The 69,151-nt window shown below is 39.7% G+C and overlaps 2 protein-coding genes and 1 long non-coding RNA gene across 12 annotated transcripts; 1 reads left to right on the forward strand and 2 right to left on the reverse strand.

Moving 5' to 3' along the window:
• Nucleotides 1-16,826: 16,826 nt before the first annotated feature.
• LOC122063151 lies at nt 16,827-17,788 on the reverse strand. Its single transcript, XR_006135212.1, has 3 exons — nt 17,650-17,788; nt 17,401-17,580; nt 16,827-16,863 (listed from the first exon to the last, which is right to left on the reverse strand). It is a non-coding gene; the product is annotated as an uncharacterized LOC122063151 (long non-coding RNA).
• A 3,877-nt stretch (nt 17,789-21,665) lies between these two features.
• LOC122063149 (flavonol 3-O-glucosyltransferase UGT89B1-like) lies at nt 21,666-23,560 on the forward strand. Its single transcript, XM_042626843.1, has one exon. It carries the CDS (start codon nt 21,908-21,910, stop codon nt 23,390-23,392), a length of 1,485 nt encoding a protein of 494 aa, XP_042482777.1. The 5' UTR covers nt 21,666-21,907; the 3' UTR covers nt 23,393-23,560.
• A 1,241-nt stretch (nt 23,561-24,801) lies between these two features.
• On the reverse strand, nt 24,802-46,336 carry LOC122063147 (putative pentatricopeptide repeat-containing protein At1g13630). Of its 10 annotated transcripts, none has more exons than XM_042626840.1 (9): nt 45,534-46,336; nt 43,174-45,338; nt 34,612-34,826; nt 33,503-33,680; nt 33,298-33,361; nt 32,904-33,200; nt 31,372-31,482; nt 27,948-28,010; nt 24,802-25,093 (listed from the first exon to the last, which is right to left on the reverse strand). In XM_042626840.1, the coding sequence occupies exons 1-2, from the start codon at nt 45,979-45,981 to the stop codon at nt 43,264-43,266; spliced, it is 2,523 nt and encodes an 840-aa protein (XP_042482774.1). In that variant the 5' UTR covers nt 45,982-46,336; the 3' UTR covers nt 24,802-25,093; nt 27,948-28,010; nt 31,372-31,482; nt 32,904-33,200; nt 33,298-33,361; nt 33,503-33,680; nt 34,612-34,826; nt 43,174-43,263. The 10 variants fall into 10 exon arrangements, with proteins under 10 accessions (XP_042482774.1, XP_042482772.1, XP_042482771.1 ...); XM_042626838.1 differs by having other exon boundaries at nt 24,802-26,703; XM_042626835.1 differs by lacking the exons at nt 24,802-25,093; nt 27,948-28,010 and adding exons at nt 30,094-30,828; nt 31,720-31,982.
• Nucleotides 46,337-69,151: the final 22,815 nt, after the last annotated feature.

A 69,151-nucleotide genomic window follows, 5' to 3' on the forward strand; every position in this document is an offset into this window, starting at 1 on the left:
CCCACCTGAGAGCCAAAACTTGGGATTTTGACCGAGTTCGGGCCTCGGCACGAACCCCACCCCTGGCATACGATGTAGCATACGTATATACCTTAAAATACGGATATAATACCTGCTTTATCCGTACATGGCCTTATGGTAGGTGCATGTACATGGCTTGGGCACTCCCGTCTCTTCTGGCACTGGCTCGGACTTGTCGGGCCAACCGGTGTTTAAGGTCACCTGTGCCATCATAGCCCATAAGGAACCCGCTCTAATTTCCTCCGGCTCGGTTCCCGCATGGTTAACCCAGTTCATCTGCGAAATCAGACCGGGTTTAAGAAGCGGGGTATTACACTTCAAGCTATGGTACTTGGGAAATTAAAGTGGGAGAGGAGGAGTGGGCATATTAGTTGACAAAGATATTAAAAATGACGTTGTGGAGGTTAAGAGATTTGGTGATAGGATTCTCACCATTAAACTGGTGCTTTGTGATGAGATTGTTAATATAGTTTGCGCTTACGCGCCCCAAGAAGGATTTGATGACAGGATCAAGGTACAATTTTTGGAGCATATGGATGAATTGATGCAGGGTCTCGGTCAGGGGAGAAAATTATTATTGGTGGGGACCTTAATGGCCATGTGGGCAAGGATCATAGAGGCTACAAAGAGGTGCATAGAGGATATGGAGTTGGGGATAGGAATGCAGATGGCATCTCAGTGTTGGACTTTGTGATAGCATATGACCTCTGCACTACAAATACCTTTTTTGAGAAAAGAGAAGCGCTTTTAGTTACTTGTAAGAGTGGATTACATGCAAGCCAAGTTGATTTCTTTATGACTAGAGGATTCGACATACTGCTTTGTAAAGATTGTAAGGTTATACTGGGAGAGAGTTTAGCGACACAACATCGACTGGTGGTCCTGGATATGTACCTTGGTATGAAGCTACACAAGAAGATGATACACTTATGGCCTAAGATAAATTGGAGACGACTACACAGAGTGCCCCTAAAATCCTTTACTGATAAAGAGCTCAAACAAGGCTTGTGGGACTATGTGGAGAATACTAACAAGATGTGGACTGCAATGACGACTAGCATTAAGGATGTGGCTAAAGAGGTCCTAGGGTTAACTAAGGTTGGGTGGTTATTCACAAAAAAAAAAGGTGGCTAGCATACCCTTAGAGAGACCTGGTGGTGGAACAACGCGGTCCAGGCCTCCATTAAGACTAAGAAGGATTGTTTTAAAACTTGGCAGATGACTAATGAGACTAAGATAGAGCAAGATATCAAACGGCCAGGAAGGAGGCTAGGATGATTGTGGGGAAAGCTAGGGTAAATAAATATGATGATTTGTATTTTTTTTTTTTTGGGTAAGAATATGATGATCTGTATGAAAACCTTAACACAAGGGAGGGAGAAAAAGATATTTATAGGATAGCTAAAATAGGATAAAGGATAAGCAGGGATTTGGACCATGTCAGATGCATCAAAAGTGAGGATGGTAGAGTGCTGCTATGGAATGAGGACATTATGAGGAGATGGGGCGATTATATTTGTAACCTACTAAATGGAGATAATGTGATTGATAGGGTGAACCGAGATGTGGAGAGGGGTAGACATGAAGCCAATACATCTGATGGACATTCACTGCAAGTTAGCGAAATCGAGGTTAAGGAGGCCACGTGAAGGATGAATATAGGTAGAACTACAGGACCAGATGAGATCCTAATCGAAGCATAGAAGAACTTGGGAGGAAAAGGGGTGACTTGGTTGACTAACCTGTTTAACAAAATTTTGAGTACAAAATCTATGCTGGATGAGTGGAGGAGAAGCATTGTGGTTCCGATTTATAAGAATAAAGGGGATGTCCAGAACTGTAATAACTATAGAGGCATAAAACTTATGAGCCACACTATAAAATTGTGGGAAAGTGTTATTGAAGCCCACCTAGTAGAGGAAACCAAGGTATCAGAGAACCAATTTAGTTTTATGCCAGGGAGATCCACAACAGAAGCTATTTACCTCCTAAGGAGGCTTATGGAAATATTTAGAGCCCACAAAAAGGACCTCTATATGGTCTTTATTGACCTAGAGAAAGCATATGATAGAGTTCCAAGAGACCTAATTTGGTATGTCCTAGAGAATAGAAAGGGTATGATTAACTATGTAGATATAATTAAGGACATGTATGAGGGAGTGGCGACGAATGTCAAAATGATAGAGGGGCATTGTAACGAATTCCCAATCATAATTGGGTTACACCAAATATTTGCTCTAAGTCCTTATTGTTTGTACCCATTATGAATGATCTAATCGGGCACATCTAAGACCCGATTCCGTGGTGTATGCTATTTGCTGATGATATGTGTTGATATATGAAATTGTGGAGGGGATTAATACTAAACTAGAGCTATGGAGATCAAGCTTGGAATCAAGAGGTTTTAGGATAAGTAGAACGAAGACAGAATATATGATGTGCTCCTTCAGTCAATCTAGAAGAGGGGAGGGAGTGATAAAACTTGGGGAGCAGGAACTACCCTAGAGGCACTATTTTAAATACCTGAGATCTATCATTGACTAAGAGGGGGAGATAGAGGATGATGTTGCCCACAGAATTAAAGTTGGGGTGGATGAAATGGCAAGGTGCATCGGGAGTGTTAAATGATAAAAGAATGCCTATTGAACTTAAGGAAAAATTTCACAGGATAATTATACATATAGCTATGACATATGGAGCAGAATGTTGGGTAGTCAAGAAGAGTACTTTGAATAAACTGAGTGTAACGGATATGAGAATGTTGAGAGGTTTGTGCGGTAAGACCAGGAGAGATAAGGTAAGGAATGATCGTATTAGAAATAATTTGAGATTTGCAGCAATCCAAGACAAACTTCGTGAAAGCTGGTTGAGGTGGTATGACTATGTCTAACGAAGACCTATGGAGGTCCTAGTAAGGAAAAATGACCAAATTCAGTTGGAGGGAGCTAGAAAAAGTAGGGACAGGCCAAAGATGACTATTAACGAAGTGGTCCGAAAAGATATGCAAAGAGAAGGGCTTAACCCCTGTATGATTTCGGATAGAGTTTCATGTAGGACGAGGACTCGTGTTGCCGACCCCCTATAGGGGGTGTTTCCATGATGTGTCTTTCTATACTGTTTTACCTTCTTGTCTTATCCCTAAGTTTCTTCTTTTTAGCCTCTCTTTTATGCTTCTTTTCTTTCTAATTTCCATATCAGATCTATGTAGCTGACCCTATTTAGTTGGGATAAGGTTATGGTTGTTGTTGTTGATTAAATCAGGGTCAGGTTGGGCTAGGTGCCACACCCCGCTCGCACAAAGTAGAGCCGATGATCGAGTTAACACCGATTAAATCTCAAACCTGCCAGGATCAATAATGCAGTAACTACAATACATCATACATCTACTAAACTAAGATAAGACCTGTATTTTCAGCGGAAGACCTATTTATAGTAATACTTGTAATTGTTTCCCAAATACTTGATACCCAAATTGAATTATAAAAGTTACATACATTTGGGCTTCAATGCATGATATATATACAAAAATATAACAATTTGAGCATCAACTAACAAAGGGGAGTAAACTATGCTCGAACTCGTTAGGGACCCACCAACCCTTAGATGGAAACTCCACAGTGGGGCCAGACTTTTGATCACCAGGTGGGTAACCTTCAAAATCACCTAAAAAGAGTTATGCATGTGAGATGAGCTCACTAGCCTAGTAAGTGGAAAGGAAGACCACACAAAGAAAACCACACAAACAGTCACAACATAAATGTGCCTATATGCAATTCACTTTAATCCTATTAGCCTAACAACATTACTAGGTCATAGGTTATATGCTACTCACAACCATAGTACTCGTATGCCTCGGGTATGAGAGCGAACCCCATCCCGCGATATGCCGATAGGGTTGTCAGAGTTGGCCCACTGTTGGCACCGAAATTTAAAATGTAAGCTGACTCCCGAAAAATTTAAATGATAGAAAATAAATGGGTGACTTCACCCGAAATAAAAGCAATACGATCGGCCCTTTGAATATACCACTGGGGTTACCAACTGTCCTAGAGATCAGTCATGCGTACTTCAAATCGTTGCAAGAGTTCAACAACCGCAACCCAATGCTTCCCCCCAATGATCCCTCAACACGTAAACCCTTATTGGGAAGGGTCGTAGCATAAGGGTAAATCACATCCTAGCCACATGCCTCTACATGAGCATAGTACAATTACATAATGGTGCCACGTCCCATACCACGAGCCACCATGCACTCGTTTCCAAACCGACTACGGTGTCTAAAATCTAGCATGCATATCATGTTCAAATGAAATTCCTCCATCACATACATAAAGACATAATGAATATTCCCTCATAATACAAAGCATAACATATTATGTAAATGCACATTCATATGCGTGATATGGCATATGTGATGTCTAGTCTACACACAAGTGACATGATGACATGGCTAGACTAACATATGTTAAATGATACATAACATTTTGAAATTAAATCAGAGTCCACTCCCCACTTACTTGTATGTATACACGGTGCTTGTACCCGGTATGAAAAAGATCCGATGTGTAGATACGTGTGTATTGTGTATAACCTATCATAAACATAATGGTTTATCATTTCACTATTTTGGGGTAAAAATCATCATGCTTGAGCACTAAAATCGGGTTTAGAATCATAAATGGGGGTTACTCATCAAATTTGGACTAATTCTGGGAATTTTAGAAAGACAAGTGGGCTAGAGCCAAAGATCGATGGGCTATGTAGCCCGTCGGTTTCAGCCCATCGGTTACTCCAGAGCCTAGAAATTGAGTTTTGGGAACTCAGGAGGGCTAAAACCAAAAGACCGGTGGGCTATATAGCCTGTCGATAACACCAGAGTCCAAAAATTGAGTTCTGGAAAATCAGGTGGGCTAAACCAGAAGACCAGTGGGCTAAAAATACCCCCAGTCTTTAAATGAAAAATTTTCCAACCTCATTCCCGACTTTTCTCCAGCTTAAGGAACTTGTTTGGGGACGATCCGATGACTCAAATCACTTATCTAAGGTCCAATCATATACCCTCAACCTAGATCCAAGATCAAATCAAAAGAAAAAAGGAAGATTCTTACCTCTTTCTCAAGAACACTAATGAAACCTCAAATTTCACTTCTTTTGCTCAAGAACCTCCAAATACTCTAGATCTTCACCAACACTCATTCCAAATATTTCAAAATCATTATGCACACCTCCCATTAGACCTTAGATTTGATTATCCAAGTAGGATTAGCAAGATTTAAGTGGGTTCTTTCCCAAAAATTAAAAAGAGGGTTTAAGAAAGGGGTTTTCCCAAGAATCTTTAGAATGTGTACAATATCTACCTCAATTTGAAGACCTCGGTGAGCTGATCATTAATCGGAACTCAAAATACCAAGACCCAGCTCCAGTAAAGCTCTACGGTCGACTTTCCCTCTTCTTCTTCCTCCTTTCCTTTCTCCTTCTTTCTCTCTCTTCTTTACTCTCTCACTGACCAACTAACATTTATGAGGGAAAAAACAATTAATGTCTCCCCCTTTTATACCTGAGCCCCTAAAATATCTTCTAAATCTCAGGTGGGCTAAAACTCAGGTGGGCTAAATCTCAGGTGGGTATATCTCAGGTGGGTACATCTCAGATGGGTACTCAGGTGGGTACATCTCAAGTGGGTATATCTCAGGTGAGTTAAATCTTAGGTGGGCTTCAATGGGAATAAACTCCCAGATAATATTAGATCATGTTGGCACCCACAAATACTAGTATGTACCTTTACTTTTTGTACATGGCCTCATAGTACGTGCAAGTGCAAGGCTTGGGTGCACTTATTACACTTGATATCCGCTTGGTCATGTCAGGCCAACCCGAGTTCAAGGTCACCCTTGCTACCATATTCCATATGGTGCCTATGTCGGTTCTTTGCAGTTTAGCCCCTATATGATCAAACCAAGTTAATACGGGTAATTAGACTGGGTTTAGAAAGTAGGGTATCACATAACCCCCCTTATTTTTGAAAATCTCATCCCCAAAATTATAGTACCTGATTGTCTAAAAAGATGAGGATATAATATTTAAATATCACCCTCTTTCTCTCAAGATGCCTCTTTGATCGGGTGGTTGGCCACCGAATCTTTACAAAAGCGATAGAGCGGTTACGTAGAGTTTTCACCTTCAGATCTAAGATCTCAGCCGGATGTTCTTCATATGTCATATCAGCTTCTAAGTATTCTGATTCCACAGGTAGTACGTGGGATGGATCATGAACGTACTGCTTCATCATGGATACATGGAAGACATTGTGAACACTACTGAAGGAAGGTGGTAACGGCAACATGTATGCTTCTGCTCCAACTCGCTTCAAAATCTCAAATGGCTCAATATATCTCGGATTTAACTTGCTTTTCTTGTGAAATTTACGTAGGCCTTTGGTAGGAGATATTTTGAAGAACACTTTCTCTACCTCTTGGAATTCCATTTTCGTCCTACGACTATCTACATAGCTCTTTTGGCATGATTGGGCTGCTTTAATTTTTTCTTTGATGACATCGATTTTGTCACATGTCATCTGAATCATTTCTAGTCCAAGCATTCGACGTTCACCTACTTCATCCTAGTATAGAGGATTTTGCACTTATACAATGCTTCATATGGAGCCATCCCAATTGTAGTTTGGTAGTTTTTGTTGTAAGCAAACTCCATAAGAGATATATATTCCTCCCGACTTCCACACATTTCCATGGCACAGGCTCGGAGCATGTCTTCTAATATCTGTATTGTCCGCTCGGTCTGTCTATCTGTCTGTGGATGGAAGGCTGTACTCAGATTCATTTGTAATCCCAAGGCTTGCTGGAAGATTTTCCAAAATTTAGAGGTAAACCTCGGGTCTCTATCTGATACAATGCTCACTGGTAGACTATGTAAGCGTACAACATTATCCATGTAAAGTTGTGCCAGCTTATCCATGGTGTAAGTGGTCCTGATCGGAATAAAGTGAGCTCTCTTAGTAAGCCTGTCAACCACTACCCAAATTGCATCAATTCCCTTAGGTGTACGTGATAGTCTGGTGACGAAGTCCATTATAATGTTATCCCATTTCTATTCAAGTATTGGGAGTGGTTGAAGAGTGCCAAAAGGTCGGTGCCGTTCAGCTTTGACTTTCTGACATGCAAGACAAGTTGACACATACAAAGCTATCGTGTATTTTATTGCTAGCCACCAGTAGTGTTGCTTTAGGTCTTTGTACATCTTGGTACTTCTAGGGTGAAGAGAGTACTCAAAACTGTGTGCTTTCTTTACTATTTTATCTTGTATTACTTCGTCGCAGGGTACACACAATCTACCCCGAAACAACAGTGCCCCATCACTGGCTAATGTAAATCTAGGGTCATTCATTGTTTGCTCTTGAATCTTCTCTCTAATCCACTGCAACTTAGGATCTAAAGGCTGTTTCATTATGATTTCTTCCCTCATGGAAGAGTGTACCTGTAGAGCTGCCAAGGACATAGTCAAATGTTGAACATCATCTGCCTAGTGCTCTAGTTCCAAGGTCGCTCCCTCATACAAAAGGATTTCATCCATTAACATCGCCTCCTGTACGAGCTCTAGACTGACAACTAGATAGGAAAGTGACACAGTTTGAGCTTTCTAGCTTAACGCATCTACCACTACGTTGGCCTTCCCTGGGTGATACTGAATATCACAATCATATTCTTTCATAAGCTCAAGCCATCTCCTTTGTCTCATATTCAAGTCTTTTTGGGTGAAAAAGTACTTAAGACTTTTGTGGTCACTGTATATTTTGTACTTTTCACCATACAAGTAGTGATGCCAGATCTTTAAGGAAAAAATGACCGCTGCTAGCTCCAAGTCATGGGTAGGGTAGTTCTTTTCATAGTCCTTCAATTATTTTAGGATGCATATGCCACGACCTTGCCGTGTTGCATAAGTACACAACCCAATTCGACTTTGGAAGCATCGATAGACACTGTCATTCCACCTATGCCTTTTGGAATAGTCAATATTGGCGCTGACACTAGTCGTTTCTTCAGCTCTTGAAAACTTTCTTCACACTTCTTTGACCAATCAAACTTTATACCCTTCCTAGTCAGCTTGGTTATTGGTGCTGAAATCCAAGAAAAGTTCTCGATGAAGCATCTATAGTAACCTGCCAAACTCAAGAAACTTTTAATTTATGTTACACTCTTGGGTACCTCCCAGTCTACTACGGCTTTCACCTTATCTGGATCCACTTCGATTTCGTTTGCAGACACAACGTGTCTTAGGAATCCAACCTGCTTGAGCCAAAATTCACACTTGCTGAATTTTACATACAACTGTTGCTCTCTCAGTCTCTGTAGTACCATCCTCAAGTGTTTTAGATGGTCTTCTTCTAAATTCGAGTAGATCAAGATATCATCAATGAAAACAATGACCCACTTGTCAAAAACATCATGAAACACTCGGTTCATCAAATCCATGAAAGCTACTGGTGCATTGGTCAATCCGAAAGACAACACCAAGAACTCATAATGACCTTATCGAGTTCTAAAGGCTGTCTTTGGTATATCACTATTCTTTATCTTGAGTTGATAATACCTGGATCTGAGGTCAATATTTGAAAATACCTTAGCACTTTATAGTTTACCAAACAGATCATCAATGCGTGGCAATGGATATCAGTTCTTGATAGTTAACTTGTTCAACTCCCGGTAATCAATGCACATACGCAAGCTTCCATCCTTCTTCTTAACAAACAACACAGGAGCACCCCAAGGTGATACACTTGGGTGTATAAATCCCTTCTTCAGTAGATCTTGCAACTGTACTTGCAATTCTTTCAATTCTGCTGGTGCCATTCTGTTTAGAGCCTTTGACATTAGGGCAGCTCCAGGAATCAAATGTATAGCAAATTCCAACTCCTGTCAGGTGATAGTTGAGTCAGATCATCTGGAAAGACGTCTAGAAACTCTTTAACTACCTCTACTTCCTTTAGAGGTGTGACCTTTGCATCTAAATCAATCACCGATGCTAAGTACCCCTGACACCCATTTTCCAACAACTTTACCGCTTGCAGAGTAGAGATGAGGAACTTCTTAGTCGCTTTATCATATCTGCTTGGTATATCAGTTCTTTCCCTTCATTATCAATCACCTTGATCTGTTTTTCAGCACACATCACGCTTACTCGATGTGCTGATAACTAATCCATGCCTAGTATAACATCAAAGTTTTGTATGTTGAACTTGATGAGCTGAGCACCTAATTGCTTTCCACTGATCTTAACGGTGCATGGCCCATATACTTCCTTTAGCTATGAAATTTTGCCTATAGGTGTACTAACTATCATCTTATACTCTAATATCTTGGGTGTCATGTCAAGTTTCTCAGCAAATCTCTTTGATGCAAATGAATGTGAAGCCCCTGAATCAAATGAGACATATGCCGATATACTTGATACAGGTAGGACACCTAATATAATAATACACATAAGTATAACATGTCATCTATATTTACCAAAAGGCAATTCTCAATTTAAATCATACCTGCTACCACTTCTGTGCTAGCTTAAGCTTCCTCAGCTGATAAAGCATACATCCTTCCTTGTGTTTGACTCCCTTGAGTCAAAGTAGGTCTGTACCTAGAAGGCTAATTGGCTGGTAAGGCTTGTCGGGCTCAGTAATCTTTAGCAAAATGCCCATATGAATGGCAATTAAAACAACGGTTCTGCAAAGCTTGAACCGGAGCAGAAACTCTTTGAGCTTGACTTGTAGCAAGTGAAAGGCGAGGAGGCCTAGTAGCTATGGGCACCATACTGGTATTCAGGCAGAAAGATGTAGTACCCAGCCCACTAGTGGGTCGAGGAGGATAACCCGATGGCCTGTAGGGCTGCCTGTATGAAGGATCAAATCCGTATGATCCATGAAAATTCTTACTCGACCCACCCGAATCTGTATAAGGGCTCGCTCTCTTCCATACTCTAAGTGTAAGGGATGATTCACCTTTCATCTTATCTTCCATGGTTTTGGCCTTCTGTACAATCAAGGCACAGTCGGTGAGATCTAATACCTCAAGTATCTTGCCAATGGATACTTTCAATCCTTTCAGAAATTTCTTACCCTTTTCTTCAGTTGATTTCATGTGAGGGGGTGCAAAGTAGAATAGGGCCTCAAATTGCTGTTGATACTCGAGGACAAACTTGCTTCTTGGAGTCAAGGGTGGGAACTCCTCTTCCTTGCAGTCTCTAAAACTTTCTTAGCTCCTTGAATTGTTTCCACGTGGGTTCCGGGTGTGTAGCAAACAATATGACTTTTGAGGCTTGCCACCAGGAGTTGGCCTCATTCTTAAACTGTGGCCCCGCACAAATAATCTTTTGAGCATCGGTGCACTCAATCACTTCGAATATTTTCTCAATCTCTTAGATCCATCGATCTGGTTCCAAAAGGTCATTGCCCACCTTAGTGAATGTAGGTGGTAGGTTCCTTTTGAATGACTCCACCACTCGTGTGGTATGGCCCACCGACTGAAAATATGGTGTATATACCGGATGGTACAGTAAGGAGGTGGTATCATATATGGAGGTGTACCTTGAGGTAGTATAGGTGGTGTACCTCCAACTTGGTTATGAGGGGTGATGCCTGGTGGTGTACCTCCAACCTGTGCTCCAACACCAGGTCCTCCAGTTGGACCTTGTGGAATATCTACCCGAGGAGGATGACCTGGTAGCGCAGCATACCACAGCTGCTGCATGGCAGTCATAAATGCCTACTGTTGTTGGAGAATCTACTGATGGAGATTCTGATTCGATTGTTGAATCAAACTCTCAACATCCCCAGGGGTAAATATTGGTGGAGGATCAAGAAGTGTAGCCATGGGCGGATCCTCATGAGCCACATTCTAATCAATTGTCTCTTGAGGTTGTGGGTTAGATGCTTGCCCCGTAGGTTGAGGCCTCCTATTGATTGGTGGCCTACCAACGGGACGAGTACCTCGAGGTGCACCCCGAGCGACACCTTTGGATCTAGTGCGTACCATCGCTAGTGTACCTGATTTGCATAAAATTTCGTATATGTTAGTATTACAACTCATTACAACATTTTTCAAAGCTTAGCTTTTAATTTTTTGCACTTCCGTCCTAAAAGAATCGAAGAAACATGCACATAATAATTTAAACTTCAAATTTATATTTTATTATACGTGTCGGCCCAAATCTCCCATATAAACCCATAGTTTTTCAAAAATGACCTTTAAACCCACCAATGCAGGCCATGTAGGACCCATCGTTGGAATCGGGCCCTTTCTACCAAAACTGATGGGCTAAAGACCAATGGGCTTAGGTGGCTGAACCCCGTCAGTTTCAACCCACTGGAGTTACCCAAGGCTGTGATTAAAGGGGTTTTAAACCCTATTTTTCCACCCATTTTCTCTCCCTTCCCGCTCATTCGAACTCAAGTGATTTGAGCGATCCTTGGCCGATTCCTTACAACTAGACTCATCGAATCGACGCAACGATCCACTAGAGTTTGCCTTCGCTATCACTTTATCTTCAAGGTAAGATCATAACCCTTTATTTCTCAAAATTTTTGGGTTTTCTCTCTTTTGAATGGAAAAATTGCCACTATGGTTGGGGCTTTGTTTCTTCCTTTTATTTTCTCCATGAAAAACGATTCATACGCTAATGTAAAGCTTAGATTTAGGTTTCCAAGAAGTTTGATCCTTGAAATGGGACATTGGAGAGATTTTCGAGAGATTGTCTCCCCTTTTATGCCCTAGACAGCGATTTTGGGGATCTTATTGTGCCTTTCTCTTATCTATGTCAATTTAGCATCCACATTATGAGTTTTCCTTGTTTTCATTGCAATATTAGGCTTCTCTTGTGTTCAATAACCGTTCCTTTGCAATTTGCCCCAAATTTGGATGGTATGATAGCCCTAAAATCCTTATATAATTTGCCTAAACAGAGAGGGCAACAACATTAGGAAAATTTATACCCAGCCATATCTTGAATTCTTTGTTTACATTTGAATCATAAATCTTCAAGCATATTAGAATCATCATTAGTTGTTTCCTTTGAGATGTAAACCTTCCATTTGGCTAGATTCCCAAATTTGGATGTCTCTACTTAATTGGTATACTTATTTGGAATCCTTCAGTTTCTTATTCTAAACCCAAATAGGGATATACTATCTCTTGTTTAATCTAGTACAGTATCTCGTGTTCTCTTGAAAGGATCTATTCATTGTATACATTCTTGGACTGTTCACACATTAAGACCACATCTCATTTGGGTCACTGTATACCTCAATGAACACATGCATTATCTCATTCATCACTTTGCATCTCCTATGTTTACTTAGTGATTTTCATCACCTTAATCCTTCTTATCCATGTATTGTCACTTAGCCAGCTTAGGTACCCGGGTTGATGATTTGTAAATTACCAGCTTAGATCACATTTCCTAAAAATTTTCTGCCATATGCTGTTATAGCTCATTCTATTCATCTCTTTGATTCCATTTCTACTATCCGTCTGGCTTGGTACTCCTTATACTAGGGGTGTCAACCGGTCGGGCCGGTCCGACTTTGGTCGGGCTTAATCGGGCTTGAAGACTTTCAAAGGCTACACCGTGTCCTCCCATTTAACTAATCGGGCTTAGTTATTGAGGGCATGGTACACTTTATATTCGGTCGGTCGGCCTCGGGCTATAATCGGGCTACCTTAATCGGGCTTTAGTTGGGCCTTAACCGGGCTACGGACATGTTTAATGTTAAATGGGCTTTAACCGATTTTTAAACGGGCCCTCTTTAAAATGTGCTCTTATATTCCGGCCCACTCATGCAAGCCCAAAAGAATGACGATAAATCAATAAATGATACCAAATATAACCATTATTTAAAATGTGAACATGTCTTTACTTTTTAGTTTTTATTCTTTAATTTGGGGGGTAAAATAGGTATTCTACAATCATTAAAGGGTCGGGCCAAGTCGGTGCACAATAGGCCGGTCTCGGTCAGGTGTTATTCGATCGATCTTGGTCGGGCGCCCGATAGTCCAAGTAGCAAAACTGAGACCGACCATTTATAAACAGGCCGGGCTCAAGCTCGACACGTTTAATAAACGGTCCGGGCTGGGCCGGTCTATAAACGATCGGTTTAGTCGGGTCGGGCCACGAATTGACAGCCCTACCTTATACTATAACTTCTTATTTTACTTCATGTGCTTATCTCTTTTCTTTGTAAATTTCAAGATGCCACCAAGAAGAAGCAAGGAATCCGTAGAGCCATCAAGGAAGAGAAAAACTTCCAAGGCTAGGAAGAGAGAGGTGGGGTCTAGTTCTTCGGCCCCATCACCATCTAGGGAATGGGAGGACTCGTTCGACTATGATGAGATGATCTTCCACAGTGCGAGAGCTGCATCATTGTGGAGCACTTTCCATTCACTACCGGTGATATTGGAAAAGTAGGTGATTGGGGAGCACTTCTCTCACATTCACCTCTTGGAGAGGTTTTCTGCCCTTGGTTGGGAGTCCATCCTCAACATGGACTGACCATGCTATAAGGGTTTGGTGAGGAGGTTCTACTACAACTTGGAGGCCACAGAGGAGGAGGGGGAGTTCGCCATAATTAGTATGGTGAAGGGTGTAGAGATCATCCTTACTGCAGACCGGTTGACTGAGATTTTAGGGATCTCTTTAGAGGGTATTCACTACTACAGTCCTCCCAAGACCAGAGGCATAGGCCCATTGATGAGCTGGGACATGCAGGAGCACATCTATGAGGTGATCAATGGCTCAGTTGCAAGGCTTGCATCCGAGTTGGACTTTTCTCCTGAGGGTAGGGTATTTGCTAGGTTGGTGTAGTTCAACCTAGCTCCTAGGAGTGGTCACCGGAATCAGGTAGGTTTCATGCTCACCTACCTAGATGCTTGCCTGCTATCTGCCCTTGAGGGCAATGTACCTAGACTATGCCTCCCCAACTTTATGCTGGGGTCTATGCATCACCATGCCTTGCATCCCGAGGATGCTAGCCTACCCTATGGTAGAGCTCTTACTCGAGTTTTCAAGCATTTCATAGTTGACCTATCTGAGGAGGAGGGATCGGTCCCAAGGGACAAGTTCTATGCAAGAAATTTGAGGCAGATGAACCTGCGTGCCTTGATGGTAGAGCCTCAGGCAGTTGAGGAGGAGGAGGAGGAGGAGGAGGAGGAGGAGGGTGTGCCCATGGATGAGGATGAGCATACCCGAGATGACGGAAGTCGTTTCCTGTACTAGGAGGAGCGTTTTCAGGGGGTACCTGATCGTGAGGAGATCAGAGAGGAGGAGGTTTTGGAGGAGGTGCTATTGGATACTAGGGTAGAATATCCCACTTTTCGTGGAGCTGGCGGTTCTAGATCAGCCAGAGCTAGTGGCCCAGACATCCCTAATACTTCTGGCACACAAACTTCAGCTCTGCCACCTACTGGAGAGGCACCCATCTTGCAAGATATCCTATTAGAGCTGAGGTCCTTGAGAGAGGGTCAGGCTGAGCTTAGAGTTCAGCTTGGAGAGAGTACGACCCTAGAGCAGGAGCTTCTCAGGAGAGTGGAGGAGAACACCAGGAGAGAGCTCTAGATGTGGAGGCAGTTTGGAGAGATGGAGTCCAGGTTTCAGCGACTCACCTGGGATATGTACCACTCTTCTAGAGTGATCTCTGTGGATTTCTGACGTGTACAGAGTAGAGTAGTGCGCCTCCATATCGATTCACTCTTTGAGACACACGACTCGGCATCGACTCTCAGGTTCACTTAGGAGAGCCTTTCGATGTCTCTAGCGATGACTCTGACTAGCGCTCTAGACTGATGGTCTATTATCCTCTTTTGACCTTTTACTTGTCATTTCTACTTGACTTTTTAGCTTTATTTGACAGTCTTACCTATTGTGGATTTTATAGTTGACTTTCTTGCTTTACTTACGTGATTGAACTAGTATAGCTTTAAGAAATGATAGCAGTTGTCATTCATTTTGTAATTTATTTCATTTATGTACTTAAAGTTCGTATTGTGATCTTGATAGAAATTTTAAATTTCTGAATGGTTTGCTTATATTAAACTGCATGGTTTGATAGTCGCCGATACAACACCCATATGTTATTATCTTGTTATTCTTGTTGTCTATCAGGTTTTATGTTTGAAATTTTTTGTTTTTCTCATTTTACGCAGTTATGCTGCCGAAATTTTGTTAAAATTTCTGCTAACAAGTACATTTAATAATGATAATTTCGCTTTTAGTTAACAAGAATTTATACTATCAATGCATGAATGTATGAATGCAAGGGTTACAAATTCTTACATTTAATTTAAGGTTTTTTTTAACTTTTTATAAGGTTTTTATCTTCACCCACCCCAGATCTATTATAGTTTCTATAGGGTCTAAACAGTATGCTGTAGGAAGGCAGAGCATTTCGCTCTGATACCACCCCTGTCACACCTCGCTCGCACAAAGCCGAGCAGGTGACTTAGTTAACACCGGTTAACTCACATACCTACCAGGATCAACAATGCAGTAACTGCAACACAGCATACATCTACTAAACTAAGATAAGACCTATATTTTCAGTGGAAGCCCTGTTCATAGTAATACCTGTAATTGTTTCCCAAATACTTGATACCCAAATTGAGTTATAAAAGTTACATACATTTGGGCTCGAAGGCATGATATATATACAAAAATATAACAATTTAAGCATCAAGTAACAAAGGGAGTACACCAAAAAGAATAAAAAAGAATCACTCAGGAGTCACAACTGCCATGCAGCACAATCCTTGCATGTGCAATCGGTACCATGCTCGAACTCGTTAGGGACCCACCAATCCTTAGATGAAAACTCCACAGTGGGGCCCGGCTCCTGATCACCAGGCAGGTAACTTGCAAAATCACCTAAAAAGAGTTGTGCACGTGGGATGAACTCACTAGCCCAGTAAGTGGAAAGGAAGACCATATAAAGAAAGCCACACAAATAGTCACAACACAAATGCATCTATATGCAATTCATTTTAACCCTATTAGCCTAACAATATTACTAGGTCATAGGTTATGTGCTACTCACAACCACAGTGTGCTTATGCCCCGGGTACGAGCTGCGAACCCCATCCCATGATACGTCCATAGGGTTGTCGGAGAAGGCCCATCGTTGTTATAGGAATTTAAAATGCAAGCCGATTCCCGATAAATTTAAATGACAAAGTAAATGGGTGACTCCACCAGAAACAAAAACAGTACGATCGGCCCTCTGAATATATCACTGGGGTTACCGACTGTCCTAGCAATCAGCCGTGAGTTCTTCTAACCGCTGCAGGAGTTCGACAACCGTAACCAGATGCTTCTCCCTAATGATCCCCTAACACGTAAAACCCTGTTGGGAAGGGTCATAGCGCAAGGATAAATCACATCCTAGCAACATGCCTCTACATGAGCATAGTACGATTACATAATGGCGCCGCATCCTATACCACGGGCCACCATGCATTCGTTTCCATGCCGACTACGATAACTAAAATCTAGCGTGCATATCATGTTCAAATGAAATTCCTCCATCACATACATCAAGACATAATGAATATTCTATTATAACACAAAGTATAGCATATTATGTAAATGCACATTCAAATGCGTGATATGACATGTGATGTCTAATCTACACACAAGTGACATGATTACATGGCTAGACTAACATATGCTAAATGATGTATAACATTCTAAAATTAAATCAGAGTTCACTCCCCACTTACTTGTATGTGTACACGGTGCTTGTACCCGGTACGAAAAGATCCGATGTGTAAATACGTGTATAATGTGTGTAACCTATCATAAACATAATGGTTTATCACTTCACTATATTAGGGTCAAAATTTTCATGTTTGAACACTAAAATCGGATTTAGAATCATAAATGGGGGTTACCTATCAAATTTGGACTAATTCTGGAAATTTTGAAAAGACAGGTGGGCTAGAGCCAAAGATCGGTGGGCTATGTAGCCCGTCAGTTTAAGTCAGTCGGTTACTCCAGAGCCTAGAAACTGAGTTTTGGGAACTTAGGTGGGCTAAAACTAGAAGACTGGTGGGCTATGTAGCTCGTCAGTTTCAGCCCGCTGGTTACACCAGAGCCCAAAAATTGAGTTCTGGGAACTCAGGTGGGCTAAACCAGAAGACTAGTGGGGTAAAAATACCCCTCCAATCTTTAAATGAAAATTTTCCTAACCTCATTCCCGACTTTCCTTTGGCTTAGGGAACTTGTTTAGGGACAATTCGACAACTCAAATCACTTATCTAAGGTCCAATCATGTATCCTCAACCTAAATCCAAGATCAAATCAAAAGAAAAAAGAGAGGAAGATTCTTACCTCTTTCTCAATAACACTAATGAAACCCCAAATTTCACTTCTTTTGCTCAAGAACCTCCAAATACTCTAGATCTTCACCAACACTCCTTCCAAATATTTCAAAATCATTATGCACACCTCCCATTAGACTTTAGATTTGATTATCCAAGTAGGATTAGCAAGATCTAAGTGGTTTCTTTCCTAAAAATCAAAAAGAGGGTTTAAGAAAGGGGTTTTCCTAAGAATCTTTAGAATGTGTACAATACCTACCTCAATTCGAAGACCTCGGCGAACTGATCATTAAACCGGGCTCAAAATACCAAGACACAGTTTCGATGAAGCTCTATGGTCGATTTTCCCTTCTTCTTTCTTCTTCTTCCTCTTTTCCTTTCTCCTTCTTTCTCTTTTCTTTACTCTCCCACCGACCAACTAACATTTATAAGGGAAAAGACAATTAATGTCTCCCCCTTTTATACCTGGGCCCCCAAAATATCTTCTAAATCTCAGGTGGGCTAAAACTCAGGTGGGCTAGATCTCAGGTGGGTATATCTCAGGTGGGTACATCTAAATCTCAGGTGGACTATCTCAGATGGGCTTCAATGAGAACAAACTCCCACATAATATTAGATCACGTTGACACCCACAAATACTAGTACGTACCTTTACTTTTTGTATATGGCCTCGTGGTGCGTGCAAGTGCAAGGCTTGGGTGCATGTATTACACTTGGTACCAGCTCGGTCATGTCAGGCCAACCCGAATTCAAGGTCACCCTTGCTACCATATTCCATATGGTGCCTGTGTCGGTTCTCTCCGGTTCAGCCCCTATATGATCAAACCAAGTTAATACGAGTAATTAGACTGGGTTTAGAAAGTAGGGTATCACACAGGCCTTGGCCACAACTCAACCCCAACCAACCCTAACCCATGGTCAGTGTTTTTAAACCCTAATCCACCCTCAGGGTTAGAAATTTTAACCCAAACCATGTTTGGGCCTTCAGGGCCAAACTTACACCCCTGTGACTTGTATTCTACCTAAAAAAAACTATAGAATTATAATGTATCGTGATTTTAAGTCATATTTTAATAGATCCGACTCCTCTCCATAGAACCCAAGGACCAGAGAGTGATCCCACTGCTAGGAAGACCCGGGCATGCTTCCCAAGGTCATACTAGCTGTGAGATCACTCTCTAATCCCTGGCTCTATGGAGATAAATCTTATCTTACTTCAATTCATATTTGATCATGTCCACACTCCTTAAGTCCTAACAACCGTTCGGGAAAAGAAAAGAAAAAAGGGAAAATTATAGGATGACACAAAATCAGGTTTACTCTTACAAAACTACCCACACATTGTTTTAGGTAACAAAAATACATAGTTTTGGGTTTATGTTTACAAAACTACCCAAAACAATGTTCCTACCTAGGGGTGTCAAAACCTAGCCCAACCGATAAAATCGACCAAAACAGACTGATAAAACCTGGACCGAACCAAACTGATCCTTATTGAAATGATTTTGGACTGAGGTATGTTGGGACTAACTGAAAATCGGTCCAAATCAAACCGACCAATAACCAAACTGAATGAAACCAATAAAAAAATAAATGATTATGAGATTATAAATTGATGAATTAACTAGGGGTGTCAACCGGTCGGGCCGGTTCGGTTTCGATCGGGCTTAATCGGGCTTGAAGACTTTCAAAGGCTACACCGTGTCAGCCCATTTAACTAATCGGGCTTAGTTATTGAGGGCATGGTACGCTTTATATTTAGTCGGTCGGCCTCGGGCTATAATCGGGCCACCTTAATCGGGCTTTAGTCGGGCTACGAACATGTTTAATGTTAAACGGGCTTTAACCGATTTTTAAACGGGCCCTCTTTAAAATGTGCTCTTATATTCCGGCCCACTCATGAAGCCCAAAAAAATGACAATTAATCAATAAATGATACCAAATATAACCATTATTTAAAATGTGAACATATTTTTATTTTTTAATTTGCGGGGTAAAATAGGTATTCTACAATCATTAAAGAGTCGGGCTAGGCCGGTGCACAATAGGCCGATCTCGATCGGGTGTTAAACGTTTGGTCTCAGTCGGGCGCCCGACGGTCCAAGTAGCAAAACCAAGACAGACCGTTTATAAACGGGCCGGGCTCAAGCCCGACACGTTTAATAAATGGTCCGGGCCGGGCCGGTCTATAAACGGTCGGTCCCGATCGATTTAGTCGGTTCGGGCCACGAATTGACACCCCTAGAATTAACTATCCATTTTTTACAATATTAGTGAGAATATTGTTTATTGTAAGGGGAATTATTACAAATCATTGAATATTATGTTATGAATAGAGAAATTGATTAGTAAATTGTGATAATGCTTTCATTAATTTTCTTGTTTCCTATACAAAACTAGTTGAATAGTTAAATGAATGATTGGCTAATAGGGTTTAGTTTGTGGTTTCAACATTAGTTATCTTCTTAGTAATTTGTTATCCATTGGTTTGAATATTAATTATCTTTCCCTTACAAATAATAAACCATGATTTAATCATAAATTTAAAGTGTTTTTTTTTTGTCAAATCTTGTCATCATAAGTAATGAATATAAGATTTCATTATGGTTCAAGCCCTATAGTAAACCGATTTAAACCGATAGTAATCTGATATTGAAAAACCGAAATAAACCGAACCCAAATTGGACCGAAATCGAAACTGACCGAAAATCAAAGTTCCTTAATGAATTGGTTTTGGTCTCCCTCATTCCTAGACCGAAGCCGATTCAATCCGATCAAAACCGAACCAAACTGAACCGACTGATTGGCACCCCTATTCCTACCTCAAATGAAGACTTTTTTTTGACAGTTTTACCCCCACCTCTTCTTCTCCAATGACAGTCCGCTTGCTTCTTCTTCTTCTTCTTCTTCTTCTTCTTCTTCTTCAGCTTCTTCATCTTCTTCCTGCAATCTCACCCGCCCAAAGGTTCTGTGCAAGCCCGCCCTGCAGCTCCTGCAACTCAACCGTCCGACATTTTCCGTTGCCTGCCCCCATCTTCCCATAAGAAAACTAGCGCCAAAGCCACCGACCCAGAGGAGGATGACCTGTATCTCGAGCCCTTGTGGCCTCACTTGCAGTTTGTGAATGAGCCTATGTGACCAGTGCTGTTAAATTTCATGCTCAGTTGGGAACATGTGAGAGTTCAAACGGTAGTAGGTAGCTAAGTGTAGATTAGAACAAGAGAAGTTGAGGATTGTTGAGGGAAAAAAAAAGAGTTACCCTTGCGAAATAGTCGACAATTCCCGTCATAGAATTCTGAAATTCTTCCAAAAGTAGCAAGTCCAGGTTCATTCCCAAATCATCCTCAGTGGCCTCACCCACCACCCCTTGGCAGAATCGTCTCCTCCTTCCCCTGTTTCTATTTTTAATTTTGATTTCTTGTTGCAAATCCAGAAAAATTAGGATGAGAGGAAAGCTGATTTCCACCAATTCTAGATCCAATCGGTATTCCTTTTTTTTAAACCTTGGTATGAGTTGCTCATGCGGTACGTTGTATCATCTGATACTGACACTAATATCGCTAAACGTCAAGTTGCAACGGATGCTGGTTGTCGCAGGGGGCGCGGTTGATCCCTCATCGACTGAATCCTACTCCCAACTGGAAAAAATCCATTTTCGATTTCCGCTCTTTTGAACGGTGTGTTCCCATCGTGAAAATTGCAAGGACAGTGAACAAAATGTCTTTCTTGTGAGGTCAGAAAGTGTGATGCAAGTTGAATGCTGGAATTAAACTCTCCTTGTGGATTCAGTTGATGTTTAAGGTTTGTCATTTGCAACGAAGGTAGGAGGGGCAAGGGAGGGAAGGAGGGTTGCAGGAGGGTTGGGACTTGGGCGTGGTGGTTGCAGAGGAGTGATCGGAGAAGGGAGGGGTGGAGACAATTGGGGTAAAAATGGCAAAATAATCTGTTGGTTGAGTGAAGTTACTATTCTGGGTAAATTTGTAAAGTTAAACAGTAATTGGGCAATATGGTAATGAGAAACCTATATGTGGCTAATCTGGTAGTTTTGCCAAGAAAAAAAACACACTCCCACCAACCAATCGTACAATTATCTAGAAGAGTTCTTCTGCACCTGCGTTGTGTCGGCACCTAACATGTACATACAGGTAAACGTACGTGAAGTGGATCTTTTATCCCCGGCGACTCCACTCCAGTCAACTCTTTCGTCGCGATTCCATTTTTCAGTATCAACACCGTTGTCACCAATTTACCAAAAAAAAAAAAAAAAAAACAATCCGACGTGGAAGAAAAAGAATAGATTTCTGTCTGAACGTGAGATACAATGGCTCAGATCTACGGATCTTTCGAGCTTCTCGTCTCCGAAGTCACCGCTGACGTTTCCTCCTCAAGAAAGGTCTTTCGAGCTTCTCGACTCCAAAGTCTTTCACGGTCCCTCTTTTCAGACTAAATATCAAACGCATCAGTTTTCTAATCAGATCAGACCCCTCTCTCTCTCTCTCTCTCTCTCTCTCTCTCTCATGGGTGCTGAAGGAGAGGAAGCGATGTCGAATTCCTTCGGCCGCAGCGGCAGCGCACACATTCTGGTGTTCCCGTACCCTGCGCAGGGGCACATGCTACCCCTCCTCGATCTCACCCACCAGCTTCTCATCCGGGGACTAACCATCACCATACTGGTGACCCCCAAAAACCTCCCTTTCCTAAACCCACTCCTCTCGCAACATCCACCCTCTTCCATCCAAACACTCGTCTTCCCCTTCCCTTCCCACCCTTCTCTCCCACCTGGCGTTGAGAACGTCAAGGACATCGGCAACCATGGCAACCCCATCATCATCTCTGCCCTCTCCTCCCTTACTGAACCCATCACCAACTGGTTCCAATCCCACCCTTCCCCACCCATCGCCATCATCTCCGATTTTTTCCTGGGCTGGACTCACCACCTCGCTTCCCAACTCGGCATCCCCCGTGTCTCCTTCTACTCCTCCGGCGCTTTCGTTTCCTCCGTCTTAATCACTCTATCCCACAAGATGGGTTCTCTGAAGCAACCCTTTCTCTCCTTACCTAATCTCCCAAATTCTCCTTCCTTTGCGCTCGATCACCTCCCATCCATGCTTCGCCTATTCAAGGAATCCGATCCCGATTGGGCCTGCGTTAAAGATGGCTTCATCGCTAACTCCTTTAGTTGGGGATCCGTTTTCAACACTTTTGATGCTCTGGAACAGATCTATCTCCGTCACTGGCAGCGGGAGATGGGCCATCCACGTGTTTGGGCCGTCGGCCCTCTGATGAATCTGGACTCTGCTGGTCCAAGCCCGACTGACCGTGGTGGGCCCAGTTCGGTGCCTTCTGACGCTGTGCTGACGTGGCTCGGTGGTTGCCCCGATGGTTCTGTGCTTTTCGTGTGCTTCGGCAGCCAGTTTTCTCCGGGGAAGCCACAGGTGGAAGCGATCGCCGCCGGGCTGGAGGGGAGTGGGGTCCGCTTCATCTGGTCCGTCAAGTTGAGCGATTCAGGACCTTTGGCAGATGAGTGTGGCGAGATCCTAACTGGTTTGGAAGATCGAGTGGCTGGGAGGGGACTGATCATTAGGGGATGGGCTCCACAGGTGCCCATACTGAACCACCGAGCCGTGGGCGGGTTCTTGACTCACTGTGGGTGGAACTCAGTGGTGGAAGGGATCACGGCGGGTGTGTTGTTGCTGGCATGGCCGTTGCAGGCCGACCAATTTGTGAATGCGAGGTTGTTGGTGGAGGACTTGAACGCTGCCATTAGGGTGGCAGAGGGCATCAATGCCGTGCCTGACTCGGTGGAGTTTGCTAGGACCATATCTGAATCGTTGAGCGTGACTCGCCCTGAGAGGGTCCGAGCCATGGAGCTGCGCTCAGGGGCCTTAGCCGCAGTGGAACAAGGTGGAAGCTCTTTCAGGGATTTGGATAGGCTTGTGAAGGATTTGTATCCACTTGGGAGAAATTCGGGTGAGCTGAGAGATGATGAAAAGAAAGAATGAATTAGATTTCAATACATTTATGATCTTTTTCGAGATGGAAAATAAAGAATATGGGATCAATCGAAATCTAATTTTCTTGAATTTCTTGGTGAGGTAGGTTAGGAATATTACAATCGAACATCTTATTGTATTCATGGTTGGCGAAGAAAAAGTTGAAATTGTGGATCATATTGAACTGCTCAGACTTTTAATTTTTTTAGAAAAAAAAAAACATAATATATTAACTTGCAAAAAGGAAGTTTAACATGTAAATAGGGTCCATAATCACAGTTTTCCTTTGATAGCCTCAAAGGCTATATGTTTCAGTAGAAGTGACTTCATTGCTAGCTTCTATGCAAAAAGTTGGTTTAGACAAAAAAATTAGCAGTCTCCAAAACAAGGGAATCGTTGTCCAAGGCCAGACACTGGTATTGTCAGTAGTCATGAGGTTTTTCAGCTCCCGTGCATCGCTCTAGATTTCATCCACCTCCCATACTTTTTCTTTGGCCTTTTTCATCCCGTAAAGTAGGTTTCTCACTGTTTCTTCCGTACCATTTCCTGTCAACATGTAGTTTTAGCATGGAATAAGAAAAAGTTTCCTTTCCTTATAAGAACTGTTGCTCAGGCAGAAATATTTTTTGTGTAGTTGGTTTACCCCCATACAGATTAGCACTATTTTAGGGAAAACAGGTTGTAGTGTTGGTGTCAGGGTAGGTCTGAGGTTGAGGGAGTTCACCTGTTGCTCATCAAGAAAAGTAAGGGTGCCATTAGAGACCCAAGACTTCTACCTATTCTAGAATATTGGGGTTGGACTTTTAAGACCCATAAATGACTTGATTCCTATGTTTCCAACTGTAATAGCACATAATAATGAACATAATAATGAACACACTGAAAAAGTTATCCAACTTATTTTTTGGTATGATTTTTTATTTTTAATTTTTCCCCCTCTTCTGGTTTTTGCGTTCCATGTTAATTTTGTATAGTCTATGATTGATTTTTTTTTTTTTTTTTTGGTCTTTTCTAAATATATTAGACAATTATAAACTTAATTAGACGTCGATCGGCTAACCACTAAGCACCCAACATCATCAAGGGCTGAAAAATAACGAATAATTAAGAACGGGATGGGATGTTTATGCGGGAAGATGAGTGGGTGGGGTATTTATTTATTTATTTTGTTCAAGAAGTGGGTGGGCGTGGGCGTGGGCGGGGGCGGTATTGGGATGGGGCTACAAGTGGACCACACAAGTTTTGCCAAGAAGAAGCTAAGGCAATGGATTTTGATGATTGTGATATTATGGATAACTAATGGCAAAATATGCCCACCTTTTTGTGGGTTGCATCTAATGGGATCTCCTTCTAGGTTTCTTGCTCTATGGAAGATGAGCAAATGTTTGGAAAGCCCGAGGGGCTTTCATCATAAAAAATGACATAAAAGCAATGTTACTACAATGAAGAAAACGATTTCAACTTGTTAGTTCACCATTTTGGTTACAACAAGATGCACCCATTACAGATACCTTGCTATTATTGTGGATGGTGGACTTTGCTATTATTGTATGTATTAGGTTTGACATAGCTGAACATGTAGTCATGATTTCACAATTACGATCCCAAAATTCACTTAGACAAATAGTCTAGTGTTTTGGCAATTCCATTCTTCTTCATGAGTCCATTGGGAAATTGATTTGTTAAGCCGATGCATTCCCCTCCACATACCTATGAAAAAAATGAGGGAGGAAAGATTAAGAAGAGAGAGAAATTAAGCTGAGCATTTTTCCAGGTTAACAGAGATTTCCTGAACCTGTACCATGTAGAAAGTTAAGAACATTTCCTAAAATTTGAATAAGAAATCCTTAAAAAAATAGTTTCCCATTTTCAAGGAGACTGATGCAACACTTTATTTAGAGATAAGCCATGACTAATCTGCTGGGGTTGAGGTTCTGGTTATAAGTTTCTCCACTGTATACGATTTCCTCTTAGTCTTCATCAAATTGAGGTTTGCGAACATGTGCTTCTTAGGCCAAGAGCACTATCTTGTCAACAATTTCCATGGCATGAATCAGATGAAACTAAGATGGAGTTCTGAAAGCAGTCTACACAATGGTGTGAAAGCATAGTATATTCTGCAGTTCAATGAGGCTTAGAGCTATAGGTTCAAATATCATCCTTTGGTCTATTCTCAACTTGTTTCTATGGTCAGTTATTTATTTATTTTTTTATTGAGAATTTTTAAATGGTCCTGTAGTTTTGCATGGCTCCTTGCAGAGAACCACGGAAGCGAGGAGCAATGAAACATTATTATGGCCTGCTAAAACTGTACACTGATAAGGAAATGTGAATACGATCCTTTTCCTTTTCCCTCTTGCTTATATATATATATATATATATATATATAATAATGAACACTATACATGTTTCACCTTTTAGAGTGGGAACAAAAATATGCACAACTTCAGCAACTAAGATCTCTACTCCCAAGCAATGGTGCTTGACAAACATTGACTGTCCTTACTGGACCACAGAAAGAGCCTTCACAACTCACACCTTGATGTAATATGACTTTATTCATTTATTTGTTTCTCCATGAACCAAACAAATTTACAATGATAATGACTTTAGCTTAGGCCTTGATAGATGCTGAAGTTAAATTTAGTTTTGCAATTTTGTAACTGGTTTCTATATTCTACTACTTATGGCATTACATAGCAACTGCCTCGTGAATTTCTGTTGTTTCCAGCTCTCCATTTGGTGTGCCAAAAGCCCAACTGAGTGTTCACAAACTCTGTAAGAGAATGTAATTTGCAAAATCCTGAAGGGTAAGCAAGTGAACCTAGAAAACACATCACAATGAACAAGAGAATGCATGGGAATCACACTCCTCTTCTTGCATGTGACAAACTGCTTCTTGCTTGAAGAAGGTTACAAGAGAAGCATACTATCCTGTAGTAACAATCATCATCCTCTATTGTAATGCTTTCACCATATATTCTACAATGTCATAGCTATATTGTTAAAATTTATCCTTCTGCAATCATAAATAGAGGGAAGAGTTCCAGAGAAGTCTACTAATCTAAAATTTGGAAAAGCAAAACTTATTTCCAGGAATTCAATTCAACGAAGGCCATCGAATCCAGTTACAGGACTTTCCTAGGAAGAATTTTCGAGTGCATGACTTCTAGGTCAGATCCTGGATTGCTGCAGATTTTGAGGGTTTGTTAAGGATCTTAGGAGGATCACTTGACCCAAATTGAGGATCATCCAACGCTTCCAACTCAAGTTCTTGAAGAATCACCAAAAAGTTCCTTTTTCTTGCAACCAGCATAAGTCTGTATCCAGCCAGCAGAATTTGTTAGACTTTGATGTTTTGTTCCCTCATATAGGTTCTCCATTCCATCTAAATTGTAGCCCCAACAGAGCCATATTTGGTGAGATAAAATTTATGCAAGTTTCAACCTAAATCTGAGTCTATTTCAGATCTGTTCCTGCCGTCAAATCTGATCTACTCCGAGTTCTTTTTGAAGTTGTAATGGATCCTACTGTGACTGATTCCCCCTTGGTAATTTAATCTGACTACTAAGCAACAGGTCTAAACAACAAAATGTACCACCAAAAAAGAGCAATACAGAAAATGCTGCAAATTTATTAGTAATATTGTTATTGGATTGTCCTGTTCCTCCTGAATCAGAATCACCAGAAAATGGACACATTGTATTCCATTTTGAATATTAATCATGTCAAAGTAGGAATCTAAAAGGAAGAAAAAATCATCCCAAAATTTGAGGAGGAGAAAATCAAATATTCTTAAAATATAATACACTGGATTACCCTTGTATACAAGAAAAATATGAGTTCCAAGCAACATCTTGCTTGGAACCAAGAGAATCAAAAAGATAAATACTAAAACTCAAAGCCTGCAACTCATTAATTTTAGGAAAAAAATAAAATTTTAGGGAACAATAACCTGTAATGGAACTCTTCACCCAATCTACAGGACTTATGACCCAGACGTATGTGGCAGATTTTTCCTTTTGCAATGCAATTGGAAAAGGCAGTAGTGAGTCATAAAAAACTTTTCAAGTCCCATGACCTGCCCTCCAGAAAATAAAAATCCATCTTTTCAAATGAAAGTTCTTTGGGAGAAATATTGTACAAGTAAAGGGTGAAACAAGTTTGCACCCACTTGAAATATTCTATCACCCATGTAAAAACGTCTAAATTTATCCAAGTAACAAGAGACAATGTTTCAGATATCAAAACAACCGAAATTCCACATGCATGCAAATCCAGATATTCCTTCGGGGAAAAACATAATCAATCAATCAAACCATAAGCAATCTTCAAACCAAAGCCGTTACTGTGAAAGAACCTTTTCCCTTAAACCAATCACTTATAGATTGAAATAACATCAAACACCTCGAGATAAAATGAATCATCAGAAAAATAAAACCTCAAGCTTTCACGGCCAATCAATAGATGCAGAGCAATTAATCAGCATTAAAAAATGGATTTACAGATCCGACTCAAAGAACACAGAAGATGAATAATAGTAAGTGTTTCCAATTACAATTACCTAAGAAGGAGATAACGCAGGAGATCTTCAGACGCCGGCAGAATTCAGGCATGAAGAAAACTGCTATAAGAGGGAGAAAGAGTTGTACACCGAATTCAGTCAATACTTCCACAAAGTAGAACCTAATACAAGTTATGGACACATCTAGGCTCATCTGGTTGTTGTGTATGCATTTTATATGGGTGGAGATCGAGGCAAAAAAGAAAGCCACAAAAATTTCAGTGAAAACTCATAAAATCGAAGTTGAAGTAGTGGATAAAGGCATAGTTCAGTGCCAAGCTTAAATATTGGTGGTTAACAGGACTAGGAGATTAGTGTGATCAGAGTTGCGATATTACTGGACATCTGCAGTTGATAGGTTCAACCTCAATATGTACAATACAGGGCATAAATATAATTTATAGTATATTAGAGCTACTATACATTCTGCAAGAGATCAATGGTCGCCAATGTTGATCATCCAAGGTTAAATGATTTGATTCAAGTTACTGATCCTCACTGTTTCTTGTTAACCATAAATCAATATCTCAACTAGTCTTTACTCTCGTAATGAAGAAATAGTAATTGAAGCACAAATTAGCTCATCCTGACAGTTTATTAAGGCCTACAAAAGCATATATGCTAAATCAAGAATCAGCCATTTTTTTTCTTGGCCTCAATTAAAACAAATTTATCATAACCATGTTTAGATCAAGAAAAATAAGAACCAGTCAAAAGGTCCTAGCCGTGGTTGCAATGTCCCTTGCTATTTTGATTTCAGATGCAATGAAACACAGGGTCACTGGCCCAAAATTCAGACACATAGTAGCTCGAGCCCAGCCTATATGCATACTACTACAAGTTCCAATCTCTATGAGTAAACCAGTCCAAGCTCCAAAACATGGTAAATAAACAGTTCACTTATTACAAATATCAGTTCATTTATTACAATTAAAATGAATTTGAGTTTTGTTAGTGATGCAGTAAAAATTGACCGGACGATCTTCCCTGCAGTTCCTAGTGCTTTGGCTGACCTGCACAGAAGAGACAACAAGTGAGAGCCGGGCTGACCTGACGGGGGACTCTCCGATGCCTAAGTCAGATATTTTCACAACAGATGCTCAAGAGAGCTTTTCCAGTAAGAGAAGTGATTGATCGATCCCCTATGATGGAAGCTTACCTTGGTATTTATATGCTGCTGATGAGGGAGTGGGAGACGATTGTGAAGAGTCCTGTTTAGGCGTGGAGTCCTTGAGGGGAGTGGCTCTGTGATTCTGGGAATATTCCGGGTCTTAGGGGTATATTCCAGGGGAATATTCCCCTCTTATCTTGGAAAGGCCAACCGTATGAGGGACAGACGTCTATGATGACGTGTAGTGGATAGAATCCTATCCTTCTGAATAGGGATTACAATCCTTCAATGTAGGGGTGGACGAAAGCACGTCTCTAGAAACCTTGTTGACATCAGGCCGAGGTGGTAGCATGGCCTGATGGAGGCCCGAGGTGGTAACACGGCCTGATGGAGGGCTGAGGTGGCAGCACTGCCTGATGGAGGGCCGAGGTGGCAGCACGACTTGATAGAGGGCCAAGGTGGCAGCACGGCCTGATGGAGGGCCGAGGTGGCAGCATGGCCTAATGGAGGGCCGAGGTGGCAGCACAGCCTGATGGCGGCCCGAGGTGCACCATGGGTCAGGACCGGTCCTTGCCCGTGCCGATGATGTGAAGAAATACACTCATCAGTTAGTATGACAACCACTCCTAGGGGAATGGACAGATGGTCTAATCTCGGTGTCCCAGATGGCATGGTCTCACACAACTTAGAGAGAGAGAGAAAATGCAAAAATAAATATCTCAACATTCCCCTGATAGGTGACTGTCAGGCTAGCATATCTTTTTATATTTGTACACATGCATGAGTAATGATCTCAAACCATAGAAAATGAGAATAGAGTTCCACTGCAGTCATTTGTTAGTTGACAAATAGTAGCTTTAAAACTTGGCAAGTCATGACATTTTAGTCAACAAGATCATATTCGATATTATGGGATGTTCATATTTAATCATGTTTAGCTCAAGGATATATACTTGACTACATATCCCACAAGTGCATGCCTCCGTTTTGGATTCTTGAAGGAGAGATCGAATTACGGATGTCAAGTTTGAAAGCTACCTATTTACGTTCCCTGCAAAGCACATTTAAATAAATAAGCTCCTAGATTTACACAATTTTTGCCCAACAGCTCTAACTCAAAAATATGGACAAGGTGAAGACATTTTTTTGGCATGTCTCCCTTCATTAAGGGTCTAGATTGGGAATGTAATGGCAGCAAAGAGTTACAACCGAACATCAAGAGTAACTTGTGGCAGAAAATCCAAGCAGGCACATGAAAATATCCTGTGACCTACTTTTCTGTTGCAAAGGGACATTGATCATGGTACAGTAATAAACTAATATCTAGAAACCTAGGGTAAAATTGATCAGATAGGTCCCTATAACTATCACGTACTGGACAAGAAATTTGCCCAAACAATAGTAGAGCCAGCTCAGATGTCAAAACCAGACAACACTAGGCAAGATTAATTTGGCTCTCTTTAAAGTTGATGTGCCGCAGATGCCTCAAGCAAATATCAACTAAATGCTGCTTCGCTTACAATTTCAGTCTCTCTCCACACGTGTTTTTCGGAGATCGCTCAGTCACAAAAAGCTTACACGAAAGCAAGACACAGAAAGTTACCAAGGCCAACTCAGATCTTCCAAACCAAATAGTGCCAGGTAAGTTTAATCTGCTTGTTTAGATGTTGAAGCCAAAGATATGTCAAGCAAATAGCAATGTGCTTCAAGGAACCCATGTTACTCCACTAAATCATCCGGCTAAGCACAACCAGTTGAGCCAACGCAATCCTGTCATTGAGTAAAGTTTGTCATGCCAGGGACTCTAGTTAAGCAATGGAGAAAAGTAATGTTGGTAAGATAGAAAGAGACAGTATGGTAAGACCAAGACAATCAGGCTACTTTCTCTACAAGGAAGAACCTAACAAATCTCATGAAGGACCAACTTATGGATACCACAATTACCATTCGGCCATATGGATACCATGTCGGAACCATTCTATAGGGAACGGCCATTATTCTCCCACATATTTGATTTTGAAATTTGGGGGTTGGAATCAAAACTCTTGATTTCTATATGGGTTTTGATTTTCTTAATGTATAACTAGGTTTATATGATTTAACTGAACTTAGTAATTTTCTTTTTTTCATTTCTGGAGTCAGGTGAGCCTTGGGTGTACTGATCCATAGAGAGAAAGAGAGAGAGAGAGAGAGAGAGAGAGAGAGGCAGACTACTGCACAAAACCATAAACAAAACAGTGCTAATCAATCAGAACAACACATCGAGAAAAATCAGAATAGTTGCAATAGAAGACAAAAAATTGGTAAACTCACTGGATCATTGGTAAATTGATCAAGAGAGGCAGGGATTCCAAATGTAACAAACATCAGTTTCAGGTATTCGCCCAATGCACCAACATCCAAATATCAGCAAATGTGTACTCCCTGAAAGAAAGTTAATTCACATCAACGTTTATGTTGGTATTGCAGGGAATGCAACCCCCCACTCCCCCCCAAAAAAAAAAAAATCTAATCAGAATTAAAGAACGAACTGATATAGAACAACAAATAAAAAGTCTAATGAATTCTGAAGAACAGCGATTCGAAGTTGATTATGTATGAAAATCAAATTAAGGGGCGACAATATAAATATCGTTGTTGATATGGGGAAAAAATGTTTACCAGATGAAAGGATAATCTCTTCTCCTTCAAATCAGCATCCTTAAGATGCCATCTTTTTTGTCTTAGTTGCAAATCTTTAACAGAAAAACAAGAGAGGAATGTTCAATTAAAAGAGAAAGAGAGACTTATGGCCTTGGGGATGTATGCTACAGCTTCAAGGATGTCAGTGGAAACGTTTGTTGATTGCAAAGAAAACAAGTCTGGTGAGTGTTAGTGTTCTGAGAATGGGAGAGAGCGCCAATCCAACATAGAGAGATAACATCCTGGATAGAATCTTTAGATTTATTTCATTTCGGGAGTATTTAATTATGGGAAAAAAATAAATACTAACAGTACCAGAAATTTAGGACAAACAAAAAGAAAGGAGAAAACGATAATGGAGGAGGGATGTAATTTAAATAAAAATGAAGGGTAAAATAGTCAAGTGAAAATGTCTGACGCATCTTTGCAAATAATTTATACAATATTCAAAAATACTTACGACATCTCTTAGGAATGTTGCATGGATGGATCAAAAAATTATCAGGAAAATTTTGTATCATCTTTTTTAATTTATGAAATACCATATATATATATATATATATTTTTTTTTTTTTTTTTTTAATTTTTTCCTAAAATGGATCTAAATGCAAGCTTAAATATAACTTACATGTTGTTATATCAAAATCTTGACACAGACCTTCAGTGTTTATACGCACCAAACTGAATTGGAAAGTTCTATATTATGATATCAAGGGGGAAAACAAAGTAATACTGATCAATTCAGTCCTTCAATCCCCTCATTTCAATCAATCAGTAATACAAAAGATTACTTTTCTTTGCTTTCAGTAAACATCTAACAGCACTACTTCCATTTGTACTTCTACCCTAAAATTCATAGTCTCCAATCTACAAAGAACTTCTCCTCCAGGTTCTTTTATAAACCAAGTTCTACTACAGGTCAGCACTCAGCAGTATTCTATTCATGAAAACATAGCAAACCAACCAAAAAAAGAAGGAAATCTCTCTAGTGAATAATGTTTCTTGAATCAAGTAAGAATGGAAGAAAACTATTAACATGAGTCTAATCACGAGTGGATAGCAGCTTTAACAGTACAAATCCTTACCTACCATCTCCACACAGGTTCCCAAAGAAATGAAATAGAACGGGCCATAGTAAAAGAAAAACAAATGGAAAATCCAACCTGGTTCAAAAGAGATTTCTGCTAGTTGCCAACATCCTAGGTTCTGGATCAAGTTTTAAGAATATGATTTTTGCTTATTATGAAACTCCTTGAAACTGCAATAACTCTTCATGTAATAATCTTTGCGCCTCGTCACTTGATACTGGAAAGTACGAATTTGATGAATTCCAATTCAGATCTCACGGCTTCTCTACATTACATCTTCACAAACTGAAGTTTGTTTGAGGAGAAGCTCAAATGGCCTTGATCTATTAAGAATTCCAGCACAGGTTCCACAAGAGGAGCTCTAATATATGCCTACAGAAATCAATGGGGCTCAGAAACCAAATTATCTAATCTTAACATTTAGTAGGAAAATAGAATGCACAAACGAGTTATTCAACAGTAAGCTCACATTCAAGTCACCATAAATTAGGAGAGCTCTCTATCAGACAAAGCCACTGAAATCTTACTGAGATCTGTAAAGTTAAGTCCTAGTGTCAGATCCTCGAGATGGTTGTATGGAGTGCCGGTAATCAAAATGTATAAGAAATAAAAAAAATTGGGTCAGTTACAGACATGGTGCACCAGATAAAAAAGATTGGACCATTGTGATTTACCTTAGCAAAAGCAAATTCTATTTCAAGCTTTTTAATGCAAGAAAGATGCCCAAGGTTCTGAAGTGCTACTATCTTTTCAGCTGTTTCCTCATGAGCAAATGAAACATCTAATTATGGAGTGATTGACTTCATTCTCTTGTGGTCTGTATCCTTGTTCTCTTCCGAGTTTTTGTGTTCCCTGAAATACCAGAGACCCATCAAAAGATACAGCAAACTTGAGCACCCATTACCTAATGGTTTGCATTAGTTGTTCTAATAGATGAATCCAGCTATTAGCAACACAAGCGAAAAGAGAGGAACAGAAAAGAAAGGGAATTTGGAGAGATCATATTGTAGAGCAGTAGAAAAGGCAGACAAAGTGCGGAATCGTTCAAACTAATTACTAAAAAATGGAAACGGAGACATCTTCGTCTTTGTCAGTCTTGTTTAGTTTTGTTTATAGCTTAATAAATGCTATCCTTCTCAATGTAATTGGAAGAACCCATTAATGGAGTGCGTATCCAACACCCACTACCCAACAGCATTTCGGAATACATTCTTTCAAATCTCATCTTCTCCCATTTCACCATATGACAGGAGATCTAAGCTCCAAAATCCAAATCCATCATTCAAAATTATAGTGTGTGACTGACAGCCTCCAGAAAAAGTTTCCTAGATTCCGTCTCATATAATCTTTTCTCATTATGTTCTTAACTTCCACTTTGAAAGTAACATTTATTCTCGGAAATATGAAAAGAATATTTCGATTTCCTTTCCTTTTCGATTTCTTCTTCTTTTTTTTTTTTGGGGGGGGGGGTTGGTGGATGGGGCGGGAAGTGCGGAGGAACAAACAACTTGAATACCTAAATCCAAGAAATTTGGAGCCACCATCCAAGGCTAATTAAAGAAAAAATAAATATAGCCACGAAACTGGGAACAAAAACAAACTTAAATATATAATGCAAAAAGAACATATAAGATTGTAATCCCCCAAAACCAAATTTAGCAAGAAACTTCACAACCTTTGAGAAATAACAAAATTCCCACTCCACAGCTGAACCCAGAAAAAACAACCAAGAAAAATGAATGAAAATAACCTCAAAAGGAAGAGGGAGAGAGAAGAGACTTACCGTGCAAGAGCCCTCTTTGATCAAATGCAAAAATAAATACAGGCATGGAAATGGAAGAATTAATTCCTTTTTCCAATGAAATATTTGATCAGCAATAAACCTGGGGCCTCATGCTTGTGATAACGAAAGGTCCATTACTCTTCCATATGGGGTTGTCGATACCTTGACTTTCCTAAATATGAGCTCAAGCTTGCTGAGGACTTCTGTAACATATACTAAATTACCAAAAAAACTAAATAAATAAACATAGATAACATTAAAGAAGGAAGAAAATGTCAAAATAACAATACAATAACATTAGGAGAGGCTAAAGAACAGAAGAAAATGAATCAACAGATGAGAAAACTCGGCTAATAAACCACAGGCTAGAGGTTCTATAACACCTACACAATCAGTTCGTCCATACTCCCCACCTTAGCACGATTTTGATAGACCTTACTCCCCACCTCGACGTGGTTATGAAATGAACTCCGTATTTCCAAAGGAAGCTATTTAGTGTTTCACATGCAAGGGGTATGGACATCTGTCTGTGTAGTGCCCTAACCAATTGGTAGCTTACATTGACCAGGACTATTTCATACCATATGTACTAGAAGAGCATCAAAAGACATGTACAGTAAACTTAGAGGTTGAATGTGATTGTGAGCCCAGTGAGATCAATAACGGTGACAGTGACGGCGAGCGCCCCCAGTGCTACGTTATCCACCTTCTTTTGACCACACAGAAGGTTTCCGAAGAGGACAATTGGAGTTGTTATAGTATCTTTTGTGACACTCAAGAATACGGCAAGTATCAGACCCGCCTACGAAATCGGTGAGGCGTCCCCACCAAGAATACGGCAAGTGGCAGGGGGTTTGGAAGATTGGTGAGGGTGTACAAACTTTAGTCTCACATCGCCTAGGGAGAGTTTATTGGACTAGTTAATAACCTCTAGCCTCCTTAACATGGCGCAACGTGTTTTAAAGCCTTAAGGCCCATGGGCCAAAGAGGACAATATTGTGCAAAGTTAACGGGACTGGGGCATTACAAATAATATCAGAGCAGACCCCGGACAGCATGTGGGGCTACAACGGGGACGCTGTGCCGAAAGGGGGGAAGTTGTAACACCCAAAAATATGGCAAGTACCAGACCAGCCTGGGAGAGGGGATTTGGGAGATCAGTGAGGGTGTGCAAGCTTTAGTCCCACATCGCCTAAGGAGAGATTATTGGACTAGTTAATAACCTCTAGCCTCCTTAACATGATAGCACGTTTTAAAGCGTTGAGGCCCATGGGCCAAAGAGGACAATATTGTGCAAATTTATTGGGGATGGGGCGTTGCATCTTTCAAACTAGGGTGGATGCAATGATAACTTGTGTAATATGGTGATTGACCCCGATAGTTACATCAACTTTGTCATTGAAGATGTTGTTTGCAAGTTAAATGTGAAGACAGAGCCTCATTTGAATCCCTATAATGTTGTGTGGGTGAACAATAATAATCTCAAGATCAATGAAATATGTTCACTCACGTATTCCATTGGAGGACTGATCGATCAGGTGCAATGTGTTCCTTCGGTAAAGCTTTGTGATGAGCACATTTATGTGTGAAATCTAGGGTAGTAAAACAAGCATTTTACATGTTTAGAATGGAGCTACCTTGGGTTTTACTCTCTTTTTGTAGGTTTTATATTTTCAAGGCCTTAAGGACTATCGGGCGCTATATCTTCAATTTTACACGTAAAGAGGTCTTGTTTCTTTTTATGGTTGCGAAGAGGACGAAATTCTGAGCAAGATGGATGTGTTTAATTAAAAGTACACATCCGTTTGGTCACCCATACAAGTGATTATTCTTTTCTGGCTAGAAAAAGAATAATGGATCAAAATTGAACCGAGATGCAGAACCAGCCCGTTTGCAGTTGTCCCAGAGGTACAAGGAATATTCCAAATGCCAACAAGGATCGATGAACCACACCCTTAAGTGATTGAAGATTCGTTTTTGATAACAACAACTACCTAGCGCAGTTGGTGAGTTGTGGTGTGCAAAATCCCTTCCTTATTAGGAGGTCTCAAGTTCGAACCTCTTGGTTGTTATTTTTTTGTGGAGGTTTTTTTTGGAATATTTTCTCTCTCGTACTCATCACTCAAAGGAGGTCAACCATAGGGTTTCTCATGTAAGAGGAGAGAGAAATAAGGAAATAAAAGAAAAAAATAGAAAAAAAGGGAGAAAAAATAGGAAAGGAAAAAAAAAAGGAAAAAAATTAAAGAAAAATCGTCCAAGAGGCTGCCCATGTTTGAAGAAGAGAGAAAAAGAAGGAAAAAGAAAGCAAAATCGTTGGAGATTCCCTATTTCGTACGATTCTGTCTCTTCTCTCCTCCACCTCACCACAAAATCGTCCAAGGGGATCCATCCTTGGATGTCCTCCTTTCTCTCCTATTCCCTATAAAAGGGAGTCCACAAAACCCTAAAGGATGGTCCCTTTCTTCCTCTCTACTTCTCTCTTCTTAGATTTTTTTTAGTTGCTCTTTCTCTAGCTCTAGTTCTAGGTTTATGCTTTAAACACTTTTGTAAGTTCTTTTTATTCAATTAATGCAAACACTTTTTTTTTTTATTTAGTCTCTTATTTTTATTGTTTAAGCAATTGAAGTTGTAATTTTTAAGTTCTAGTTCTAGTTCTAGGCTTATTCTAGGTGAAAAGAACAAGCTATGGAGTATGTCTTTCAAGTTCAATTTTTTTCTTCAGATTTGTTTTCTCTAGTATTAGAAATTTCAGATTTGGTTCATTCCAGATCTAGTTTTTAGTACTAGTAGTATCTCAAATCGATCAAGTTTTCAGTTCAAGGGTTGAAGTTCAAATAAGTAGGCTCCTTCAGTAGTCTTCTCACCCCCCTCTCATTCCCTCTTCTAACTACCATTTTTTTTTCTTAATTTAGGATTTTAATTTCAGTCGTTACATTATTGCTCTCCCTTTCCCCCAAGGTTCACGGCTAGTGTATGTGTTGGTTTTGCTCCTCCTAGCCATAGAACCATCATTTTATTGTTTTTATTTTAATTGTCTCCCTTTCCCTAAAGCCAAATAAAGTAACCCTTGTAAGAGTGACTCTCTGGTCAAGTAGAGAAACTCATATAATGATGCATCCCTCGGGCTAAGTAGAGAAACCTACTTATGAGCCTCTCTCTAGCTTTATCCCCTTTCTTTTACTTTATTTTTATTTCAACATTTTTTTTTCCTTCGTTGCTTTTTAATTGTGGGTTGTTTATGTTCAATTATTTATTTATTTAATTTTAATTGCGTGGCTTGGGTATTTAAATTCTTAGATGACGAATGGTTAAAAGTTATTTTAGATACGTATGCTTAGGACGGCAATTAGAATTAGATCACAACCATTAATCGGTTCACTTTTGCATTATTAAAAGAAGCTAAAAATAAAGTGGTTGTTCTCCCTGTGTTCGACCCTTAGCAACACTGATCCGTACGCTTGCGGTTACATTTTAAATCCTAACAGTCTGCCACATTCTTCTGAGACATCTATAGTTGTACGACAAGAAAGCCAAGTACTGTGATTATCAAAATACATATTTCCAACACGAGGACTTGAGATGAAATTTCTTACGGCGAAAGATCTTCCACCTCTCAAACTCAAACAGATGGTTGTACTTTTCTCCTCAGGTCTGATTACTCCAACGACATTCTTGGACCCCATCCAAATTCGACAGAGTCAAGTTCTATTCAGAGGAGGCAATTTGATGCAGTTGCCTTGGCTTAGCTTGGCTTGGCTTGGCTTTGCTAGACCGATTCGACCCTTTTTGAAGGCCCAAACCGAGAACCGGTCCTAAACCAGGTTTCTAGTCTGGAAAGGGTTGGTAGATTGCATAAGAAGAAATCTTAGTTTATTTTATTCTCTTTATTATTAGGTAGCAGAGTAGATACATAGGAGATTTTGTTGGGTTAGTTTTTATTTTAGAATTGTTTCCATTTGAAGAATGAAGTTTTGAGTTGAGTATTTCGTTCGAAGAGAGCTTGTGTGGTTATGTGCTTTCTCCTTCCTTCCCCTATCTTTATGTGATCTCTCCTCTCTCCCTCTCTTGTTTTCCCTCTTCCTTTCCTATTGTTAATAAGCTATTATACTGTTTACCTATCCTGTGATTTGCGGTACAACAGAACTGAAAGAGGTGCTTCGATTCCCTCATCTCTAATATGTTGGGGTTGAGGTCCTGGGTATAAGTTTCTCCTCTGTAAGCAATTCTACTCTTGAGGGTATTGCCTCCAAAGGATCCTCCTCTGTGGCTGGTTCTACAGGTTGCCACTGGATCACTTCAGGTTTTTGATTCTCTGTCGTTGCCTCATCTTTTGGACAGATTCCAACAAATCTGTAATGTTTCTTGGCTGGTTTGAATGTGAAATATGATTAGATTCGTATTCAGGTGCTTAGCAAATCTCCCTTCCTTACTATGGAACAGTCATTTGCCTTGGTTTATACGGAGGAATGTCTTCGTAACTATATGCTACATACTCCCACTACTAAAAAATCAGCCCTATAGACGAGATCCACTACTACCTCTAAGGGAGCAAATCGAACTGGTGATACCACCAAGGAGATTGTTAAATGTGAACACTGCCACAAGCCATACCATACCAAGGCAAATTGTTGGAAGGTCCATTGGAAACCTGCTGATTTTGAGGCAAAGCGTGCTCGGGGTCGATCTAAAACTAAAGCCCAATTGGTTGAGACTGTGGACACTCCACCTGCGATTGTATAGGACTTTCCCAGGAGGAACTCCAGGCATTCAGACATATGCTCAAGGCTTCCAATTCCTCAACCCCTGCCAATTCAGTCCCCTCAGGTTCTAATTTTGCTCACTCAGGTATTTTATTTAGTGGCCACTATGAATCAGCTGTCTCCACTCCATAGATCATTGACTCCGGTGCCACTGATCACATGAGGGTTTTATTAAGTGATCTTCTTCTATACCTCTGTCTTCAGTTTTATATATCCCTAATGTTACTACTAATTTTCTATCCATTAGTAGTCTTACTAAGGACCTAAACTGTAAAGTAACCCTTTTTCCTTCTCATTGCAATTTTCAGGATCTGGTAACGAAAAGACGATTAGATGCAGTAAGGTGCAAGGTGGTCTTTATTTATTTATTTTTATGATGGTTGTCTTTCCACGATTGCTGCATCAACTACTCCTCATCAACTACATTCTGCTTCTTCTAAATTGAATCAATGACACTATCGTTTGGGACACCCACCAATTGGAACCTTGTCTCTTTTATTTCCGCATTTAGTTAAATCATGTACTAGGGATGAATTTTTTTGTGAAGCTTGTACTCTGGCTAAACATACTTGTTCCAATTATTTACCTTTATATAACATAAGCACTTCTATTTTTCATTTGGTTCGATCTGATGTATGGAGTCTTGTCTCGTCGAACATCTATTTCTCGAAAAAGATGGTTTGTGTCCTCTATTGAGTGTCACTCTAGAACTACTTGGATTTACATAATGCAGCACAAAAGTGAAGTGTTCATTTTTTTTAGCGGTTCCATAAAATGATTCAAACTCAGTTCAATACCACTTTGAAAATTCTCTATAGTTATAATGGAAAAGAGTACATAGAGGGTCAATTTAAAAAAATACCTAGCTGATCATAGGATTCTTCATCAGACAAACTGTGTTAATACTCCTGCTCAAAATGGGGTGGCTGCATGCAAAAATTAGCATTTGCTGGATATTGCTCGAGCCATGATCTTTGCTAGACATATTTCATCTAAGTATTGAAGTGATGTTGTCCTCATAGTAGCCTACATAATCAATCACATACTGACTCGTGTCCTTAACTCTCGAACTCTTGTTGAGGTTCTTCAAGGAACTACATCCTTTTGGTTCCTCTAAAGACTTTTGGGTTTGTCTGCTATGTTGGGGATCAGCAATCACCAGGAAAATTGGAACCTTGAAGTACTAAATGTATCTTTTTGGGTTACTCTCCTACACAGAAAGGATACAAGTGTTACTACCCTACTACCCGACGTACTATGGTAATAATAGATGTTGTGCTTCATGAATTAGTTGGTTACTACTTGTCACCTCTTCAGGGGGAGTCTGGTATTACTAGTGAAGAAGAGATGACTTTGAATATGGTTGCTCCACAATTACCCATCATCCTCCCCTGAAGATCCTCCTCATGCTCCACAAGATAGTGAGGGGTCAGATCTTATGACAGAGACTCCTGTTCCTATTGTTCCAACTTAGGGGGAGATGACTCGAGTTCAGAGAACCATTGGTGAATTCCAAAGACAAATTGATGACTCCACTCTTCAAGTTTATCGTAAGAATATACCATAAATAAGCAACTTCAGACCATCACCACTACTACAACACCTTTACACATCCCTTCGCCAGCCCTGGATCCAGAACCGACTAAGCCTCATACTTCAGGTATAATCTCTCCATTTGACCAACCTATTGCTCTTAGAAAAGGCACTAGGGCGTGTATTCAGTACCCTATATCTCATGTTATTTCATATGATTCACTTTCTCCCTCCTATTGTGCTTTTGGGTCTTCTCTTTCCTCTATTTGTTCCCAAAAATTGGCAAGAAGCTCTTGTAAAAAAAAAAAAAAAAAAAGGAAGGTTGCAATGGAAGAAGAAATTGATGCCTTAAAAAGGAATGCTACATGGGAACTCGTGACTCTTCCACCTGGGAAGAGACCTGTTGGCTGTAAGTGGGTGTTTTTGGTAAAACAGAAGATCGACGGTTCTGTTGCAAAGCTTGTGGCTAAAGGGTTCACCTAGACATATGGAATTAATTACCATGAGGCATTTGCACTAGTTGCTAAGTTGACCTCTGTGCGAGTGTTACTCTCATGTGCTGTGAACCTAAGATGGGAACTCCAATAACTTGATATAAAGAATGCTTTCCTCCATGAAGAGCCCGATGAGGAAGTTTATATGGATATTCCACTAGGTTTCTCTAGCACAAGAACTCAAGGCAAGGTCTGTAAGTTGAAGTGTGCTCTCTATGGTTTGAAGCAGTCACCTAAAGTGAAAGATTTCACAAGGCTATGACATCTGTGGGTTATAAGCAGAGTAATGCTGACCACATTGTTCATAAGGAGGTCTAGTGAAAAAGTTACTATGCTCATTGTTTGTGCGGATGACATCGTGCTAACAGGAAATGATAGTACTGAGATTGATCATCTCAAGGGTTCTTTGGGCTTGGAAAGTTAAGGCACTTTCTTGGGATTGAAGTTGCCAAGTCTTCAAAAGGTATCTTTTTGTCTCAAAGGAAGTACATCCTTGATCTGCTGTCTAAAACAGGTATGTTGGGTTGTCACCCTTCTGATACTCCTATGGAAGCTAGTTCCTGGCCCAGAGGAGGGTGAACCAATTGACAAAGGCTGCTACCAATGGTTGGTAGGAAAACTGATATATCTCTCTCATACACGACCTGATATTGTTGTGGTTGTGAGTTTGGTTAGTCATTTTATACAAGATTCATATTCCTCTCATATGGATGCAGTTATGCGTATCTTGTGATACTTGAAGTCAGTTCAAGGAAAGGGATCCTCTTATCTCCTTATGATCACCTCCGAGTTAATGCCTATACAAATGTTGATTGGGCTGGTTCACCTGACAAAAAGTCCATCTCTAGTTATTATACCTTTGTAGAAGGGAATCTTATCACTTGAGGCAGCAAAAAGCAGAATGTGGTGGCTAGATCTAGTGCTGAAGCAAAATTTCGTGCCATGGCACAAGGGATTTGTGAGTTATTATGATTGCATATACTTTTGAATGATATTAGTGTACCTGTTTGCCTTCCTATGCTGCTTTACTGTGATAACAAGGCTGCTATCAGTATTGCTCATAATCCAGTTCAGCATGATCGAACCAAACATGTGGAGATTGACAGACACTTCATCAAAGAGAAGTTGGATGGTGGTTTGATTTGTGTTTCTTTTGTGAAGTCTGGTGATCAACTAGTTGAATTGTTCACTAAAGGGATGGTTGGAAAGTTGTTTCATCCTACTTTGGTCAAGTTGGGCATGGGTGACATCAATGCACCAACTTGAGGGGGAGTGTTAGAATAGGAGTAAGTGTGCCGCAGGGACACATTGGGGCTTTCCCCCTCCACCAACCTTATTTAAAGGAGCAGCTGGATGGGGGGGTATTCTTGTAATTTCTTTATGTTTTCTATTTTGTATTCCTATTATGACTATCATAATTCTATACTATAAATAGAGGGCTTGTATGATCAGTTAAAGACACATAAGCATTCTCCCTATTTCATGCTGTTAACAAAATGAAATTTAAGAAAAAGACCATAAGGGCCAAATTTGTTATTGCATAGTACACAGCCAATAAGTGACTTGAATTCAGCACCTAAGTTTTTTAAATCTCTAGGAAAAAATTTAGAGATAAACAAGTTCTAATTGGTACATGTGATATATCTACAACTTGTGACCTAGAAGAGTAATTGTAAAGAAGGTCAAAATTAGGCGAATCAAAGGAAGCATCATATACATATAGTGTATAAATTTGACTCTACTAGAAGATGATTGTGATAGGAAAGAAAACATACCTTCAGAACGAAACTGCCAAGCATACCAATCAACTTATCCTTCCAACGGATTCAATTAGAGCTCACAATTTTTTCTTCCCCCGAAGTTAATCAATAATGCAAGCCACTTTTGATCATTTCTGCCATTAGTTCAGACATTGAACTGACATCACCTTTCCGGCGAAAAGAATTAAGCATTATGTGACATAATTCTTGATCTGGGTAAACTCCGTGAGATAGCATCAGACGAAGGAAATCTTTTGCTTCATTTAGTAAGAACCTTTTGCATAGTCTATTAATCACTGCACTGTAATCTTTAATTGTGATTTCAAATCCCCTCTCCAACAGATCGAAAATAATTTTCGCTTTATGAGCATTGCCCTTTGCACTATGTGCTTTAATTATTGTGGTATAAGCAGTTTTTGTCAATCTGACATTGGGATTTTGAAGAGAATACAAGAACATTTCATCAGCACGGGTTAAGTCTCTGTACATGCAAAGGCCATTAATGAGAATATTATATGTAACAGGACTTGGCTCCAGATTATGCTTTTGCATTTCAAAAAATAGTTCAAGAGCTTTTTCCTGGTTTCTAACCTTGCAAAAACCTTGAATAAGGGTATTGTAAGTAATCTGATCTGGGGTGAGACCCTTTGCACGCATGTCCGATAGTACTTGGTCAGCTTCTTGTAGCCTAGACTGTTTGCAAAACACTTTTATAACTACAGTATAAGTTACAACAGAAGGTGCAACAACTTTTGCTTCCATCTCACGCCTCAATTCATGCACATCATTTAGATTTCCCTCTTTGTAAAATGCATCCATCAGGGTAGTATAAGTCACAACGCTTGGTACCAATCCATAAACCTTAATTGCATGTGACAACAGCCGTTTAGCGTCTGCCAGTCTCCTATTATTGCACAACCCATAGATTAGGGAATTAAATGTGATAATACTTGGAGTAAGCTCATTTTCAATTATTTGCTCGTACAATAGTACAGCCTCATCAATATTACCGAGTTTTGCATACCCATCAATCATTATGTTATATAAAATGATATCTACCACCAAGTAGTGTTGGGTTAGGGAGTCGAAATATTCCCTTGCCTCTGATATCATTCCCTTTTGGCATAGACCCGACAGAATAGCACCATACACGAACGAATCAGGGATAATTCCTTTTGAGCACATTTCCGTATATATTTCAATTGCCATCTCCATCTGCCCATTCTTGCAAAAGCCATCAATTAGGATGGAATAAGTAATAAGGTCTGGTTCCAAGCCAACAGCTTTCATTTCACAAAGCAAGCCCATGGCTTCATCAAGTAAGCCAACTTTACATAGACTGCTCTGCAGTACACTGTATGTTGCAATACTCAACTGAAAACCTTGTGAAATCATCTCTTTTTTCAACTTCAAACCTTCTCTGATGTTCCCCATTTCACAATGTCCACAGATTAGTATCGTATATGTTACAACATTAAGGTCCAAACCTTTAAATTGCATCTTCCAAATGAGGTCCCTAGCCATATTCATGTTACCAAGCAAACAGAAACCATTAACAAGAATGTTATATGTAACCAAGTCTGGCTCAATACCGTTCCTCTCCATGTCATGGATAAACTCCATGGCTTCCACCACAGATCCTGCTACACACATCCCATGAATAAGAGTATTGTAACTGTAGCCATCAGGAAGTACTCTGTACTTGAGCATCATACAAAGCAATGATTTGGCAACATCTACAGAACCATTACTACAGAACCCTGAAATAAGGGTATTGAACAAAACGATGGAGGGTCTAAATTCTTTTCTTACAATCTCCTGAAAGAATGTTACTGCTTCTCGTAATCTCGACTGGTTGCATAGAGCATCTATAAGGATACTATAAGTATATTCACTCGGAGGAAGCCCACTGGCTTTAATGTCACGGTATATATACCATATGATATCCGGGTATCTCAGGTTGATATCCGGGTGTCTCAGGTTGCATATCAAATTGTTGTACGTTGAAATGGAAGGTTGAAAGTTATAGTGCTTCATCCTACGAATTATAAAGAACGCATCACAAACCATCCCATAGCTTGAATAAACATTAGCTAGCATAACCCATACCAGATTACTTGAATTCCACCCTCTGAAGTTATTCCATAGTAGCTCACACAGACAAGGTGCAGAATCAGATCCTAAAGGAAATAACAAGAAACCCATAAACGATTGCCCCCTATAAATAATCCAAATGCAGTTATCAATCTCGGAACCAAAGTTTAACTACAACTATGAATTACAAGTTACAGTAATTTGTTGGAGCTTACGAACTTAATTAATTCTAAGGCAGGAAACTATATGTGGAAACGCCAAAGAGAACAGGAAAATCGTACCTTCTGATTCTACCATCTTTCTTAAAATCTGACGCAATTCTCTTAGGTAGCCCTTTTCAGCTACGATATGACAAATAATGAAATTAGAGATCTTAGAGTGCCGAAACCCATAGTCATCCCTCAAGGAGTGGAAGACAGCAACTGCAAACTCCGCATCATGTGTTCTCAAAGTATGGAGAATCTGATCGACTTGTGAGGGACTCAAACCTGAAATCAACATTCGGAAGTGGTCGCTACTGAGAAATTTAAAGGGTCCAAAGCTTTTGAAACCTCTGAGAATTTCTCGAACGGGGTCTCTAGGGTTAGAGATGGAGAAATCCATGGAATCGTCTACAGCTGCTAAATTAGAAAATGAGGGCTTTAAGACGACAAGGTAAGCGAGGGGATTCAGATTCATGGTTTTTGGAGGGCGACGAAGCAATGCCCATAGCCGTAATTGATTAAGCATGAAGAGGCTCTAGGGTATCGTTCTTGCCAGCCGTTAGTTTCCCGGCTATTTTGAACTTGAAATAAGTGAAACGCCACAGTGAGAGAGAGAGAGAGAGAGAGAGAGAGAGAGAGGGGCTCGGCAGTCGGCAGAAGCGAGATTATGGGTTTCGCCCTAACAACTTGCCTTCTCTTGTTTTTTTTCTTGGGTAAGACAACTTGCCTTCTCCTCCTGACCGCAGTTTGCAATTCAGGATGTCAATCCGTCCGGAACCAGGTATTCAGCCAAATCCCTATTTTGATTCCGAGGAGTGTTAGTGTTATCCACAATCGGATCATGTCCCATTTCGGTTCTGATAATCGATATTCATGTTGAACCTGTCCAGTTCTGGAATGATTTCGGTTCTTATTTGAGTTTTGTATTTAATTCTTATTTTGTTTCAGGATTCCGTTTTAAATTTGGTTCTACAATACAACTATGCAGAAGACAAAATACAAATACTTATTTACTACGTTGTTCATCTTCCATAACAAAAGAACATTAAAAATCATGAGCTGTCTAATGATATATTTCTAACCAGTAATGATGTTGACCAATCAATCATCTATTGAACTTCTAATATTGTTAATTTTACTATTTTAAAACACTATAACTCTATAAGACAGGTTAAGTGATTAACTACTCAATTTTCTATTTAAGTAATTTTAAGTTTTTAGTTTTTCAAAAAAGGAAAAAGTTACATCAAGTTATTCGGTTCAGTTTCGATTAGAACTGTCGATTCTTGGCATAGATCCAAATCCGGACCAAACCGAATTACAAGCACTCATTTCAAATCCTCGATGTATCCATATTATAATCTGTTGGATTCGGTTCAAGGTATAATTGGATTTGATTTTTGATTCCGGTTCCAATTTAACACCTTTATTTGCACTAGATAAGACATTATAAAAACTTAAAAAGATTTAACGTTTATTTTTATTCAAAGAAAACTTTATAAAAAAACCAAAAACCGTATTAGCAGTGTTTATACATCTTATCAGAGCTAGTAATTAACCGTTTCCCATCTATGGCTTGTTTTGCCATATATCCATCAACCTAACCATGAGTAAGTTGTTATATTTTATACAAAAAGTTGGGCGATTTACGAAATACTCCAAATCTAGTTGGAGTGGTATAGCCACCCTAGGTCCAAGAGGTTAATTGTTCATGATTATATACAAAAAAAAAAATATTGAAAATCTCCATGTCGTTCCACATCATTTCTCTTTTTCTTTCTCCCTTTGTAACCACCTCACCACCTTTTCCTATTAACAAATAATTCACCTGAGATAAGATACATTGATTATTGAGAATGAAAGAGAAAGCCTATCAAAATATTTCCCCCCTCATCTGTGAAGGCAGTAATAGCTAAACAACATTTTTTATTTGGTGGGGGTATGTATTGATCATAGGCTGATGACTGGGGGAATTCACCCTACTTACGAAGGGATTATTATGGGTCCCATTAACTGTTCAATACTCAACCTGTTTGAGTATGAGGATGGGATTTGGGTTTTGTGAACCAAAAAGGACTTGGTTCCTATGATTTTGGTAGCCTGTGGTAAATAGTAAATTGTAAAAAACTTGCAGTTAATTCTTGGAAATATTAGGAGAATTAAAATAATACATAAGAAAATTATTATTATTATTATTTTGGTAGAAAGAAACTTATTAATTGATGGGTAAGGAAAAAAACTCAGGTTTAAAACCAGCGGGCAGGCTGCCCATCTTCTTCTTGAATTCACACTCAAATAAGACATGTCACATAGACTCTTGTTGGTTGTGGCAAAATACATAGAATGGGTCAATATCCACCCATTTAGCCAGTCTGTCCTTAGTGGGACTCCCGCATTTGTGGCTCTCCAAATGAAGATCTTAAACTTGGAGCGGATATTGAGTTTCCAAAAAAAGCGCCACCATTGTGAGCATGGAGAGGAGCATGAGCACCTGTTTTAGCATTTGATTATAACCTCACTGCCTAACATGGTTTTTAGTATCTGGTATTGGGTATTGGGTATTGATCAGATTGGGATGGATCCGGCTCCTCCCTAATTAGCATGTCTCCCAATCAGTGTCCAATCAGTCATCCAACAATTGAGAGGATTTGGACGCGCATCCCTACTCATGGGTGTGCATCCCCAGGTGTTATACCCTTACCCTAAATCCCTCCTTGTGATTGTACTGATGAAATGCAGGAGAATACTAGCACAAGTGAGTACTGGGTAGCAGTTGTATTTTGCCGTGAAGGGAAAAGTGACCTAACCTGTACCTGCCACTCATGCTCCGATAACTAGAAGGGTTTCCAAACATAGAAAAGAATGTCAATCCAAGCCTTCACACCTCATTGGGAAAATCCTCGAACCTTAATAGGAAAATGCATCCAGAGATGGGGCCCACACACTAGAAGCACCTTGAGAAGGCCCCACTCAACTTAAGGATATGATTCATTTTCACACAAAAGGGACCAATTCAGTTTTCACCGGCTAATGGTCGCATCAGCTAATGAACAATTCCGGTGAGTATATAGGCCAAAAGCGGGTTAAAATGCCATGGGGCCCGACTCACACCCGTACACCTCACACCCATTCCCAATGATGGAACAACATAATTAAGAGCGGATTAATGTGTTGGGACGACCCGAGGTGGGCCCATTATCCCAAATTATGATTTAAACCAGTAATAGGTAGAAACCCATTATTTCCCCAAACAACCCTTAAGCAACTTAAGTAGCTATAAACAAAGGTTTGCGATTCATTTCTCCACCTACCAAGTAAGAGCAAGAAGAAGGAGAAGGAGAAAGAAGAAGAAAGGGAAGGAGAGCAGGGGAGGAGGATGCAAGGAAGGAGAACAAGAGTCCTACCAACTAAGGAAGCCCTATCTTCACTACCCCTCTCCACACACACACACACATATCTCCCTGTTTCTTTCCCATTTTCTATTCTCCATTGAACCCAAGGGGGAACCCCAACCGAATTTTACCTCTCCACATACCAAGACTACAAATTGGGAGGGGGATTTGATGTAGAAGACTTACCCTAGCAAGATTAATGACTTAATGTGAGTCCATTAACCATTCTTATGAAATCCCCACCTTAAACCCCAAGTTTGGGCAACTAAACCCTAGAAATGGTGAACCTTGCCCAAATCTTCTATAACCAGCCATTCTAACCCAACATTTGGTTGGGAGAAATGAAATTAAACATATGAATGGTAGATTAGAGTGATCACATAAGCCATTGATGTTCACCACATAAACCCTCAGCCAAAATTCCCTAATGTAGCTTAACTTAGACTTGAACTTTGGGGAAATTTGGATACCTTGTGTAACCCTATCTTAACCAACCCACTAAGCACACTAAATCTAAGCTAATTGAAGTGGGTGAACATCCCCCACATATAAATCAGCCCTATAATCACAAACCCCCCTTTGAAAATGATTCAAAGAAAAGGAAAATAGGAAATGAAGCTAGAACGTTGCCCTAGGGTCCCACTTCCCTATGGATGACTGATTTGCTTAAAAACCTTATATATCCTAAGAGTAAAACCAAGAAGTGATGGGACAACGCAGCACGAGGTCATCAGCTGTCCTCCGACAATTGAGATTTAAGGTGAGTAGGTGGTTGCGTGTGTTTTATGGAATGTTTGTAACATGATGAATATGTGTGTGATCATGTTATTTTGCATATTATAAACTTGTTACTTGTGTTGAATGTGATGTTGCATAATGGTATGAATTATGGTTGTGTATGTGTATGTGGGTGACTAGGATGCAGGGTGGCCGCAGGTTAAGTTCGGACACTACATGCCAAGGGTATGTGGTATTTTTGTGTGTGTGTGTGTGTGGGTGACTGGGATGCAGGGTGGTCAAAGGTTGAGTTCTGGTGCTGTAGGCCCAGTGTGTGTTTGTGTGTGTGAGTGTGTTGCAGAGATTGGGATGCAGAGTGGTTGAAGGTTGGCTCCGACATTACATGTCCATGATGTGTGAGTGTGGGGTATAGGGTGGCTGATGGTGGGTTCCGAGACTGTATGCCCACGGGCTATGTGAGTGTGATTTTAATGTGATGTGGCATGTTAGAATGATTTGGGTTAGGATAACCACTCTAGTGCTACAACCCTTGCCAATAGGGGTTTACATATTAGCTAATCCTACCATTCGATGGACTGAGGTCGGGGATGATTTCAATGAGTAAGGTGGGAGGTACTGGCGCCATGATAAACCTATCATACGATGTTGGATTTGGTGAGGTGGTATTATGGGAATTATTAATAGGAGTTTGTCGGGTAACGATGTGGTTTAGGAATTGACACGCTCCTGACTCGTAACTAGCTTGTATCTTTGGGGACTAATAACAGACATTTGTGATTATGATACCACCTATGTTGCAGTAGCACTAACACCCATTATGGACTTAGAATCTGTTGCTTGGAATTGTTTACTAATAAACCGGATCATGTAATAACATTCATCTGATTGTATTCCGTATTGTTGTGGTTGAGCATTGATACTTGTCTTTATTTCATTTCATTGATTATTGTGATTGCTTATGTGTATACACCTCACTGGGCTTCATGGAATCTCACTTCCGTTGTTGCACCCTTTTTAGATGATGATTCAGGGGAACCATCTGGAGTCTGTGGCCGAGGAGCTGATCTATGAAGGTGATCTTGGGTCGAGGAGTTGGTTATGCACGAGGACGATTGTGTATGTGATGACTGTGCCTTTGGAGCACATTGGGGATGAGAGTATCGTCTTTTATTTTAATTCTTTTGTGTATATATTTGACGTAGCCTTAGGGCTATAACTGTAATTATGTTCCCCTACAGAAAATGTTCTTTTGTTGAAATACTATGATTATCATTAGAACTCACCAGTGGTACAACATTCTGACTATTATTACTTATGTGATTGTAGAATAATTTCATAATTTTATGAACTTAAAGTATTCCATCAAGGATCCTAGATGGATTATGAATAGGTGTAAGTGTCCATGTCACTAGCCTTCAGGTAAGTGGAGGCGGGTCGTGACACCAGGTTTGCCAAGCCGTTGGATGACTAATTAGGTGGCCTATAATTGAAGAAAGACTTTTTCTGATTGAGATAGCTTTGGATTGGGATGGTGGATATTGATGCTAGATTAGTTATATAAGATGATTTTCCCTTAAAGATATTGATATTTTTTACTGTATTTTAGCAATAGGAAAAGAGAGCACTACACACTTGTGTTCTCCATGTCCACACAATGCAAGCAGGTATCATTTTTTCTTCCTTAACAATAATAACCATGCTATCCAATGAGCATATGAGTAGGATCATCCAATATTATCCCTATTTTTATAAAAAATAGATTTTTTTTTTTTACAATTTTACCCCTGATATTAATACGATACCTAATCTTGGATCGACAGGTATCAGGATCGATCTCAACCGATACTGATATAGTACAGTGAATCCTATACTGATACCTAAAACCATGTGTCAGGTAGAGTTATTTATTTATATATTTTTTTATTCCTCAAACACTTAATCTGTTGGATTTGAAAACCTATTTAATATGCTATTTATTTATTAATTTATTTTTGTTATGAAGATGAATTATTGTAGATATATAGGGCTATCAAGCTAGCCAAATCTTTTACTACTGTTAATCTTTGGGGAAAAGGCTAGACACACTTGTGTCAATCTCTCTCCCCCTTTTTTGGAAAGCACTCATGCCTTGTATCCCAAGATCCCAGCCACGGTTGAGCGTAGTTCCAGGAAAAGTAGCGGCAAGTCTATCCCTCCTTTTTTTTTAATGAAAATTTACATGGCCTTTCCCTAGACTTTGATCGAATTACAGTCCCTCCCCCCTCTGACCTGAGAATTTACAATCATTCCTTGAACATTGATTGTGTTAGACTTAAAATGGAAAAGACATTTTCACTCCTAAAATTGTTCAAACCCTAATGGATGTCAATCGGTCGGGCCTATACCCTTGCACTGTGCCCTGCCTATTTAAGAAATAAATCGGTCTCGATCAGTCTTGTGTAGGGCTTGGTCAGGAACTGGGCTTCTCCTAATCAGGATAATCAGACTATAATCGGGCCTTGAATGGCCTAGTGCACCAATAAAGCCTTACACAAGCCTTAAAAGGGCTTTAATTGTCTTAGATTTGAGAAACCTTAATATATTTTATTAAATCATCAATAATTTAGAAAAATTATTACATTTAATTACATTCAGTAATAGATAATTAAAAAAAAAATCAATATCGATCCTATTTTACCCCCTAAAATACATACATATAACTGGTCGATTTTGTAAATGGGTCAAACCAGTCGAGCGCCAGTTGGGCTTGCCTCTTGCACTATGTATTACCTATCATTTAATAATCAGTGCGGGCCATGCCAATTTATATATGCTTAGGTCTTGGTATTGACCATAGTTAGTAAATTTGCATATAATACACATACTTTTTCCGTATCCTAACGTTTCAATATAAAAATATACAAATTGCTGTATTATTCAAAAAAGCGATTTTATATGTGTATTGTATACACATTCGTATTATGCTTAGATAATAAGTGATTATCCATATTTTATGCAAAAAATACTCTTGAGAGAATTGACTGTTGAAAAGCAGTTCTACAACAACAACAAAAAAGTGAAAAAACAAGGGAAAAGAGAATGATTTCGTTGTCTCAGCTAATACCCAAAGTTTGGAATCTGCCTACAAGATGTTAAAAAAGAAGATGAAAGAAGAAGAAACCTCAGAATATTTCCCAAATTTCTTGAATCTGCCATGGAGGAACTCCAACAGTCCTACCTTAGTTGCAGAAAACATGGCAAAAAGATGATCAAAGTGAAAAGAACTCAGAATTCCTAGCTTCAGATTTTCCTAGTTCTATCGAATCTACCATTACAGGGACTACTACCTCATCTGCGGAAAGAAATTATGCGAAAAATGGTGATCTTGTTAGAATGTGTAGGGTTTCACAACGAACCCTACTTGGTTCCCATACAGAAAACTAGAACATGATATCGAATTAAAACATTAAATGATTGAATTGTACCTTTCAACTAGTATGTTGAGGACGATCGACGCCATTCTTCACGATTTCTCTCTCTTGGCTATGGATCTTCTACAGTCCCTGAGACCTCATTGGTTCTCTCACTTTAGTGTTAAAGTGAAGAAGAGTGAATAATGGCTGTAGGGACCTAAAACCCAGTATCTATAATATTGTCTTACACCCAAAACCCTAAATCACAATGAGTTGTGCCAGTATATCCTTAAACTTGAAAGTGGACCAAATCGGTTCATGCAACTTAACTCTCACTCATTTAATCAACTCGAATAATTAATTAAGCCCATAAATAAAAAAAATCTCCCACTTAAGCTATATTAATTATAAGAATGTCTTTTAAATTGGTGTGACTAGAATCTCATTACATTAACCACTCTTAATGTGATTCAGTTGAAAAATCACTCATCTCGAATAACAACAGAAGATACGCCTCAATATATAGCATACAACATCTTATAATTATAAACATAAGTAAATTTCTTAACACGAATATATGTGGGATATTAACATGAAAATATTGATATATCCTCAAATAACATTATCGTCAATTTATGTAGGTCCTTAACTGTGATATTAACCTTTATTATGGAAAATCACTTTTGATCTGGGGTTAATATCTAATTGTGGTTTTTCGCCTATAAACTATGATAAATATTGTCTTTGTGCTGTGGCAACTATTGCTTTTTAAACCATGACAAAAATATTTGCTTTGAAGTGTGGCAAGTACTGCATTTTAAACTATGACAAATATATTGCATATAACTGAGGCAATTACTGCCTATAAAACATGCTCAAATGAAACCATAAAACAACTAACAAACAGAATAACTGTACATAATATAAATGCTAAAACATAATTATAATCCATTGAACTGTACCCCAAAATATACGGGCTAAAGTTTTAAAACATAAACAAGTAATTAGTAAGAAGTAAAGCTCCCACTAGTCAAGTATTTCAAACAACTCAATATAAAATGTTTGAATTTTAAGAAATCCTAACTACTTAATGATATTTACTTCTTTTTACTCCCAATTGCTGACGATCAGCTCACCCCACCCTTTCTTAGTATCCTTCTATTTATTAGCCTCACAATTCTTTCTCTTTTCTAACAATTTCTTCAAAATGAAGTAGTCCTTTACATGCCCTTTCTTGTGGCACCAAAAACACTATACATTGTTGATTTTCTCTTCATCCTTAGCATTATGAGACATCTTAAACTCTTGAGAGCCCTAAATCTTGTCATGTGGCTTGAAGTTTCATTTCTTAGAAAAATTTGTGTTCCTTCTGCTTGGTCCACCAGAATATCCCTTGTAGAATGTTGCATTTACACTCTCAAACCTGCTTTGTTTAAATTTTTCTTTCTCTTGAGTATTGTTGGCAAACCAGGTTTTGACGAAGAAAACTAGGCCGAGTTTGATCAAAAGATTAGAAACCTGGTCAAGAGTCATGGAGACTCGTCCTGTATTAAAAAATGACAAGTCTAGGACCAAATCATATTGAGTCATTCAAGACTCACTTATTTTGCCTGTGTTACAACAAAACGGTCGACTCTTGTCAAAAGTTTAAGTTGGCATTTCTGAATAATTTTGAACTAAATATATTCTAATGATGTTAAATGTTCAATCACCAAAGACTTCTTCATTGAATCTATTCACTATTGAGTGTATACATCTAAATTTTAATTAAAAGGAGAAATTACATCCACTGCCCCCTATAGTTTACTGAAATTACGCTTGGATCCAAGGGTTTGAGTGAATTACGTCCCCCTCCCTTGAAGCATGAAAGTTTCTTACATTTGAGTCCAATCCGTTAGTGGCCGTGAGTTTGAATCTATTATGTGATCATGTCACATTTTTTATACCTAAAATACCCCCAGAAAGAAGTGAAGAGACCAAAATACCCTTCACTTAAAATTAGATAAAAAGAGGAACAATCTCATTGTCTTCATCATCCAAGCCCTAACTGCAACCCTCTCAATCTCATCGTTTTCATCCACTGTGAGAAGATGACGGCATCTTTGCGAAGACAATGACTGGGTTTTTGCTACGATTTCACTGGATTCGATCGACTGGGTTCACGATTTCACTGGGATCTTGTTGTGATTTCATAACCTCTGAGAATTTCATTGGGTTCTTACAGATCACACTCTCGGTCATCGGAGCACCTCTGCAAATCGCGCTCATGGAAGGTTCGATCGACTGGGTTCTTGTTGTGATTACACTCTGAATTGGTAAGAGGACCTTGTGAATCTTCAAATTTATAAAGAGAAAAAGGAAAATCTATGCATATCTTCAATATACCCTGTTGTCGAACCAAGTGTACATATTATTGAGTTTTAGCTTGTAATGAATCTATTGATACCCTGCTTTCGGTCATATATCCCTCATTATATTGTAAGCCTAGGGTTTTGCTTTTGGGTAAGGTTCTGACTTGTTGCTTCCCTGATTTTTCTTATTGAAAGATGTTTGTTGAATGTTAGCTATGATACTAGATGTAGTTCAAATAGATTTGATTGTGAACAAGAATATATAAGAATGGTTCAGCAAGGTAATCATTTTTAATTAGAAGTGTTACCAGATCTAATTTCATGGTTCAATAAGAAGTGAACAAGCTCTGCTTGATTCTAATTTCAACAAGATTATGCAACTTCACAATACTGTAACTCTGAACAAAATCATTAAGAAAGAATATGGGAGAGAGACATTTGGAATTTTATTACTTCTCTGCAGAAAATATGTGCTTTCTTTTGAAACTCAGTAAACCTCGTAAGACTGTTGAATAGACACATACTAACTACTTTAGTTTCTCTCTTAGCTTTGTTTTTTTTTTTATTCAAGTTGCAGGTCCTCCCTGCATCAAGGTTAGATCTACACAGAATAGGAAAGGTAAGGTTAAAATTATATAAAGATAGAATTTTGAATTTGTGAGAATAGATTAGGACTTGATATGACATGAGATTTTTATTTGGCAAAAATTTCCTCTCAATTTGTTTGTTAGCTGAAAGCAGTTTAATTGGTTGTTTAATGTGGGTATGTTGTATGACATGATATTTTTATTTCTTTAGTGATGGAATTGAGGAGCAGAGTTCAGTTTAATTGGCGGGAGAGATATGCGGAGAAGGTTATAGAACCAGAAAGATATTGTTATATAGAGTTGCTATGTGATGTCTATAGCATTGTGGTAGATCATAGCCCTACTGGTCATGATGTGACATTCAAAATGAAGTCTATACTTCCAAACAATGAAGAGGTGAAATTAGGAGATGACAACTCTGTGCTACGACTGTTCTCTTCAAATACACATCAAGATGTTGTAAAAGTGACTGTGTTTGATCTTACATGGAATGATGTGGAGAGAGATCGTTGTACCATCAACTCACATTCTAACAATGTTATCACAAGGGATAATACTTTACATGGATATTGTTATAGGATGGATGGTGATGGTGAAGGTGATGGTTATAGATACCAGAACATGAGAAGAAATAGGGAAAAACAAGTTGTTGTCAGAGGGGGTTCCAATGCAATGGCTAGTAGCACTCATGCAGGAAGTTCAAGTGTAAGTGGAGGTGCAAACCCTAAACACAATGCTAGTGCTAGGAGCACATATTATGGAATGGCTACTGGAGGGACTTTCGATATGTTAGATATGATAAGATATAATTCAATAGGGAGTTCTAGTGGTAATTCTGAGAGCAGTTCACATGTTGCAAAGGCTACTACCTTGTCTCAATCAAATGCTAATGCAAGTCATAACTCTCAAGGTTCTTCATCCACTACAAAGAGGACTGAGCATTCTAAGCATGAAGAAAGTAAGGAAATTAAAGATCCTTTAGATCCTAAGCCTGTTAGGCAACAGTCAAGTGAGGGACCTAATTATGGGAGCAAGGGTAAGGGAACTGATGTGTTTGACATCATATCTTTAAATGATTCAGATAATAGTGAGCTTGAAGATTCTGATGAAGACAATGATGTAGAGTGCGAGCATGAGAAGGATGTAGGTAGTGAGCATGAGAAAGATATAGGTAGCCATGACGAGCTAGATGATTATGATCCAAATATATATGATCCAGATGATTTTGAACCAGTGATTTTCCATGATGATAGTGATAATAGTGATGATAGTAACTTTAATGTTGGAGCAATTTATCTTGATGTGACTGAGTTCAAAGTTAAGCTTAAAGAGTTTGCTATCCGCCACAGTTTTGAGCTCATATTTGAAAGAAATGAGAAGACAAGGGTTTTAGCGAGGTGCACAACCGAGGGTTGTACATGAAGAGTTCATGCCTCACCAACCGATCATGGGACTGCATTCTTATTAAAGACCCTGAACCCAAACCACACTTGTACATGACAGTCTAGTCATAAGCTTATTCCCTCACATTGGATAGCTGAGAAACTTGAATCTGAGCTACGAGCTAACCCTGAGCTGGATCATGATGCTATAGCTGCTATACTACGCAAGAACTATGGGGTTAATTGTGATGTTCCATATATAAAATTTTATTGAGCCCAAAAAATTGCATTGGAAAAAAATGAAGGTAGTCACATGAAGTCATACTCTTTTTTACCAGCATATGGTAGGCTAATACTGCATAGGAACCTAGGAAGTATTTTTAAACTCCAGTATGAACACAGAAATGACATACGGGCATCACCAATATTCAAGAGTTTGTTTGTTTGCTTCCATGTATGTAAAGAAGACTTTGTGAATAGTTGTAGACCATTCTTGGGAATTGATGGTTGCCACTTGAAGGGCAATTATGGTGGTATTTTATTATCAGCCGTAGCTGTTGATGGGAACAAAGAGGTGTACCAATTGCCTATGGAGTTGTAGAAATTGAAAATAACGCAAGTTAGAGATTTTTCCTTGAATGTTTATTTGAAGCACTGGGAACTGCTGGTGATAACATTTCTTTGACATTTATGTCAGACGATCAAAAGGTATATCATTCCATTCCTTGAAGATAGTATTAGGATATATATGTATTTGTGAATGGTCAATATTTAATTGATTGTATTGTGTGTTTCATAGGGACTGGCAGATGTCATCCATGATATCTTCCCCAATGCTTACATTCAAAATTATAGTAGACACATCTACATGAATTTCAAGGGGAAATGAAATAGTCTCTTGTTGAAGAAGTGCTTTTTAGAAGCTTCCACAGCACCTACTATGCATCTATTTCAAAGTGCGATGAATTTCATCAAAGAGATAAACATCAAGGCATATGAGTGGTTAAAGAAGAAGCCGCTACCATTATGGTCTCGACATGCTTTCCATATTGGTTGTAAGAATGATGCAATCACTATAATATGACAAAAAGTTTCAACAATTGGGTTGGACCACTCTGCAGTAAATCCATTTTGTCTTTGATTGATAGTATTAGGAATAAAATAATGGAGAAATTGAACAAGAAATACTATCAAAGTCGTACATTGAATGGGACTGTCACTCCTATTGTGAAGAAGAAGATTGCTGAAGTATATGAACTCTCGAGGAAATGCAAGGTGTACCTTGGTAACATAAATGAATTTGAGGTGGCAGATTCTTTCCAGAAAAGACGTGGTCAATGATGTTGCGAACTTGCGGATGCAAAGATTGGGAATTATCAGGGGCATTTTCTGCCTACCTGATTAAATGGATAGTTGTACTTTGTTGACTTTTTTTTTTTTAGAATTTTGTTGACTTCCCTCCCCCCTCCAAATTAGGGTTTTAGAACTCCGGAATCTGCATTCGAATCTATAAGTGCCAATTCACAATTCAATTAGATCAAAATCAATCATTAATCAAAGTGAATTGGTGTAGAAGGTTAATGTTGATTGGATATGAATCTACCCATTCTTGATTCGATTCACTATTTTTTTTAAACCCTACTTCAAAGTCGACCTTCTATTGGGATTGAGTTTCTCGTCTAGCAGTGTAGCATGCGTTAGCACCTCCATAAATCTTTTTCTCATGGGGGTAGATATGCCATTTTATAAGAGGGGAAAGAGAGATAGATACAAAGACACCTTACAGGCATGCAGTGACTGCCATTGCCCATAAGAGAGAAAAAATTGAAGACTATTGTGCAACTTACTTCACAAAGGATAACTACAAGAAGACATATGAACATATTAGGGGTGTCAATTTCTAAACCGAACTGGTAAAACCGGCCGGACCGAACCGATAACAACCCGGACCGAACCGAACCGAAGCCTTATTGGTTCGGTTCGGTTTCTAGTATTGTAACCCCAAAACCAAACCGAACCGCACCGAAAACCGGATGAACCCGAAACCAAACCGAAATCGGCTCAAAACCCGGACCGAAACCGAAACCAAACCGGTAAGAAACCGAAACACTCCAAAATTCATTAAAAAAATTAAAATTTGAATAGTTTTGTATACATTTGTATGGAAAATCGAATTCAAACTAGACCAAAAATCAAAACCAACCCGGTTACAAATCGATTTAAGAAATCGAAGTTCAACAATTCATCATTTGGTTGTTTCCTAATGGCTCCATACCGGTTTAAAAAATCGATCCAAACCGAAATGAACCTAATAAATCCAAACCGGTACCAACCCGAACCCAAACCGCACCGAAACCGACACCGGACCGAAACCGATAAATCCTTATTGGGTCGGTTTCGGTCACTTCCAAACTCACACCGAAACCGGTGGAACTGGACCGAAACCGCACCGACCCGGACCGTTGACACCCCTAGTGAAAACCCTTCGAAACCGCTCCATTTCCTATGTAAAGGTGCGATGGGCTGATCATTCACTTGAAGAAGCATCTTGGGAGGTAGAGGATGAAATGAAAGCCAAATACCCTCATCTTTTTGATCAACTAGGTACGCAATTTCGAGGACGAAATTTTTCAAAGGGGGGGTAATGTAATACCCCGCTTCTTAAACCCGGTCTGATTTCACGGTTGAACCGATTTAACCATGCAGGAACCGAGCCAGAGGAAGTCAGAGCGGGTTCCTTATGGGCTATGATGGCACGGGTGACCTTAAACACCGGCTGGCCCGACAAATCCGAGCCAGTGTCAGAGAGGCGGGAGTGCCTAAGCCGTGTACATGCACCTACCATAAGGCCATGTATGGATAAAGCAGGTATTATAGCCGTATTTCAAGGTATATACATATGCTACATCGTATGCCAGGGGTGGGGTTCGCGGCGAGGCCCGAACCCTGTCAAAATCCTAAGTTTTGGCCCTCAGGTGGGCGGACAGGTGGGTGCACCCACCCACCTGAGTGACCCATCCATGTGCACTGTTCACTTATTTAGGAATTGTATATATAGCATTTATGACTTTATTTTCTTTTCATTTATGACCCCCGTACGTTGGTGAGAAGAGTAAAGAGGAGAGAGAAAAGAAAGGGAGGAAGAAAGGAAGAGAAGGAAGAGGAAGAAAAGAGGGATTTCAGCGGCGTCAAAGCTTGATCTTTCCATTCCAGTGCCGGGAGAGTGATCTTCAACTCTAGATCTACAGTTAGAGGTAAGCAAAGTTGGATTCTTTGAACATTCACCATACCCAAGCTTAAACCCTTGATTCGAGTAGGGTTTCTTGAGATCTTGTAAATCCCCTTTGAAATGATGAATCTAAGGTTTAATAGATGATTTATGTGTTGATCTTAAAGGATTTGAAGAGATATTGACAAGGTGGAAGAAGCATTGTGAGTTTGAAGTGATTTGGAGGGTTTGAAGTCGTTCTTGAGCAAAGAAGGTAAGATGGTTTCCCATCACTTGAATCAAACCTAGATCTAGGTTAGAACCATCCTATAGGACCTCGAAGGTGTGAAGAATGGGTTGGGAAAAGCCCCATTTGAATCCCCAAAGAATGGAGAAAATTGGGAAGAAACAGGGTGTTTCCCGCCATGACCGGTGGGTGCAACCGGTGGGCCCCTACCCGCCTGTGGGCACCCACCTGAGAAGGTAGGGGGGCCTTCAGGCACAACCGGCGGGCCCAACCGGTGGGCCATCCTACCCACCGGTCCTAGCAGGGGCCCCTGGCCCAACCGGTGGGCCCCTACCCGCCGGTCCCAACCGGTGGGTAGGACCAGTGGGCCAGATTGCCCACCTGTCTGACCCACCCGTGTGGCCTCGAGGGTGATCCTTATGTCCGATTAGACCCAAATCGGACGTGTGACCTTCTTTTGACGTTCTAAATATGATTTTATCATCGGATTGTGTTAATTTTGATTCTAAAATGGTGAAGTACTAACCCCGCTCAATTATGTTAGGTTCACCAAATCCTACCCGATTCGCACCGGATCTCACCCGTACCGAATGGGAATCCTTGTACGCTACAGGTAAGTGGGGAGAGGACGTTTGGCCTTGTTTCAGAGGATTGTTTGGCATTCATTTAATTATATCTAGTCTAGTCATGCCATCATGAATATGCTATGTAGATTAGTCATTCCACACATTGATGTGCATATGTGCTATGTTTACTTTCCAAATGCCAATTGAATGAGATGTTTATATGTTGAATGTGGACATCATTGTGCATAATGCATTGATAGACTAGATGCCGTAGTCGGCTTGGAAACGAATGCATTGGTGGCCCGTGGAATGGGACACAGAGGCACTATACAATCGTACTATTGTCATATAGGAGCATGTGGTATTAGGATTCTCACCATCCCGTGCTACGACCCTTCCCAACAAGGGTTAAGGTGTTGGGTTATCATTTGGGGGGAAGCAGTGGTCGCGGTCGTCGGGTCACTGTGGCGGTTAGACATAACGTGCAACGGGTCATGTGGGACAGTCGGCAACCCCGGTGGTACATTCAAGAGGGCCAATCGTACTGCTTTTAAATTGCTGGAGTCAGCACCTTTATTTTCAGTCATTTACATTTCTGTTGAGAGCCGGTGGACGGCATTGTCTTTACTTTTCTGAGTACTCATGGTGGGCCTTCTCCGACAGCCCTATGGGCGTATCGCGGGAGGGAGTTCGCGGCTCGTACCCGGAGTATACGCGCACTGTGGTTGTAGTAGCACTAAAAACCAAGGACTTAGTAATGTTGCTTAGGTGGATGTGATTTAAAATGTATAGCATGGCATGTAGTGCATATGATGTGTTGTGATGTGTGGACTGCTGTGTGGTCCAACTTACCACTTACTGAGCTAGTGAGCTCATCCCACGTATACGCCCCTTTTTAGATGATTTTGCAGGTCATACATCTGAGGAGCACGGGGTGGGTCCCACAGTCGAGTTTCCTGAAGAGGACTGGTGGACCCCTGAGGAGTTAGGGCACGGCACTGACTGCTCATGCGAGAGCTGTGCTGCGGGACAGCAGTTCTGAGGCCGAGCTGAGCTCCACCTTTGAGGCCGTGCTGAGCTCCACTTCTGAGGCCGAGCTGAGCTCTTCTATGTGATGCCGAGCTGGGCACGACCCTTGATACCGAGCTGAGCTCTAGCCTTGATACCGAGCCGAGCTGTGTACTCTGATTGTTTTGGTGGATTTCCTTATGTACTTGATATTTGAATTTTATTCTTTTGTGTAAATATCATGCCTTCAAGCCCAAATGTATATAATTATTGTATCACAATTCGGGTATCAAGTATTATGGGATTATTCACAGGTAAAACTTAGTCTTCCGCTGATCTAATGAGTTTATATTAGTTGTGTATACTGTGGTGGAATACAGTATCTGATGATCCTGGCAGGTTTGGGTTAACCGGTGTTAACTCAGTCACTGGCCCGGTTCAGTGTGAATGGGGTGTGACATGTTTAGTTAGCAGGTAATGTACTCTTAAGTAGAAATCCTTCTAATAGTAGATGTTTTAGTACAATGATGGTTCCAAGAGTAGATGTCTTAGTACAATGAAGGAAATAAAATAAAAAACAACTCTATGAGACTCAATTCACTGCACGATAACAATGAAAACACTGGATAGGCCATATTTAAACAAATCTAAGCAAATATTCTCCAATAATAGTAGTAACAACCATCACTCTATGCAATTACCAATTTTAAAAATTTACAATCCCAAACTGATGTGATCTAGGGTTCCAAACTCTAAATTCGGTGCTATAGAGGCCAAAAAATGACCATAGGATTATGGCATCAGTGTCTGTGTCGGCAGAGAGTTCCAGATCATTTGGAAGTATGTTGTCTATAATTTGGGATTACATTTCTTCCATTTCAGGAATATGAACGGATAGCTACCTTTGCCACGGTCACCTTTCACACTGATCACGAACTTGCTCAAGAATGAAAGTGTGAATAGAATTTCATTACCTCACGCTGCTTTAGTTCGGCTTCAGGATTGGCATGGGGAACTAACGACGATTTCGGCAAAACTCAATTATAATGTAGGAATGGGAAAATTACAATTAAACTCAATATTCACATGGTGAATCAAAGGAGAAAGAACAAATAGGGTATCAGCATTTATAAATTGGGGATAGACTTAAAGGGGTTTTGAAATTGGGAACAAATGACAGTATAAAAGAAGATGGGAGAGGGGGCACAAATGGGAACTCAATTAACAAAATAAAGGATAAAAGGAATAAAACGAGGAAATAAGTACTTAAAAGAGGGTAACTTATCAATTATAAAACCAACAAACCTAGTGATAGGGACAAAATAAATGGCGGTAACAGACCAACAAATCATGGGTTTGTTAGAGTTCATGTACTAAGGGTACTTTATGTATTAGATTATTATGCTATATGTGCTTTTACTTTTATGTCTTTTAACCTCCGTTGGCTATCTTATCTTAGCATGGATGGTAGATCTGCAATTTCCTTTATGGGGCTAAGTGCATTAATATAGGGGGAGAGAAATCTATTCTTACGCACAACACTAATACCATCAATATTGGGGTAGAGAAATCTACCTCCTACTTTCATCTTCTCTTTTATTCTCTTGTTCTCTTGTAACCTTTAGATTGCCACTTGGTGTTAGAGCCTACGGTTTTGGTTTGAGAGTCGTGCTACAAGTTCTCCATAGTTGGTAGTAGTATTGATGGATGACTGTTAGTTACAGTAAAAGAAAATTAGCATTTCAAAGAATCAGATCGTGAATTGGATGTGTGAGTTGTCAACCTTACATGGTTTATTATTCCACTCGTTACTAATATTTGTATATACGGGAAGGCAAAAAGTTCTGTCCAAAGTCTATCAAAGGAAAATTATGGTACAGATGGTTTTAAGATCTACATGTAAGGATGGATTATATAGCTCTTCTCTGATAAGCCCAAACCTTGATGTAGATAAGTCACTTAATGGGCTTATTTTATTGGGAATAAGCCTTGGGTTGGGCTATGTATGTGTGGGGCCTTTGATCCCATGGGTTTTCTTTGTAATTGATGACTTTAATGAGCCTAAAATATGGGTAGACAATAGGAAAATGGAATTTAATTCATTGATTTAGTTAGAGTTATATTTTGAGTCTATTTCCTTTTTTATTTCTATTTTTAGTCAGTTTATGTTTCCCTCCTAGTGAATGACTCGTTAAGTCTAATCCTACTTAGAGTTCTAGTCTAGTCCTATTTGGAGTCCAACTCCTATTATGTAAGGTCTAATCCTACTTGGAGTCTAACTCCTAGTTATGGTATAACTACTAATCTGCCCTCTATATATAGTGGACCTTATGTACTCTCAATTCTCAGATTTGAATAATGAATGATTGTAGTCAATTGCTTAAACCGCTGGGACAGCTGTGAGTGAGATGCCCGGGCCGAGATAACCAATCCCACCCACACTTGTCTTGTTTCCTTTCTCTCCAATTCTCTTTTTACTGATACTATTAGTGCTTGTTATTATTGCTTACTGACACTAAAGAATCTTAAGAAAATCAGACCTGTTCAAAACTTCAAAAGCCAGAACCAACTAGCACCCATGGAGGAAATTTGGAGAGAGATTGATCTCCTCTTCCCCAATTGATCTTTGATTTTCCTGGCCTTTTAGATGGTGTTCACAACCACCCAAGGATCCCTCGATCCTCTTCTTGTTGCTGTCCAAGCATCCCTACTACAGTTCTTAAAGAATTCTAAGATTCTCTCTCTTAAGTCTGAAAATTAAGAAAGCACATAACTCTTGAACCAGCAATCAGAAGCTTTTCATATTTGGGGGTTTTTGTACTCTCCCTAGGCCCTACAATTGACCAAGTTTACAGCTCAATTGGAGCCCCATAGCCCCAGCCGCACCTCTCTCTCCAACCCTATTATAGGTCATTTTTTGTAACGGCCCAACCCCATTAACCTTAGCACAATATTGTCCTCTTTGGCCTATGGGCCTCAAGTCTTTAAGGAGGCTAGAGGTTATTAACTAGCCCAATAATCTCTCCTTAGGTGATGTGGGACTAAAGTTTACACACCCTCACCGATCTCCCAAACCTCCTAGTACTTACCGTACTCTTGGTGGGGACACCTCACCGATCTCCCAGGTAGGTCTGGTACTTGCCGTATTTTTGGGTGTCACATTTTCTCTCTTATTAGGTTGGGTTTTGGGCTGGTTTTGCTGCTGCATGGCTATTGTATTCTTGGGGGCTTATTTGCTAGTCATATTTATCTTGTTTCTTAGTCTATTGCTGGTTAGTCTTGAGTAACTTTTGGGTCTTGATTTTTTTATTTGGAGTTATAAACTGCTAGGGTGGTTTACTTGGAACCTACTTCTGCTTTAAGTGGTATCTGAGCTATGGCTGAAGAGAGCTCTAAACAATACTCACTGGAGTATGTGATGAAATCCCTCCAATGACTGAACACAAGAATGGACACTATGGTCCAAAAGTTTGAAGAGTTTAAGGAGACTACTACTACCCATTCTAATACTCAACCATATTATTTTCGAGGGAAATTCCTTGAATGGGTGTTTGAATTGTACGTGTACTTTGATAACTACAACTTGACAGAGATACAAAGGCTTCAATAGTGATTGTGTTCGAATACAATGGAACATCCATGAAAGACAACTTTAAGCTCAAGGGCGTGAACCTAGAACATAAGACGAGATGTAGTACAAGATAGCCAGCATGTACCTATTTAAACATGAATGAAGTATGTACCTCCACCAGAGTTCCCTCCAATTACACCCCAAAAGCCACCCACAGGTGTCAAAGCATGAAGGAATTGTTTGACCATGTAACCATTATGTTGCAACAAATTGAAAAGGAGCAACAAGAGAAGATACCTCCAACCAATGAATTAGAGTTAAAAGTTGAGGTTAGTGTTGAAGAAATTTCAACAATTCCAATTGTCAAGGAAGAGCTAGTCATTGATGTTCTCATCAATGAGACTCATGTGGAAGAATTCAAAGGCAACAAGGTTGCCACAATGGATATTGAGGTTGAGACTGAGGATCTTGGCACTACATCAACTGTGATGAGAGTGAACTGCCAAGAGGAAGATTCTAAGGAGCTTGAGATTGAAATTGTGGAGGTCAAGAACATAGTGGTTGAAAGCGGTCATGTGGATGATCCCACGGATATATTTGAGGTTGTTAAAGCTGAGCCTATGGAGTTTGTCATCCTATTAAAGTATCTTGAAGATCGAGCTCCTTTCATTCTAGACTACATCCTTATTATCAAAGAGCTACCTGAATTTTTTTATGGCTTGAGGAGGAACGCACACCATGCTATAATCACCCTCACACTCTACAAAATTTGTGGATGAATTTTTTCTAAGAGAGGGCGAATTGATGTAAATAAGTCACTTAATGGGCTTATTTATTGAGAATAAGCCTTGGGTTGGGTAATGTATGTGTTGGGCTTTTGATCACATGGATTTTCTTTGTAATGAGCCACTTTAATGGGCCTAAAATATGGGTAGAAAGTGAAAAATTTTGATTTAATTCATTAGTTTAGTTAGAGTCCTATTTTGAGTCTATTTCTTTTGTTATTTCAGTTTTTAGTCAGTTTACGTTTCCCTATTAGTGAATGACTAGTTTACTACCTACTCCATGTTAGAGTTTTAGTTTAGTTCTATTTGGAGTCCAATTCTTATTATGTAAGGTCTAATCCTAATTGGAATCTAACTCCTCGTTATAGTATGACTGATAATCTGCCATCTATATATAGAGGAGATTATGTACTCTCAATTCTCACATTTGAATATTGAATGATTGCAGTCACTTGCTTAAACAGCCGGGATAACTGTGAGTGAGATAACCAATCCCACCCACACTTGTCTTGTTTCTTTTCTCTCCTATTCTCTATTTACTGCTATTGTTAGTGCTTGCTGTTAGTGCTTACTGACATTGAAAAATCCTAAGAAAATCAGATCTGTTTAGAACTTTCAAAGCTAGAATCGACCAGCACCCATGAAGGAATTAGGAGAGACATGGATCAATTCCTTCCTTCCCCAATTGATCTATGATCTACTTGTCCTTTTTAGAGGGTGTTCACAACCACCCAAGGATCACTTGATCCTCTTCTTGTTGCTTCCCAAGCAGCCATACTACAGTTCTTGAAGAATTCTTTAAGATTCTCGTAAGTCTGAAAATTAAGAAAGCGCATAACTCTCCAACCAACAGTCAGAAGCTCTTCATATTTGGGGGGTTTTGTACTCTCCATAGGCCCTATAGTCGACCAAGTTTGCAGTTCAATTGGAGCCCCATAGCCCGAGCTGCACCTCTTTCTCTCCAGCCCTATTGCAGGTCTTTTTCTCTCCTATTGGGTTGGGTTTTGGGCTGGTTTTGCTGTTGCATGGATATTGTTTCCTTGGATAACCTACTTCTGCATTAAACCTCTGATTGAACAGCCATCAAATCCGAGCTTCATAACAAGTTGGGGTGGGGTATGATATCATTACTCTTTGTCCATGTATTTAGGGTGATGACTGAATGATGATAGCACATTATCTCACAATAGTACCCTCCTATATGCTCTTTGATTGCATCATGCACCATTTTGACCTTGTTTGGATCACTCGAGTAGATAGTTAGAAAACCTGTCAAGACCTCTTTGCAGATTCAGTGCATGGGTTCCTCGATTGCTTGTGTGACTGCTGATTTATTTTCATCTTTGAACCACACTGATTTTCCTTAAAAATTGGATTTCCATTCTTTTTTATTCATTCTGATTTATCATTGTTTAATCTATATTAGACTTAATAGAATTTATCTCATTTTTCTTTTTTCTTGCAAGTGGCCGGTGGTAAGATGCATTTTTGTTGTTTATGTGAAACATTTATATACCCCTTGAAGTGATGAAGTTAGCTGCAACTTTAGTTAGTTTTCTCATTATTTTCTTATGTATACATGTAAACCCAAAAAGCAGACCAGACCGAATCTGATTGTGGTCTTAATGAAAAAAAAATCAATAAGAAACAAAATTGAAACCGGTCAAAATCAAAAGTTCCATTTCTATTTTGTTTTAAATTAATATTGTAATCGATCGAAACCAATTCAACAAACCAATCAATTGGCATTTGGCACCTTTAACCACTTTAGGTGAGACAGATTGCTGACTGGAGCTATAAAGTTCACGTGGGTAGAGCTTCCTTGTTTGAAATTTTGGCCCGTTAAATGGGAACCTTGATATCTGAGCACCCGAGTACTTTTTAGAAGGAAAAAAGGAGAGTAACTTCTTCCAAATGGGCAAAAGGAAAAAAAATGAAACTTTAAAATGTGAAGCTCATACCGAATCATATTAAATCAAATCTTCTAAAAGCAGAGACCAGAAAGAAAGCGAGTAAAGAGTAAGGGTGTGTTTCCAGCTGTTCGCTGGGATTTGTTAGGGCCTACTTGCTATTTAATTTAACTCCCGAGTGAATATGAGCTTGTCTCTCTATTCATCTCTTTTTGTTCTCCCCCTCTACTCCAACTCCACTAACCTCCAACACTGCCTTTCTCATCTTCCACCTTCCAATTCTCTCATTTCAGCCTCAAATTACTCAACTGCATTGTCTTCGATTACTACTCTGCACTTACCTCCCAAAAATCGCAAGGCATCACTTGCTGCTGCTCCATACCTGTCAAGCAGGTTTCACCTAGTTGTTTCTTCTTCTTCTTCCATTTCTGTTTCTTGGACGCCAATCGTCGTATCCTTTGGTTTCATTCCTTTCATAGTTTATCAAATGAACTTCTACAGAAGCGTAGCATTTATCTTACTTCACGATCCTTGTAGTTGCAAGGTCTTTTATCATACT

This window comes from Macadamia integrifolia, unplaced genomic scaffold (assembly GCF_013358625.1).
Source record: "Macadamia integrifolia cultivar HAES 741 unplaced genomic scaffold, SCU_Mint_v3 scaffold1220, whole genome shotgun sequence".
NCBI classification, from domain to species: Eukaryota; Viridiplantae; Streptophyta; class Magnoliopsida; order Proteales; family Proteaceae; genus Macadamia; species Macadamia integrifolia.

Excerpts from the sequence above, each read along its gene's own strand:
- LOC122063147 (XM_042626840.1), bottom strand. The coding sequence starts at position 45,981 with ATGCTTAATCAATTACGGCTATGGGCATTGCTTCGTCGCCCTCCAAAA. Across the intron at positions 45,339-45,533 it reads AAAGATGGTAGAATCAGAAG|GATCTGATTCTGCACCTTGT; the intron begins GTACGATTTTCC and ends TATTTCCTTTAG.
- LOC122063149 (XM_042626843.1), top strand. The coding sequence starts at position 21,908 with ATGGGTGCTGAAGGAGAGGAAGCGATGTCGAATTCCTTCGGCCGCAGC.